Raw genomic sequence first — 71,907 nt, forward strand, 5'->3', positions numbered from 1 at the left:
TGGGCAGCTGGAGGTCCTGGAGGCGGGGTGCAGTTGGTCCGGCAGTGGTCCTGGAGGTCGGGTGTGTTTGGTGTGGTTGCAGGATCCTGGATGATGGGTGCAATCAATTGGTCTGGGGTCTTGTTGATAGGGCGCAGTCAGTCGGAGTGGGGGTCCTGGCAGCAGGGAGCAGTCAGTTGATGTAAGGGGCCCGGAGGCAGGGAGCGATCAGTTGGGCTGCAATTCCATGCTTTTTTTAAACAATCTTTTATTCTGGGTTCTCAGTATCTCAGTTATAACTGCCCACAAGACTTGTCTCCCTGGGCCTTGACCTCCATTTCTCCAGGCAACCATGTGCTCTATTTCTTGGGTGCTTGGTTTTCACTTCAGTGTGCCCTCAGTGAGGTTCCACCAGACCTGCCCATTAGAGTAGTGATGGCAGCCAGGACATTTGCAAAGGGTGGCATTTAGGGAATCAGCAACCTAAACCCTTAAGTCTAAGGTGGACACTTCCACCACTGAAATAGTGTGGGTGCACAATGTTTTGTGTGCATAGCACACAATGTTTAACAAATTTTATACAGATATATAGAAACAGACTTTGGGGAAACCTCCAGACTATTTCCCCAAATAACTGACAGCCAAAAGAAATAAAGAGGAGAGGCACAAATTCATAGCCCAGAGCATTCGAACAGAATTTTTGTGAAACCTTGGTGGAGATGTACCCCAGGGATAATCTGGCCTCAATAAGGGGCCAACTTTCCTATAGCTCAACTGACCACAAGGAAGTTCTCAAATGCTGATTGTCAGTAGAGGAAATGGTGGCTATTTGTAGCCTAGGGCTTCTGATAAAAGCAGCTCCAGACTCCAAATCAATTGTTCACAATGTCTTAGCAACATGGGTCCACCATAGTGTATTGTTTTTAAAATATTATTTTAGTTGTCAGTGGATCTTATTTATTTATATGTGGTGAGTATTGAACCCATGGCCTCACACATGCCAGGCAAGTGCTGTACCACTGAGCCACAACTCGAGCCCCACCATAGTGTATTTGTGAGAACCCACACATGGAGAGTACGTGCTTAATGTAAATCAAATTAATAAAGGTACAAGCTACTTACAGCATGTGGAAAATCCCAACACCAAAGGGTTCACCATCTGAACTGGCCCTGTTAAATGGCAAGTAGTGTTAGAGTAACATTGGGAAACAACTCAAATATGAAAAAACAGTACACTACTTAATTTTGAAGATTTTTCTTTTAGGTAATATTTTTAGAAAACCCACGAGTAGACTTTGTATCACAGAATGATCAGCCAGGTGTATGCACACCTGTAATCCCTGTAATCTTCCAGTCTCAGTTTGGGAGACTGAGACAGAAGGATTGCAATTTAAAAGCTATCCTCAGCAATTTAGGCCCTAAGCAACTTAGCAAGACCCTGTCTCAAAATGAAAAAATTTTTAAAAGTGGGTCTGGGAGTGTGGTTCAGAGGTTAAGTGCCCCCGGGTTCAGTCTGTGGTGCCAAAAAAAACCAAATATACATACAAAAAGAAAACAAAAACAAAATGATCCATAACACCCAAAAAATCTTTTGTCTGAACAGTAAAATAATATTTGTTGAAGCCAAAAACAGAGATAATGCAGTTTTTAAAAAAATTTTTTTTAGTTCTTGATGGATCTTTATTGTATTCATTTATTTATATGTGGTGCTGAGAATCGAACCCACTCCTCATACGTGCCACATACAGCCACAACCCCTGCCCAACTAGTTATTTTTTAATCTCTCCAATTTTCTTCCAAATCCACTTAGTGAGTTCTCAAGGCCCAGGAAGAGATGGTAGCTTTCCTCCGGCGTGCACCTAGGTTGATCTTGAGTATGTCCCAAGTCAGGATGACGCCCCTGGTCTCAGCAGTCACTCTGAGCTCTGGTCTCTGGGCGTGGGGGGAGCATGTTCTCCAGTTCAGGGAGCGGGTTCTGGGAGAGGGGCGGGCGCTCCAAGGAACCAAAACCCTTGACTGCATGTGCGGCCACTGGGGGTTTTCTTTTGAGCTTGAAACAGCTGTCAGAGTTGACTCCAGGGTGGGTCCTGGAGTTTCTTCTGTGTTGCAGTTGGAGAGCCCTCTTGTTGGATCAATAAGAGAATGAAGCTTCTTCTCTATAGCCCTAACTTCAGTCATGGCACTAGGTTGAATCGTTGGAATTTCCTGATGTGATTTTTCTAATATCTGTTGGATTTGGTAGAATTGGAATTATCAAATCAGGACTTTTAACAGAAATCAACATAACATCATCATCATTTCAGAAACACTCCACCCAAACTGATGACAAATTGATCTTTCACTTGCTTTCCCTGAGGGGCAGAAGGTTCACAGTTAACAGAAATAATTTTTCTTTCTTCCTTCTTTTTTGTTCCACTAGGATGAACGTAGGGGGCTATCCCACTGAGCCACATCCCCAGCCCATTTTATTTTTTTCATTTTGAGAAAGGTCTCAAGTGCTGAGACTGGTTTTTTAACCTGTGACTCTCTTGCCTCAGCCTCCCAAGCTGCTGGGATTGCAGGCGTGTGCCACCTCACCCAGCAGTAGTCACCATATCTTCTGGACAATTAACTCACTCTTAATTCTTACTCAAATTCATGGTCTGGATTTGCAGCCTTACAGGCTGTGTTACTGGATAATGTGTTTGGCTCCAAACGATTCCTTTGAGGTGGTAATGCTGTTCTGACATGTCTTTGAAGTCTTGCTATTTTCATAAAGGGTTCACAGCTATTGCTTCATGTTTATTCCCAGTGTGTTCATTCAGATTTTTTTTTTTATCAAATAGCTTATAATTTGTGCTACAGAATCAAATGTCTGACCTGTTCCAGAGCTGTTGTTTGATTTTCCAGAGCTACACAAATATTTCATTAACCGACTCTGAAATTTTCATGAGTCTAACATTTTGTTTTCTGAAAGCATCTTCTTCTTTTGATTCATACTATCAATGTCAAGTAAGGACTGCAACTCTGAGTCTATAATTTTATAATTTGAAATGCTGGAGTGACAGGTTCTACTGGATTCTTCTGTTTTCAGAATATTAGCAGTAGTTGGAAGAATTAACCGAATTCACCAAGTAAGGTGTTTTCTCTACAGGTACAAAATATTAGTCTGGATTTAAAATGTTATTTTGCCTTTTATCAAGTGATTCTGGAGTTTGCTTCTAAAGGAGAGAGCATTTGTGAATTCTCTTGTTCAAGGTATTTTAAACTATACCACTCATTATAATGGGTGGACAGAAAATGGATTTTAGATTACAGTTTTCTTCTGGTTCAAAAAAAGGTTTCTGTTCCTTTTGTCTGATATTCGGATGAGTTTCAGTAGTGTTCTGGGAGGCTGGGTTTGTGGCTAAGTAGTAGAGCACTTGCCTAGCATGTGTGAGGCAGTGGGTTCGATTCTCAGCACTGCATATAAATAAATAAAGGTCCAATGACAACTAAAAATATTTTTAAAAAGTGTTCTGTGAATCTTCTGCCTTTTGTCTAAACAATTTGCTGGGAGAATCTCATTTTTCTTGGCTTCTGGTCATGACACACACCTTGTTCACCGGTGTATTCCAGTCGTGTGTTTGAATCAGCAAGCCTTTTATTGGTTCATTAGATTCTCAGGAACACTCCCCTCCACTGTAGGAGCACTGCGTTGTGTTGGAGTGCACTGGCCTCAACAGTCTCAGAATGTGCACTGTTGCTAGTCTGATCCCAGTGTGCACGTTCTCATCGCCACCTGGAGTACTACTCCCAATTGCTGCAGGTGTCCAAGCTTCAACATTCTTAGCCTTCACAGGATCTTTGCTTGCTCTGGCAACTTGTAGGCATTTTTCTCTTGGGGACAGTTTCTGATATCTTCCATTTACTTTTACCAGGATCTGCCATCTTTCATATCCTTACAACACACATGTTCAGAAGGGCTTGGTGTTGCATGCCTGTAATCTCAGTGACTTGGGAAGCTGAGGAAGGAGGATCATGAATCGGGAGGCCTGCCCAGGCAACTGATCAAAACCAGTCCATGGTTGTTTGGCTCCATCGTCTTTGGGCTGGAACCAACGTAGAACATCATGGCAGAGAGGGGGTGGTAGAGAAAGCTAGAATGGTGCCAAATCTGCCATAGACCTCCTACAATCCCTGAGATCTGCAACCTCCCAGCCATGTCTGCATGTATTTCTGTGAATGGTCAATCCGGCGATCCAATCGTCCTGGCACATGCATTTGACCCAGAATGTGGGAGTACCCCATGCTGTGTTTCCAGTGGTTCATCCAGAGACACAAAGCCTGAGCTGGGGGAAGTCATCTCTCCAGAGCCCCCAGGGATTGACATGGAAGTGGTCATTTGAGTTTAGTTTCTCTCAGTCTTGACTATAATTGCTCTTCCTGGATCTATCAATGTTACAAGCTCTTTGTGAAACTTATGTAAATGAGGGACTTAACTCACCCTGCCAAGAAAGTTATATTTTAGCTTGAAATATTGCTAGCCCATTTTTCTTATTTTATCAACATCAGACACCTTGAATTCTTGGTCTACCAGCAATTTGGTCAGATGGCTCCCTGCTTGTTGGAGTGGCCCCTACTCATCCTCTACTCTTCTGAATTAGAGCCACTGTTAATCAAAACCAGTGCTGTGGCGGTAGGCGGCTGCCGCCCGCCATCCCAAACCTGATGGCTCCGCTGGGCGTGTGTTCTCCGGGCAGCTGCTGGGCCGCTGCCACCCCGCCGCGACCCCCAGGCCAGGCTTCCCTTCTCCACGCAGTGCCTGGTGCGCCAAGAACAAGGTGGAGTTGTCATCCGAGGCTTGCTTTGCTTCCCTCACGAGTCAGGATTATGTCAATGACATCAATCAGGAAGAAATTCGAACTGGTGTTGATCAGCGTATCTAGAAGTTTCTAGATACTGCAAGACAGACAGGATGCTTCTTTCTACAGAAAAGATTGCAGTTGTCTGTCCAGAAACTGGAGCAAGTTATGAAAGAGGACATCTCAGAACTAAGGAATGAATTGCAGCGGAAAGATGCGCTGGTGCAGAAGCATTCGACAGAGCTAAGGCACTGGCCGCAGGTGCTGGAGGACATCAATGTGCAGCACAAAAAGCCAGCCAAGCCCTCAGGGCTCCTTGGCCTGCCTGCAGTAGGCTTCTGCCAATATCCCTGCGCCTCTGAAGCAGTCTGGGGGGTCTGGCCTACACGGTAGCCTCTTGTGCACCGTTTCACCAAACCTCCCCGTGTGGACGTGACATTTTAGAATTATTTGCCAGGGAATGAGCTGGTGTTAATTTTGTTTCCACCTAAAAATTTCCCCAATTTTTATGAGCTGTTAATTACTTGATTAGTTTATAAAACGCTTATGGCTTGGTGAACCAAGTGAGGTTTTGTTTTGTTTGTAGCAAAGTTTAAACTTAGTTTGATGACACAGATTCTTTTTTAGTTTTTTGCTTGTTTTTTAATTTTTTATATGACTTTTATATAGTTTTTGTTTTTCCAGTTGTTAGTTTGTTATTATCTGAGGGGGGAAATTACAATATTCCAGAATCAGGGGAAAAGGAGTTTGGTTTTAGGCCTTTTACAGTTACTACCCATTCATGGTAGTAGAGAAAAATATGTAAATTTGTTGTCTCAAGACTTTGAACTACCTCAAGAAGAGGAATCTAATACTTCCATAGCAGTAGTACAGAGTGCGGTATTTTGTTAATGGGTCAGAAAAAGGGTTAAAATATGCTGTTAGTGTAGTAATATCAGTAGATCCTTAAGTGGATGCTGCCTTTGTTTGGTGAGTTTGTGTTGTGTGGTGTTGCCTGTTTGGAGGGGAGCTGTATTAGGAGCATGATACTCTAGATGCCTTGCAGTAATGAACCCGTGTGAGTAATAAAGCAGACCCAGTCTCTAGCAAGACAGCTGGGACACAGGTGAAGTACGAGGGGTCAAAGCTTGGTCTGATTCTTTTTCTTTTGAATTTTGTGGTGTTTGCTTGTGTTTTTATTTTACTTTTTGAAGAAAAGGCAGTTTACATGAAGGAAGATTCTTGCTCTTGAATTTGATTGCCAGGGACTAGGGCCTTAGGGCGGAGGTGACTTGCAGAGTGATCCTCGGCTCCTTCACCTCCATAGAGAGCACGTGGCTCCTCTGGGGAAGGTATTTGCCCTCTTGTTGGAGGAAGTTTTCTGTTCTCTGTTGTATACTTTTCTTAGATCACATCCCTCTGCCAGTACAGACACTCCATTGTCTTCTGACTAGTCAGTAGGTCTGTGGCTGTGTCTGGTTTGTTGGGTCCTCTCCAACCCTGAAGATCCCTCCCCACGTGCTGCCATATCTACTCATGTTCCTGGTCTGGCCTGGGTGCCACCTGGTTGAGAAGCCTCCACTCCACTCCAAGGCACAGGACTTTCATTCCTTCCACTGCCTTGTGGGTTAGTGTATGGTCCTTGTTTCTGTGCCCCTTGCTGCAGTGTATGCTCATGGGAAATAGGCATTACTCCCCTTGAATATACACAACATGTAGTTTACATGATGCTTTGTACTCACCTTGTGTGTGTGTGTCTGTGTGTGTATTACTCATTTTGTTTGTGTACTGTGAGGATATTTGTCTTGTGGACCTGTGTTGATCAGCCTGAGGCCAGCATATCCCCTTGGTTGGAATATATAGGTCAAAACTTAAAAGTCATTTTTTACTCATAAGGGTTTAACCTGGTCATCTTATGCTGATTAGAAACTCTGATTGGCAGCTTTAGGTTTCTTGATTAAAAACCTAAATAAACTAAGTTTGAAGCAGTCTTTCAATGACAAAGGTGTTTTTGGTGAAAAGATAGGAAATTGTTCTACTTGGTGCTTGGTGAAAATGTTTTGAATTAGTATGTATACAAATTATTGTCATTTCTTTATATTAATTTAGAAGTTATCTGTCAAATAAATAACAAATTTTTGATAAAACAACAACAAAAAACAAAAAACAAAACAAAACAAAAAACTAGTACTGTTTTTTTCTTCCTTCCACTTCCTGTCTTATTTTTCTAACAAAAGACATTTGATGTTAATCGCCTGTCCAAAAATATCACCACCTGGCCTCATGCTTTCCATAATTATTGGCTGGGTATAGACTTCTAGGTTCAAAGTAATTTTACTTTATAATTTGGAAGGTACTTTTCTGTATTCTGTCATTGATTATTGCTGATGAGAGAGAAAATAGCTTAATTCTGTTTTTTTGTTTGTTTGTTTTTAGGACACCTAGACATTTTTGGAAAACTCACAATGTTCTCATCTTTAGTATTCTGAGATTTGATAATTGGATTTATGGACATTTTTTTTCCTGTTGTTGTTTTTGCAATTCATCCTGTCCACCATTCAATAAGCTATTCCAAGCTGAACATACGAACATACATGCCTTGCCTCACTCTAGAAAGATTCTCAATTGTTTATTTGATACATTCTTAAATTTTCTGTTTTTTCTGGAACATAGTCAGATGTGAAACTTCTAAATTTCCATGTCCATTTTCATATTTTTCTGTCTCTACATATTTGGAGATTATCCTTAAGTCTCTTTCAGAAGCTTATTATCACAGTGTAATTTTTTTTTTTTTTATTCTTGGGAGCTCTGTCTTATCTAGTGATTCATTTTTAAAATAGCTTCCTATTGTTTTAAATATGCAACATCTGTTCAAATCTCAGATTAAAGTGGAATTCTCACTTTCTTCTGTTATGACTCAAGATTTCCTTTTGGATCTAGTCCTGTTTCTTGGTCATTAGTATACTGTAGTTTTCATCACATGCATAGAGCTGTACGGTGTGGTTACTCTATGTGAATGGAAGGGGATTCTGTGGATGTTCTCCTGGTCTGTGTCCTGAATGGGATGGGTTAGCAGGACCTCCATATGCATGAGAAGGGGTGCAAGCCATTTCAAAGAGGAGGCCTTCACTTATGCTTCACTTTCCTGCTGCTGAAGTTGATGTAAGTTCAATGTGTAAGCTCGGGGCACAGCTAGTGGCCAAATAAAATCGGACCAAAAGCAGCCAAAGCAAGCTTTATTGGAATTTGACTCTTGGGCGAAATTCCCAGCACCCCTGGGGTACAGGTCAGGGTAGGGAGCTGGAGAAAACTGCACATGGCTCTGGCTCCCAGGGTCTTTAGAGGCCAGATTGGGCGGGGCTCTTGCTGAGTGATAGATGGAGGTAAGGGTCAGTGGAGTTTTCCTGCCCATTTGATTGGTCGTGGTTTTGGCTCGCCACCCTCTGCCTCAGTGCTTCTGCTCTCCCTCATATAGTCGCCCAAATTTCAGCCTAATGAGGGAGCTAATGAAACACTGGTTATCTAGCAAAATAATTCCTTCCTGCCCAAGAGCTGTGTGCCTGAGGTCAATGTCAGAGCTGACAGGACTTCTGCACAGAGCTTCTCCAGGGAGGGTACTGCTACAGCAGCCAGGCATCTTGTGCCCCTGCACAGGAACACTGCCAGGCACCAGACATGCCACAGCCATGAGGTCATCAGAGACCCCAATCTCAGTCACTGTTGTCCCATTTTTTGCTATCACACATCACACTCTTTCTTAAATGTCATTTTAAGAAGTTTATAAAGAATAAAACTTAACAGATACAATGTCAAGAGTAAATTAATAAAAGCAAGAATCAATAACTGGGATAGATTCAAACTAAAAAGCTTACTCTCAGCAAAGGAAACTATCAGCAATGCGAAGAAAGAGCCTACAGAGTGGGAGAAAATCTTTGACAATCATACTTCAGATAGAGCGCTAATCTCCAGAATATATAAAGAACTCAAAAAACTCTACACCAAGAATACAAATAATCCAATCGACAAATGGGCTAAGGAAATGAACAGACACTTCACAGAAGAAGATCTACAAGCAATCAACAAACATATGGAAAAATGTTCAACATCTCTAGTAATAAGAGAAAGTGCAAATCAAAACCACCCTAAGATTCCATCTTACCCCAATTCGAATGGTGATTATCAAGAATACAAGCAACAACAGGTGTTGGCGAGGATGTGGGGAGAAAGGTACACTCATACATTGCTGGTGGGGCTGCAAATTAGTGCAGCCACTCTGGAAAGCAGTGTGGAGATTCCTTAGAAAACTTGGAATAGAACCACCATTTGACCCAGCTATCCCACTCCTTGGCCTATACCCAAAGGACTTAAAATCAGCATACTACAGAGATACAGCCACATCAATGTTCATAGCTGCCCAATTCACAATAGCCAGACTGTGGAACCAACCTAGATGCCCTTCAGTTGATGAATGGATAAAGAAACTGTGGTATATATATACAATGGAATATTACTCAGCCATAAAGAATGATAAAATTATGGCATTTGCAGGCAAATGGATGAAATTGGAGAATATCATGCTAAGTGAGATAAGCCAATCTCAAAAAGCCAAAGGACGAATGATATCGATAATAAGTGGATGACGACACATAATGGGGGGAGGGAAGGGTTAGTGTTAGGGTTAGAGTTATGGTTAGGGAGGGGGGCAAGTATGGAGGAAGGAAGTATTGTATAGAGGGAAAAGAGGGGTGGGAGGGGTGGGGGGAAGGGAAAAAATAACAATGAATCAAACAACATTACTCTATGTAAATTTATGATTACACAAATGGTACGCCTTTACGCCATATACAAACAGAGAAACAACATGTATCTCATTTGTTTACAATTAAAAAAAAGTAAAAAAAAAGAGTAAATTAGTGTTTTTAAAGGAATCCTTGTCATTTTAATATATAGATTAAACTTTGGTTTATATCAGTACATTAGTATTTGACCTTAGGAAAAACCTTAAATAGATCTAACTGATTGTCTCACATACATATAATCAACTTAGTTACATGCAAACTTGTTGAAATTTGCCCTTTACTTACACACAGACTTTCTTACCCAGAAACATTTTCTTTTCCCTTCTACTGAATATATTCCATACTTAGAAACTTCTGATTTTCTTTCATATCTGGTGACCCCTTCGTGGTGAGAAATCTGCACTCCTTCCAAATAGCCGAATGTGAGTGAGCAGTCAGGAAGGCATATTTGGAATCTGTGTAGATGTTGACCTGTTTACCTTTGGATGGAATTAGTGCCCTAGTCAGAGGAAATAGTTTGGCTCTTTTGGAAGTGGTCCCTTCTGGAAGGCAATTGGCTTCCAGAACTGAGGCGGTGGTGACTACTGCATAAGCGGCTCTACAGCATCTATTGGGACCCAGCACAGAACTGCCATCTACAAAGATGGTTAGGTCAGGTGAGGGGGTGGGTAATCAAAGAGGTCTTCAGGAGGTGAACACAGGGCCTCCAGCACCCGTGAGAGTGGAAGGGATCTGTGGCTTAAGAGGTCCTGTCGTCGATGGGCGGAAAACACAGTTTTTGGCTGGAGTAGGGTGAGTTTTAGAGCTTCCTTAGTTAATTCAGCTGCTGCTGCCAGTGCCCAGAGACATGGTAGCCACCCACGAATGGCAGAATCAAGCTGCCTGCAGAGATATGCCACCAGTCTGTGGGAAGGTCCAGTTGGTTGTGCAAGGATGCCAGTGGCAACACCCTGTAAATTAATTAGGTGTTTCCAAGAAACACATTTGAGTAATCCCACACATGTCAATCCTTATTTTACTGTAAAAACCACGATATCAGATAGGTATATTGAGCAGTATTTGTGGTCTTTTTTCCATTGGAGACAAGTTCAAAAACAAATGATTAATATCAATTAACATTTTTAAACTTGACTACCTGGAGACTTGTGAGGTAAGTCATGATATGTACACAATTTTTGGACATAAAATAGACAACATCATATAACAAAAACAAAGGCCTTGTAGTTTTTATAGGTGAGATTTCCATTGTAATGTAACAGATACTCAAAAACTCGAGTTCAGTAAAAATAGGACTGATCAAAACATCAATGATATGAGCTCAAAAAATATAGAATTTAAGATAAAAACTAGAGTCCTGGAAAAATGACACGGCTGTTAATTATTACTTTGTTGGAGTTCTGGTAAAAGGATTTTTTGGGTTTTTTTCACCTATGGGAAGAGTCATATCCGTTAGATGGACTTGGTTGGTAAGATCTAATGGTGCCTGTTGGCGGCAGGGTGTTTGGTCTGAGGTGAGAGCGGAAGAAAGCCCTGCATAAGTCTGGGAAAGATACCTAAGTTTGTTAAGGTAAGTAGAGGAGTCAGCAGAGAAAGACCCTAAGTGGTTCTCAATCTGGGAAAGATCCTGGAGTGAGACTGGAACTTGGATTCACATAGGCCCTGCCCTCTGCTCCAGCCACCTCCAGAGGAGAAGCAGCTCTGGGTTAGGCGGTGGGAAGTTCTGATGAGATCGGTGCGAGCGCCAATAGAGGAGGAGGGAATAGACTGGGTGGAGGGATGTTCCGGAGGGGAGGTGGGAGGCTCTGAGGAGGAAGAGGAGGAGTTGCATCCGCAGGGGGAGGAGGTGGGTCTGCAGGAGGAGGACAGGAAGAGGAGGGGAATTCTGGTGGAGCATGGAGGGGGAGGGGTTTGGGCCCACCCCCAGGAGAACTTGGGTGGTGGAACAGGTGTAAGGAAGGGCAGGGCGAGCACCAAATTCCAAAAAGACAAGCTTGCAAATGGTCGTGAGTGCCCTTTGGTGGCCATCTTGAGATCTAGACCATACTGAGGCCAGGCACGGTCAAATAAAAAACTAGCAGTTTCCCCTAAGTCTTGGGGGTGTCCCAGTTTAGTGAAATTATGGTAAAGACAGCCCAAAGGAGTTTTGGGATCCAATGAGCTACTGGTATTTCCCATTAGCTGTCCAACTTTACCCAGATGGATGTACAGCAGGAAAAGGCATCCCAATTTTAGCTTGTGTACACCGGAAAAACGGTGGACGGGCAACAGCCAAAACATCTTTTGACTTTTGGGGGTCTGGAACGGAATAAACGGGGCGGGGGGGGGGCAGGCTAACTGAAGGCTAGGACGTCTGCACAGCTACCAGAGCCCACACGGAATGGAGGGACAGACCCTGTGCGGATGGGAGGGTGAAGATTGGAAAGCAAATGGGAAAAACCCCAGGGAACTTACCCCGTCTGATGCCGGGATAAAGGGAAACGGATGGAGTGGAATGGAGCAGAGTTCGTTGGAGCGGAACAGAATGTCCTGGTTCATGTGAGGGAGGGTGTGGACCTCAATCCCGATGTGGGGAAGCCCGAAAACCCTCCTGGGTTTCAGCACCAAATGTAAGCTTGGGGGCACAGCTAGTGGCCAAATAAAATTGGACAGAATTCGGCCAAAGCAAGCTTTATTGGAATTTGGCTCTCAGGCAAAATTCCCAGCCCCCCCAGGATACGGGTCAGGGTAGGGAGCTGGAGAAAATTGCACATGGCTCTGGCTCCCAGCGTCTTTATAGACTGGAATGGGTGTGTGGGGGGGGTCCTGCTGAGTGATAGGTGGAGGTAAGGGTCAGTGGAGTTTTCCTGCCCATTTGATTGGTCCTGGTTTTGGCTCGCTGCTCTCTGCCTCAGTGGCTCTGCTCTCCCTCATATAGTCGCTCAAATTCTGACCTAACACAGTGTCTTTACTGATAATCTTTATTATCACATTCTTGTTTAAAACTTACAACTGGGTTCAATCCCCATTACTATAAAAAAAGAAAAACTTCCAACAATATAAATAATGTGAATTCCCATGAGCAGAACATCCCAGTTCCCTCTCCAGAAGAACACTGACCAGTTGGGTATCTGTTCAGAATTTTCCTATGCATTTTTTTTTTTTTTTATTGTAAACAAATGGGATACATGTTGTTTCTCTGTTTGTACATGGCGTAAAGGCATACCATTTGTGTAATCATAAATTTACATAGAGCAATGTTGTTTGATTCATTCTGTTATTTTTTTCCCTTCCCCCCACCCCTCCCACCCCTCTTTACCCTCTATACAGTAGTTCCTTCCTCCATACTTGCCCCCCTCCCTAACCCTAACTCTAACCCTTCCCTCCCCCCCATTATGTGTCAACCTCCACTTATTAGTGATATCATTCGTCCTTTGGCTTTTTGAGATTGGCTTATCTCACTTAGCATGATATTCTCCAATTTCATCCATTTGCCTGCAAATGTCATAATTTTATCATTCTTTATGGCTGAGTAATATTCCATAGTATATATATACCACAGTTTCTTTATCCACTCATCAATTGAAGGGCATCTAGGTTGGTTCCACAGTCTGGCTATTGTGAATTGAGCAGCTATGAACATTGATGTGGCTGTATTTCTGTAGTATGCAGATTTTAAGTCCTTTGGGTATAGGCCAAGGAGTGGGATAGCTGGGTCAAATGGTGGTTCCATTCCAAGTTTTCTAAGGAATCTCCACACTGCTTTCCATAGTGGCTGCACTAATTTGCAGCCCCACCAGCAGTGTGTGAGTGTACCTTTCTCCCCACATCCTCGCCAACACCTGTTGTTGCTCGTATTCTTGATAATCGCCATTCTAATTGGGGTGAGATGGAATCTTAGGGTGGTTTTGATTTGCATTTCTCTTATTACTAGAGATGTTGAGCATTTTTCCATATGTTTGTTGATTGCTTGTAGATCTTCTTCTGTGAAGTGTCTGTTCATTTCCTTAGCCCATTTGTTGACTGGACTGTTTGAATTCTTGGAGTAGAGTTTTTTGAGTTCTTTATAGATTCTGGAGATTAGTGCTCTATCTGAAGTATGATTGGCAAAGATATTCTCCCACTCTGTAGGCTCTTTCTTCGCATTGCTGATGGTTTCCTTTGCTGAGAGAAAGCTTTTTAGTTTGAATCTATCCCAGTGGTTGATTCTAGCTTTTATTTCTTGTGCTATGGGAGTCCTGTTAAGGAAGTCTGGTCCTAGACCAACAAGATGAAGATTTGGACCTACTTTTTCTTCTATAATCTGCAGGGTCTCTGGTCTGATTCCGAGGTCCTTAATCCATTTTGAGTTTAGTTTCGTGCATGGTGAGAGATATGGGTTTAGTTTCATTCTGTTGCATATGGATTTCCAATTCTCCCAGCACCATTTGTTGAAGAGGCTATCTTTTCTCCATTGCATATTTTTGGCCCCTTTGTCTAGTATGAGAAAATTGTATTTATTTGGGTTTGTGTCCGTGTCCTCTATTCTGTACCATTGATCTACCTTTCTATTTTGGTACCAATACCATGCCGTTTTTGTTACTATTGCTTTGTAGTAGAGTTGAAGATCTGGTATTGCAATACCCCCTGTTTCACTCTTCCTGCTAAGGATTGCTTTAGCTATTCTGGGTTTCTTATTCTTCCAGATGAACTTCATAATTGCCTGCTCTATTTCTGTAAGGTACGTCATTGGGATTTTAATTGGAATTGCATTGAATTTGTATAGCACTTTAGGTAGTATGGCCATTTTGACAATATTAATTCTTCCTATCCAAGAACATGGAAGATCTTTCCATCTTCTAAGGTGTTCTTTAATTTCTTTCTTTAGTGTTGTATAGTTCTCATTGTAGAGGTCTTTCACCTCTTTTGTGAGATTGATTCCCAAGTATTTTATTTTTTTCGAGGCTATTGTGAATGGGGTAGTTTTCCTAATTTCTCTTTCTGAAGATTCATCACTTATGTATAAAAATGCGTTGGATTTATGGGCATTGATCTTGTAACCTGCTACTTTACTGAAATCACTTATGAGTTCTAAGAGTTTTCTGGTGGAATTTCCAGGTTCCTCTAAATATATAATCATGTCATCAGCGAACAGGGATAGTTTGAGTTCTTCTTTTCCAATTCGTATCCATCCAACCAAGAGTGAATACACTTTCTTCTCAGCAGCACATGGATCCTTCTCTAAAATAGACCATATATTATGCCACAAAGCTAATGTTAGCAAATACAAGAAGATAGAGACACTAGCATGTATTCTATCAGATCATAATGGATTGAAGTTAGAAATAAATGAAAGAGTAAAACACAGAAACTATTCCAACATCTGGAGATTAAACAATATGCTATTATATGATGAATGGATAACAGAAGATATTAGGAAGGAAATTAAAAAATTCTTAGAGGTAAATGAGAACAAAGAAACATCATATCAAAACCTCTGGGACACTATGAAAGCAGTACTTAGAGGGAAATTTATTTCATGGAGCGCATTTAATAAAAGAAGTAAAACTCAACAAATAAACAACCTAACACTACAGCTCAAAGCCTTAGAAAAAGAAGAACAGAACAGCACCAAAAGTAGTAGAAGACAGGAAATTGTTAAACTCAGAGCTGAAATCAATGAAATTGAAACAAAAGAAACAATACAAAAAATTGACAAAATAAATAGTTGGTTCTTCGAAAAAATAAACAAAATTGATAAACCTTTAGCCACACTAACAAAGAGAAGACGAGAGAAAACCCAAATCACTAAAATTCGGAATGAACAAGGAAATATCACTACAGACAGGATGGAAATACAAAACATAATTAGAAGCTATTTTGAAAATCTATACTCCAACAAAATAGAAAATTTCGAAGACATCAACAGGTTTCTAGAGACATATGAATTGCCTAAACTGAATGAGGAGGACATAAACAATTTAAATAGACCAATTTCAAGTACTGAAATAGAAGAAGTCATCAAAAGCCTACCAACAAAGAAAAGTCCGGGACCAGATGGGTTCTCAGCCGAGTTCTACAAAACCTTTAAGGAAGAGCTCATCCCAATACTTCTCAAAGTATTCCATAAAATAGAAGAGGAGGGAACCCTCCCAAACTCATTCTATGAAGCCAATATCACACTGATACCTAAACCAGACAGAGACTCATCAAGGAAAGAAAATTTCAGACCAATATCCTTAATGAACATCGATGCAAAAATTCTCAACAAAATTTTAGCAAATCGCATACAAAAACATATTAAAAAGATAGTGCACCATGATCAAGTGGGTTTCATCCCAGGGATGCAAGGTTGGTTCAACATCAGGAAATCAATAAACGTAATTCACCACATTAATAGACTTAAAGTCAAGAATCACATGATTATTTCAATAGATGCAGAAAAAGCATTTGATAAATTACAGCACCCCTTCATGCTCAAAACACTAGAAAAAATAGGGATAGTGGGAACATTCCTTAACATTGTAAAGGCCATTTATGCTAAGCCCATGGCTAATATCATTCTAAATGGTGAAAAACTGAAAGCATTCCCCCTAAAAACTGGAACAAGGCAGGGATGCCCTCTTTCACCACTTCTATTCAACATAGTTCTTGAGACTCTGGCCAGAGCAATTAGACAAACCAAAGAAATTTCCTATGCATTTTTATACTTACATAAATCCATTACTTTTTTTTCTTCAGTACTGAAGAGGAACCCAGGGGTGATCTACCACTGAGTTATATCCCACTCCTTTTTATTTTTAATTATCTTGAGATAAGGGCTAATTTGCTGAGATTGGCCTCAAACTTGTGATCCTCCTGCCTCAGCCTTCCAAGTAGTTGGAATTATTAGCTGTGTGCCATTGCACCTGAATAGAAATGTACTTTTAAATACATAGTATGTATTCCGCATTTTTTTTGTGTGTGGTGCTGGAGATTGAACCCAGGGCCTTGTGCATGCAAGGCATGCACTCTACCAACTGAGCTATATCCCCAGCCTGCAATTTTTAAAAAGTCTTTTAAGTCAAATCCATACCAATATCATCAGTTCAATATCACCAGTCCATTCTTTTTAACTGCTGGGTAGAACCTTGTAGTTGTGAATGCATTGATAGAAACCTAGATTGTTTCCTACAGTTCACAAACCCAGAGCAGTGAACGGTGAGCATTCAAAACACTGCACGGTGGCCGTGGGTTACGGTGCTTACTTCACACCACTGCTGATGATGCTTCATAGTGCCCTGTACCTTGCATCTTGATGCTAATGAGGCCGAGCAGGGACCCCAGTTTACATGCTGTCTGTATTCTCCCGCCCACGCTCGTCCTCTGCCAGAACTTGAGGGATCCTTTGGCAGACTGGTCACCATTACCAGAACTGTTGACCTTGGAAGCAGCTGCTTCCTTGGCATGTCAGGAACTCTTCCACCCCTTTTGCCTTTTCAGAATCACTGACCTTGCTTGACTTTCTTCTTTTGGCTGTTTTTACCCTGACCTATTGATTTAAGTGGATTTGGAGGGAAGACGGAGTTGTGTGTTATTTTTATTACAAAGAAAACCTTGCTTTTCCTAATGAAAATTTTGATATTGGCAAGTTGTCCCCCAGATATCTGAACAAACTCATAGTACACCCCACACCAGTACATAGCAGGTTCCCCTTTCCTCTGACTTTACCATGCAAAACTTTATCAACATACTGAAAAACGATTCTTTAAATTGTACTTCTGGTCATAGTGAGATTCAGTACTTATCACATACTTAATGATCACTCGATGAATCTTCATATTCTTTGCTCCTGGAGGGAGAGGTGTCATTCTGGGGTTTAAAAACTTTTTACTTTGTTCATACTTTTTAAATTTTTAAAATTTGTACTTTCTGGTTATACATAACAGTTGAATGTTACACTGTCTTTAATCATAGAAAAACTTTTGTGAAATTCTTAGCAGTCAAACCTGAATCTTTATGTGCAGGAGGGAGGGAGGCTTCTCACATATTTGGGAAAATTGTTCTCAGTTCATGATTTTACAGAGTCCTCTGGGTTTTGTTCCACATTTAGATAACCACTTAAAGTAACTTTCATGTGAAGGACAAGGGGATTAGTTTTGAAGTGAGCAGAATCAATTTTTCCCAAGTTTTAAACAACTGCTGTCAAATACCACTTTTATTATATGTGTACTTTTATGAATGTGTATATATATTCACACACACAAACATTCACACACAGAGACACACATATCATGAAAAATCTCAGGATTTGGTTAGGTATAAAAAAAATCTGTATATTACTTTGTGAGCTGCTGATATTTGTATATCATGCTGAAAATTCCCGAGGAGGATAAAGGTCTATTCAAGTCTTCATTTCCATCCACCACTAACCGTTTGTCACTCTATGCATATCTACATTCAGGTGTGATCTGGTTACTGCGTTGGTGCACACTCAGAGCTGATAGGAGTTAGTTGGGAAGCAGTATAAACAGTATAGCAAGGCAGACATAAGGGAATGGAGAGTGGCTTGAGCTCTGGAAAAGGAGACACAGCGTCCTCAAGGTGTTCATTTAAAACTCAATGCACACTGACTCAAACACGTTTGTGGGCAGCCAGTTGGAGTACTGACCTGTAGTTCTACTTTCCTTCCTCCTTTTGTTTTGGAATTTTAGAAATGTAACAACTTCTTTAGTTTAAATGACGTAGATTTGAAACTGTTGACCTGGAATTGGGAAAGAGGGTAAAACTTATACTTTATTTTCTATTCTTCATTGGTTACTGATCAAGTTTTATCTCGTTTTTAAAATTTCTGTTTTTTGTTTATATGTAAATGGTGAACACATCTCAGTCCTCTTTTTTTTGGTGTTTTTTTGTTTGTTTTATTTTGTTTTTTGTTTTCTTCTTGGAACTGGGGATTGAACCAAGGCTTTGTGAATGTGATGCTTTGCTGCTGAGCTACATCCCAGCCCTCTCTCTCTTATGAAAAGTGGTTTCATATAAAACCTAGCTTCTGAGAACTCTTGAATATCTAATGAAATTGTCTTTCTTGTCAATAATCATGGATCTACACCTCTTCATGCTGAAGTTAGTCACCATGTTACCCTAGAGCAGAGACTCTAATGACAATTGCATTGCATTAGATCTCACCACCTACACTGCTATTCCTAATGAAAAAGTCTCACAGAACCCTCAGCCTAAGCTGCTGCTTTGTTATGGTGAAAATGAACAGCTCTTCTTTGTATGCCATGGTCTTTAATTTTACATTAATAGTTATTACTTTATGCTAGGCACTGTGCTGAGCAATTTACATGCATTATTTAATTCTCTCATCAACTTTTGAGGTAGTATCATTATTATTCCTATAATATAAATAAGACTTAAGTTTACAAAGGATAAACTGATTCCTCAAAATTAGGACTAGAAAATGAAGATTAAGGATTGGAGCCCAGATCTACTGGCTGTCGGAATGAGTGCTGAATTCTGAGTCTGTATTCAGGGAATGAGAGGGTTTTGGAAGGTAGTCTGGGATAAGGTATTGGATAAGGGAGGGCAGAGGCTTTTTAGGGTACTTTGAGAGGTGTGCTGAGAATTATGGGATGTCACTGAGGGATTTTAATGAGGGAGGAATGATGTAATCAACACTTCTTTTAAAATACAAGTTTGGCAGAAAGGCTGAGGATGGAAAGGCAATGGAGCACACACGGAGACTCACAGAAAGCTATTTCCATATTCAGCAGATTGTATGTACTGGATAAGGATGATTTAGTGGAAATGCATTAAATGGGTCAGCTTCTGTACATATTTAGGAGATAAAACCTACAGGTCTTGGTAACTGGTTAGATGTGGAGGGTGAGTGAGAAGAAAGGGCCAAGAAAGTCTCCATAGTGTGGATTTTCTCGTGGTGAGCGAGGTGTGCACGCTGTCTGAAGGACTTCCTGCAATCTTTACATTCATAGGGTCTTTCCCCAGTGTGGATTCTCTGATGCAGAGTAAGTGATCCACTATAGCTAAAGGCTTTCCCACAGATATTACATTCATAAGGTTTCTCTCCAGTATGAATTCTCTGATGTTGAGCAAGGCCTGCATTCTGGCTGAATGTTTTCCTACATTCCTTGCACATATAAGGTTTTTCTCCAGTATGACTTCTCTGATGTTGTGCAAGTGAGGAACTATTGCTAAAGGCCTTCCCACATTCCACACATTCATAGGGCTTCTCTCCAGTATGAACCCTCTGGTGCTGATCAAGGTATGCAATCTGACTGAAGGCTTTCCTACATACTTTACATTCATAAGGCTTCTCTCCAGTATGAACTCTCTGGTGTTGAGCTAGGTGTGCATACTGGCTGAAGGCCTTCCTACATTCCTTACATTCATAGGGTCTCTCTCCTGTATGAATTCTCTGATGTACAATTAAGTATCCACGATGACTAAAGGCCTTCCCACACACATGACATACGTAAGGTTTCTCTCCAGTGTGAATTCTCTGGTGTTGAGCAAGAAATGAACCATTACTAAAGGCCTTTCCACACTCAATACATTCAAAAGGTCTCTCTCCAGTATGAACTCTCTGGTGTTGAGTCAGGTGTGCAATCTGGCTGAAGGCTTTTTTACATTCTTGACACTGATAAGGTCTCTCTCCAGTATGCACTCTCTGGTGTTGAGCTAGGTGTGCATTCTGGCTGAAGGCCTTCCGACATTCTTTACATTCAAAAGGCTTCTCCCCAGTATGTATTCTCTTATGTTGAGCTAGGTTTGCACTCTGGCTGAAGGTTTTCCCACATTCAACACATGCATAGGGTTTCTCTCCAGTATGAATTCTCTGATGGAGAGTAAGGGATGAACTCTGATTGAAGACTTTCTCACATTCATTACATTTCAAAAGTTTCTTTTCTACATAGACCTTCTTATGTTTCATTTCAACAGATTTTTTTCGATAACGTCTCTTTTGTGGTTCACACTTATGTACTCTTTCTTTGGTGGGGAACCTCTGATGTGAATCTAGTCTTGCATCCAGATTGAATGTTTCCCAAGATCTATTATACTCATTACTTTGATCTTCAGGGAGAATTTCTTCATGAGTGATGATCAGTTGATCAGAGAGTATCTCCTGACTTCCCACCTTGTTCTTAAACCAGCCCTCACTTTCACAGTCTTTCAAATTGGGACAAACAAGGCTCTGAGTGAGATGGCTTCTTCCCATTGTCACTACTTTGGCTGATTCTTGATAAACATCTTGCTTTGATGAAAAGTCACTGTTTTTAAATAGATGCTCCCAATCTAAAAGATATCAAGAAAACAAACATCTTTTGTGTTATTCATTATAAGGAAACTTCTAAAACAAAAATGGGAAAATGAAATGCAAAAGTATTTCAAAATTTATGTCTGTTAATGCATTCTAAAACTTATGAGGTTACAAACAATGAGACCTTAAGAAAGTTGATTCAGGAAATAAAATAATCATGCATAACCAGTAAGGTAACAATAGAAAAGCAAAACACTGAAGATGTCATCGAAAATTACAATTGCCATTTCATATCTAAGTTAATAATAGTCTTCAGCTTTCCTCTATTGCTATTGCTGTAGTTTATTCTGCATTCAAGCTATGTTGATCATCTTTAAAAAATAGATTTTAAAGGCTGGGTGCAGTGGTGCATGCCTGTAATCCCAGCAACTCAGGAGGCTGAGGGAGGAGGATCACAAATTCAGGGTCATAAGACCTGGGCAACAAGACCCTGTGTCAAAAGAAAAAAATAAGATGGTCTGAGGATGGCGGGGGATGTATTTCAGTAGTAGAGTGTGGCCTGGGTTCAATTCTAGTAACAAACAAACAAAGAAACTAAAAAAAAAAAAAAAAAGGGAAAAAGCACCAATTTTAAAATGTTAAGAATATAGCTAATGAATCTGCATTGGATCTCCCAAAACATACATTTGAAACTCTGGTTGCTCATGAAGCTATATATGTAAATTTTTGTAGTTAGAGAAAGGTCTTTTTGAGATTTTCTAATTCCAACTAAACATAAACATAAATTTTCAATTGATCCTTGAAGCTAAGATTCCTTTATGTAAAACAAAAATCTTGTATCAAACTGCTTAGTTTTTATTAACTTAGCCCAGGCCTTAATCTGCCTCCCCCTTTCCAGTGACTTCTCACCATGCCTATATTAAAGTCAAATTCCCTAACCTGATCTGTAGAACTCTGTGTGGCCTGTTCTCTGACCCTGCCCTCCACTGGTCTCTCACCTGCCTACTGCACTTCAGCTACCTGGGTATTCCCACGTGAAAGCACCTGCCCTGTATATCTTCTTCCCTCCCTCAATGTGCTGCATGCAGGGTCTGCTCACACATTACCTCTCCTGATGACCTTCCTGACCTCCCAATATAAAGTACGAGACACTTAGCACTGTCCTTCTGTCTTGCACTTCACAGCACTTAACTCAGTTCACATTATAGTATGTACTAATTTAATCACTGCCATCACCAGAATGGACAATTCCCTGTGCAAGAACCACCCCTCCCTTTCTTGAATACCCACTGCCTAGAATAGGATGGGCTTACAATAGTGAATCAATAATACTTGAAATACCAAATTTATCCTTTCATTTGAATGATCTGCTTGCACAGTGGAGTATATGACTGAAATACTACCAGTGAACTGGATATACCACAGTAGATAATGAAATCTGACAGGAAAAAAACAAAAGGCAACAGACTCAAAGTGCAGTGCTCACTCCTGCTGCCCTGCCTCAGTGCTCTTCTAGACTGCCCGTGCAGCTCATGGACGTCCGCAGAGAGTCGACAGAAAGACCAAGTCCCAACGACTCGGTAAAGCATGCAAAACGACTGACAGGAAGCACTGGGTCTAGGTGAGCCCAGGGTTAAACTGAAAGTAAAAACCCAAGTCATCATTTTTAATATTTAATTCTCAGTGGACTGATAAGTTAAGGATCTTTATCATAATTACTATAGTCATACCTCTCAGATTTTAGGGTGCATCAGAATTACCTATAGAGCTTGTTAAAATACAGATTGCTGCAACTCAGGAGGCTGAGGCTGGAGGACCACAAGTTCAAAGCCAGCCCTGGCAACTTAGTGAGACCACCACTCTCTAAATAAAAAAATAATTCCCTGGTACCACTAAATACGTACATACATAAATAGGGTTGGGATGCAGCTCAGTAGTAGAGCATCCCTGGGTCCAACCCCCACTACCGCAAAAAGAAAAAAAATGCAGATTGTAGGGCCCCATGCGCAGAGTTTCTGAGTAGGTCTGGGATCAGGGCTGAATGCACATTTCTTTTTTTTTTTTTTTTTGCGGTGCTGGGGATTGAACCCAGGGCCTTGTGCTTGTAAGGCGAGCACTTTACCAACTGAGCTGTATCCCCAGCCGTTGAATCCACATTTCTAATAAGTTCCCAGGTGATGCTGCTCATCTCAAGACCATATTTTGAATAGTACTGCCCAACAGCAACCACTGAAAGCATAATGGAAAGACATACCTAAAAAGCCAGGAAATAAATTAATATTCTAAAACATATTCAAATAAGCTAAGATAAGAAAGAAGGAAACAGAATAAAAATAACAGAGCAAAGAAAAAAATGATAATGGCAGACTAAAATCAAGCTATATAAATAATTACAGGTTGAGTATCTCTTATGGTAGAACCAGAAGTGTTTTGGATTTCAGACATTTTTTTTAATATTTGCATATATATAATGAAATATCTCAGGGACAGGACTCAACTATAAACATAAAACTCATTTATGTTTCATATACACCTTATACATGTAGCTTGAATGTAATTTTATATGACATTTAAAATAATTTCGTGGATAAAACAAGTTTCATGGTGTGGAATTTTCCACTTATGGCATATCAGCATGCAAAAAGTTTCAAATTTCAGAGCATTTCAGATTTGTGGATTAGGGATGTTCAAGCTGCATACTAAATACTAATGGATTTCCTGACCAGTTAAAAGGTAGCATGTGTAAGAAGAAAGAGAAACAGGAAGACCCATGCTGTCCACAGTAACATGCAAACAGCAAGCACAGGCCAGAGTATTTCTATTCATATCAGAGGAAATAAACCTCAAAGGTATTACCAGAGAGAAAGAGGGACATATCATGATAAATGATCACGTCATCAGGAAATTATAATTATTAATGTGTATGCATCTAATGCATCACCTCAGATACATTAGAACAAATTTGACAATGTTAATTACTAAAAGAAAATTGTATGATCATTTTAGGTGATTTCAATATGTTACACCCAGCAACTGATAAAACTAGATAAGAATTAGTAAACATATACAGGATCATATCAGGATTAACTACCTTGATGTCATTTAAATTGCTAGAACACTATACACATCAACTATACAACAGGTATTGATGGCATGTTCAATCAGACCAAATGATGGTCTAGGAAACAAGTATGTTCTTAGTAAACAGTATGGTCTTAACCTCAACAGAATTAAATTAAAAATAAATAATGATGTCTAGTAACCTTAACTCATCTGGGAATTAAACAATCACATGAGTCAAAGAGTTTAATAAATCAGAAAATATCTTAAATTGACTAACAATGATAAAACACACCAAAATTTGTATGATATTGCTAAAACAGTACTGAAAGGAAATTCTTTAAGCCATTTGTATTAGAAAAAAATCTACAAGTATAGATATCAACAATATAAGGCATGACCTCAAAAGGGAGAAGAAAACCACAATAAATTCTAGGAAAATAGAAACAAAAAAAGCTAAGTAGAGAAAATAACAAAATAGAAAACAATTAACAGAGAAGTAAAACCAAAAGTAAGTTTATTGCAAAGATCAATGATTAGGAGAAAAAAAAAAAAAAGAACAGAAGTCAGAAAAATTAGAACTGAAAGAAAAGCTGGGTGTGACAGCATGCACTTGGAATCCCAGGCATACAGGAGGCCAAGGCAGGAGGATTGCAGGTTCAAGGCCAGGCTCAGCCACTTAGGGAGACCCTGTCTCAGAATAAAAATATACCTGGTGCTCAGTAGTACAGCACCCTGGATTCAATTCCCAGGGCCATAAACCAAACACAGAACAACAAAACAAAACATAAAACACTGCAAGGAATTATCATTATACACCCTATGACATCAAGAAGGAAATATTATGAACATGTTAATAAACTGGACAACTCCAATAAAATGCACAAATCCTTGGAAAGGTATACCCTACCAGAGTTGATTCAAGAAGAATCAGATAACCAAAATAACCCTATCCATTAAGGCTGTTACTGGATACAAATATCCCACATGAAGAATGTTCTGGGCCAGCCGGGGTGGTGGCTCAGTGGCTGAGCCCTTGCCTAGCATGTGTGAGGCACTAGGTTAGATCCTCAGCACCACATGTGAGTAAATAAAATAAACGTTCACTGAAAACTCAAAAAAGGTTTAAAAAAGCAAAAAACGAAACAAAACAAATGTCTTAACAGGCACAGAAGTCTTAACTGATGAATTCCACCAGTTTAAGGAAGAAACAATACCATTCTACCCAACTCTTCCAGAAAACAGAAGAGGGCAAAATATTTCCCAACTTGTATCCATAATGCCAGCATTATCCTGGTAGTGAAATTGTAAGAAGGTAAATCCAGACACCAATGCATAAGAATATAAATGTGAAATCTTAAGTAAAACTGTGGCAAACCAAATCCAGGACAATATGAAAAGCATAATCTTGATCAAGTAGAGTTTATCTCAGGAAAGTAAGATTTTGGTTTAGTATTTGAAAATCATCAATGCAATCCATCATATTAACAGAATAAAGAAGAAAACCTGCATGATCAGATTTAGAATGAGTATTTGACCCATTTATTACAAAAAATTTTAGCAAATCAGGGATAAAAAGGAACTGCTTCAAACTCATCAAGATCATCTATGAAAAAAACTATAGCTTACATCAACTGAATAGTGATAGAACACATTTCCTCTGACAAATGGCACAACACAAATATATCTGTTCTTACCAGTTGTATTCAATATTGTGTAGGAGATGCTAGCCATTGCCATACACCAAGAAGAAATGATCAGAAAGGAAGGAATACAACTCTGTGTTTGCAGATGTCATAGCTCTGTACGTGAAAAATCCTCAGGAACATTTAAAAAACTCCTACAACTCCTACTATATGAACCTGAAGCAAGGTCATAAGATGTAGAGTTAATATAAAAACACTTTTCATTCTTTGCATACTAACAGAACACTACTGGAAAACAGAATTTTAAAAAAATATATTTTTAATAATACCCAAAAAACATAAAAGATTCAGGAAAAAATTTAAAAAGATATATAACATCACTACACTGGATACTACAAAATAATCCTATGAGAAATTGAAGTACACCATATGGTTTATTAAAAAATACTTGTGGATTAGAAGAATCAATGTTTTTAAGGTGTCAATTCTCTCTCAATTGGTACATGGATTCAGTGTAATCCCAATGAAAATCCAAGCTTTTTGGACAGAAATTCTCAACTTCATTCTAAAATTTATATAAAAAGCAAATGACCTATAGTAGTCAGAGAATTTTACAAATGGCACACTCTGATATCAAAATTAATCACAAAGCTACATCAATCAAGGCAATGTGGTTCTGGTGAAAGGATAAATGTATAAATTGCCAGGTGCAGTGACACCTGCATGTAATCTCAGTGGCTTGGGAGACTGACATAGGAGGATTGAAAGTTCAAGATCAACTTCAGCAATTTAGCTAAGGAACTTAATAAGATCCTGTCTCAAAACAACATAAAAAATAAAAAGGCCAGAATGTAGCTCAATGGTAAATGCTCCCCCCACCCCAGGGTTAATCCGGTACACAAATAAAACAAAACCAGAACAAAACTATAATATGATTATTATAATGACTAAGGTTAAAACTAGCACTGTTTTAATATTAATATTAATATTTTTTGAGGACATAAAGCAAGCAAAATGCTCATACATTGCTAGAAGTTATGTAAAGTGGTATCATCCTTTTGGGAAACTTTGGCAGTTTCTTACAAAATTAAACATGATTATCATATGACCCAGTTTAGATATTTACCCAAGAGAAATGAAAACAACTGTCCAAGCAATGTTCTGTACATAACAGCTTCAATAGTAACTTTATTTATAATAGTCCCAAACTAGAAACAACACAAATGGATAATTTGTTTATCCATTCACAGTGGAAGTTATTCAACCTAAAACCACTCAGCAATAAAAGGATCAGTGTATTCATACATGCAACAATGTGGACAGATTTCAAAATCATCATGCTGAATGAGAGAAGCTGGATAGAACATAAGCCATGGTGGATGATTCCACTTAGTTTGGCCTAATCTAAAGTGACAAAGATAATATTAGTGTTTGTTTGGAACTCAAGATGGAGAAATGGATGGACAAGAGATACAAGCAATCTTTCTTTTTTTTGTTTTCCCTTTTTTGTGGCACAGAGGATGGAGTCTTGCACATGCTAGGCAAGTCCTCTAACACTAAGTTATACCTGCGGCCCATAAGCAATCTTTTGGCATGTAAATACTATGTGTCTTGATTGTGGTGATGATTTCAAGGATGTATGTCAATATTAGAAATTCTTAAATTGTACAACTTATGTACATGCAGTTTGATGTTTATAAATATTCCTTAATATTAATACTATCTGATAAGATATAATAAAGCAATTGGATTAAAATACATTAAAACCAGAAAATTCTACTTAAAACAAAAATGTTAAATGTCAAAGTCTATAGGACAGAGTTATAAGGAAGATTTAAACTCATAGCCCTTAATAATTTCATTACTGAGTAAGAGAAAATGAAAGTGACATATTAAGCTCACATTCCAACAAGATTGAGAACAAACTAAATAAGAAAATTAGAAGGAAAACGTGATTAAGGAGAAAAGCAAAAGAACAAAGAATTGAAAAAGAAAAGAATGGTAACACTAAAAAGATAAATTCATTAGCTGGGTCTTGAAAAATAAAACTGATTTATGAGTGGCAACCTAATAAATTTTTTAAAAAATAATAAGTATATAAAATAAGAAACTTGCCAGGCATGGTGGCACATGCCTGTAATCCCAGCAATTCAGGAGGCTGAGGCAGGGAGTTCACAAGTTTAAGGTCAGCCTCAGCTACTTAGTGAGACCATGTCTCAAAAAAAAAAAAAAAAAAAAAAAAATGATGAAAGAAAGGGGATATGGCTCAATGGTAAAGTACTCTAAAGAAAAGGCTAAAGAAACTAAAATTGGAAACTATGACAGATATAAAAGGAAGAAAAGATATTAGTATTATAGAATACAATACAAAAGATACTAATATTAGATAAAAGGAATAAAAGATATTAATATTACAGAATAACAGATTACTTTGCTCAAAATCATGGGAAAAATCTGGTAATGAAATGGATAATTATGTAGAAAAAAAATTTTTAACCAAAGACAGAAACAATAGTCAGTTTACCAGAGGACACTGAGAAAGTTGTCAATGATCTACTTTCCCATAAGAACTTAAGGGTTCTCAAATTCTTTTTTCTTTTTTTAAATTTTCTTTAGGTGTGGATGGATCTTTATTTTATTCATTTATTTATATGTGATGCTGAGAATGGAACCCAGTGCCTCACACATGCCAGACAAGCGCTCCACCACTGAGCCCCAGCCCTAACCCCTTCATTTCTCAAACTCTTAAGACAGATGATCTCATTCATTCACACTGACATCTTTAAATTAGATTTTTTTCTGAGCCTGTCTTCCAATCCAATTGTATGTTGCATTTCTACACTTGGAGAACTTCACATCTCTTCAGAATAAATCTACTTTCCCAGCCAAATTCCTCATCTTTCCTCCTATCAAGCTATTTTCTTATGATTGTTTCTATTAAGTGCTATTAAGTTCTAGTTACCTAGACTTGAAAATAAAACTAGAGCCAGGTGTGGTGGTGCACACCTGTAATCCCAGCAGCTTGGAAAGCTGAGGCAGAAGTTCAAAGCCAGCCTCAGCAAAAGTGAGGTGCTAAACAACTCAGTAAGACCCTGTCTCAAAGTGAAACACAAAATAGGGCTGGGGATGTGGCTTGGTGGTTGAGTGCCCCTGAGTTCCCCAATACCAAAAAAACAAACTAGAAATGCTTTATTTTTTTGATGGTTTATAAAATTCTTAATAATCCCAAGAATTTAGCAAGATTCTGTGCTCAAAGCAGAAAATCAGTGAAAGAATAAGTGAAAAAAAAAAAAAAAAAAAAAAAAAAAGGGGCTGGGGAGATAGCTCAGTTGGTAGAGAGCTTGCCTTGCATGCACAAGGCCCTGGGTTCAATCCCCAGCACCGCAAAAAAAAAAAAAAAAAAAAAGAATCAATCCTTCAAGCAAAGGAATAAATATCTGGAAAAGAATGAAGTCTGAATTTAAACAAATGGAATGAATAAACTAGAGCAAAACTAAAAGACGAGGACAAAGAGACAATGACATTTTGACCCACAGATCAGGAAATGGGTTATCATAGAAGGTAATAACTTGTGAGAGAAGATACACAAAAAGAATAAATTAGGGAACTCATGCTAAAACATGCTTCTTCCCAGGCCTTTAGCCTTGAATAAAAGCACCCAGGAGAAGCATCTATTATGGGCTGGAACTAACTTTCCCTAGCAATGGTTCTGCCCCTCTAGTTCTCACTCACCAGGGCACGTTCCTCTTGTTCCCTCCTTCTTCACCATCCAGGGCTCTTTTCCTTGCTCCAATAATGAGATCACATCTGGCTTAGAAAAAGAAATCCCTGCTTACAAGAAATAAAAGAGGAATTAGCCACACCTGTAAATCATTAAGTTCCTTGGTCATCAGGAGGGAGGGGGCATCATAGGAGGGAGATGGAGAAGAGGTAAAATATTCTGAAACATGAGGAAGATGAAATTGCAGGACCATACTAATGAAGATACTAATTCTGCAAAACTCAACCCATTTGGGGGAGCACAAGAAAAAATTTTTTCTATGGGGTCTTGCTATCCTGGCCAGGTTGGCCCTGCTGGGCTCAAGCAATTCTGTCACAGCCTCCCAAGTAGATGGGACTACAGGCACGCACCACTGCATCCAGCTTGAGAGAGAAATTCAGTGAAGCACACTGGAGGCTTTCCAAACACATCACTGAAACACAATCCTGAATTATAAGGAGACCTCCTTACCCAGTGATACCAGGCTCCTGTAGTTCTCCAACATGACCTTCCTGTACAAAGTCCTCTGAGTGGGATTCAGCCATTCCCATTCCTCTTGAGTGAAAATTACAGACACATCCCCAAATGTCACCAAATCCTGAAATGACACAAACACATTCTTGCTGTTAGTGTTCAAATCCTACCATGGGCCTAAGTCAAAGAGTTAAACTGTCTATAGTTTTGGAGATAATATTGCATATAGAAAAATCTTCTGATAGTGTCCTAGGTTCAGAACAATGCATGTCAAATGACTGATAGATGATTTTTCTGCTTATTTTAATGGAAAGTATACAACTTCAGAGAGAATAGCTATTGGTGCAGAAAAGATCTATCAAACATACACACACACACACAAAAAAAAACCAGAAAACTATAATCAATTAAGAATAAACTAATAGATTATTTATACTAAATGCCCGGGCATTTCTCAATTTGGGGAAAACAGTACACTAGGGAAATAAACAAGATATTATGTAATAAGTAATGGATGCATATTATTTAGTTTCTAAAAAGGTTTTAAAGATTCTGTGCAATTAATAAGATAATAATGGGAAAATGCCTGATTTATCCAGAAGACAAAAATAAGAAATAAAGAAACCAAGAAAAAATGGGATAAATGGAAAACAAACAGAAATATGGTGGGTTTAAATATATATCCATGAGTAATAACATTAAATGGAATATACTAAACACTAATTAAAAGAATAAGATTACCAGATGGATTTTGAAAAACCAACTATATGCTGTTTATAAGAGTCATACTTTAAATATAATTTTTGTTGGCAGAGATTTTCAAAAGGTATGCATTAAAATCACATAATCACATTGTGGGGCTGGGGAGATAGCTCAGTTGGTAAAGTGCTTGCCTTGCAAGCACAAGGCCTGATCCCCAGCACTGGGAAAAAAAAAAAAAAAAAATTACATTGGGGTCAGTTGTGTAGACCATGCCTATAATCCCAGTGACTCTGGAGGTTGAGGCAAGAGGACTGCAAATTCTATTGGATAGTGTTGCTTTAGATGATTTCTGAATCTGGCCTGCATTTCTCATACAACCATTCTCTATTTTAATCTAGTAGTTAATATGGTTTTATTTTTTAATATTCAACCTACAACATCTCTTAAGTGTAAGGAAGAACACTTTTCCTAAGTGAATAATCTGTACTTTCCCCACTGATTTAAGACTATATCAGCACATTATCATATAATAAGCAAACTGGATGTTGAATTCTACACAGACAAGGTCTATTTTTACTTACCACAGCACTTAGCTCACAGTCCTTAGTAACAGTGAATGAATAAATATTTCCATTCTTACGGAATTCTTACACTTACATTTGTTTCTGGACATTATATACTGATGTTTTGTGTTTCTTCTAGTTCCAATTCCATAGACTATTCCAATTTTCATTATTATAGACTTTTGTCATTTTTTTAAAAAATTTTTTTAGTTGTAGATGTACACAATATCATTATTTATTTATTTTTATGTGGTGCTGAGGATCCTCACACACGTGAGGCAAGCCTACCACTGAGCTACAACCCCAACCCTGATTTTTGTCACTTTTTAAAAATGTAGATTCAGGTGCTTCCCCCATAACTTTCTTTTTTCAAAAATATCCATTTTTCCACATTAATTCCACTATCTTAACTGAATGACCTAGAATATCATAGATGCAGCTTGCTGTGAACTCAGGATGTCCCTAAAATGAGAATTCACTATTCCCATAAAATTCTACTCTTCAAAGTCCACAGTATCTACAAAAAAGCCCTGCCTCATCTGATCCACACTCCAATATTCAAAATACAGTATATCTAACTCCTCCAAATTACCTCCAAAAATGAACTCAAAAGAGGTGCAGAACTATTACTTGAGTAAAGATGAAAATACTAGCTAGGAGAAAATAAGGAAGCTCAGGGCTTTTTGGGGATTCCTTTTTCTGAATGGAAGATACATGGAACAAGTTACTGCATAAGTGAGATCTGTTAGGCTGGAGCATTCTGGAAGAAAAGTTCACATAACCTGAACAATAAGATGGTATTTCAGAGAAATGAAAAGGAATGCTTCTTACCTTTGACATGGCTTTAAGACTTTCAAGAGTTTATGACAGTTCTTCTGTCCTCCTCCTTCAGATCCTCTCTGGAAGAAGGGCAGTGTCCTGAGATAATGGAGCTGGAGAAGGAAAAAGAAACCGTGAAGTGCCAGATTAGCCCAGCAGCGCCCAAGGTCACCAGTCTAGAAACCAGCTTTTCCTTCCTTCTCTCCTCCCGCACCGCAGATTTCAGGTTATTGAATTGAGTCATTTTATCTAAACTTACAATTCTTTTTCAAAATAATTCTAAACTTAAAATTGTATATCTCAAGAATACAATATACAATTTGTGCATAAATTATCCACTCATTGATAAACAATAACAGCAATTACAGAATGGCATTATCAAGGAAGGATTTTCCACCTTTTCACTCATGAAGGCTTTTTCATCAGTGAAATTAGAGGTTGACTCATAAGGTGGAGGCAAGAGTATTGCAAGCTTGAAGCCAGCCTCAGCAACTTAGCAAGACCCCTTCTAAAAAAATATCCAAGATGTCATGGTAATAATTAAGCCAAATTGGAAATGAGGTCTTAATTTTTAGTGTGTCTACCAGATGATGATGTTGAAAGGAAATATGCCAACCTTTTTACAAGGATTGAGAGAGAAAGCCACCAAGTGAGTGCCTTAGGGAAAACATCTTTATACAGAGTGAGCATCAGAGGGGTCATGTGGTCTGAAGACACTAGACAAAAGAGTCAGGACAAACTCTTAGGGTCCTGGCTTATAACAAATGCACCTAAAAACCAAGCTCTTAACTTTTCTGAGCAATTTCCTCAGAAAGGGTGGGGGAGGTAGGAGACACAGGCTACTGGTGAACAGCCATTGGAACCTCTTAATCCTGAGTTCTTTCCCACTAGACCTCAATAACTGGAAGAATAAAGCATCTAAGAAGCAGCATAGGGGCTGGAGGGGTAGCTCAGTGGTCGAGTGCTTGTCTAACATCTGAAGTCCCTGAGTTCTATCTCTAGCACTGTGGTAGGTGGTGGTGGGGAACAGAATGAAGCAGCAGTAATTAAGTGGGAAGAAGCCCTAGCTAGGCATGGTGGTGCATGCCCACAATCCCAGCTACTCAGGAGGCTAAGGCAGGAGGATCCCAAGCTTCAATCTAACCTGGGCAATTTAGGAAGACCTCTCAAAATAAATCAGAAAAAGGCTGGGGATGTAGTTAAGTGGTAGAGCACTTGCCTGGTATGTTGGCGTTGGGAGCCCTGGGCCTGGGATCAGAAGGCTTAAATTCAAACACCCAGTCCAACTCTATTCAGTCTCACAAGTCCGACAAACAGTGACACAGTCTTACACTGTCAGACTCCAAGGGTCATACCATCTGACACAGTCACAATCCCTGTTGCAGGACCCTAATGCATGGTGGCAGGGGTTCACTGTCACAGTGTCACGTGGTTCCACACAAGTAGCTTCACTGTCACAGGCTAGCTCACATACAGTGTCATTTTTCGCATGATGACATACATTCACACTATCTCAGTCTCATACACAGTTGTGGGTCCCATGTTGACACGGTCTCAGACTGTCACAGTGTCACACACATCCTCATGGCCTGAAAACAGTGTTCAGTCACAGGCCCCATCACACATGATGGGATGGTCTCACGCTGTCACAGTGTCATGCACACATTCAGTCTCCCACTGATACAGGGTGGTGCTACCGCACAGCAACCCATACACTGTCCCACACTGTCCCAGGACCCCTTGCATGCAGTGGTGGGTCTCATACTGTCACACACTGACACAGCTTCACCTCCATTCACAATCTGACATGCTGCCATGGGCCCCCTTACACCTGGTGGCATGATATCACAATGTCACACTGACAGCCTCAGCCACGTCAGCATGGCCTGTGCATGCTGGCCAGTGTCACACTGTCAGTGTCACACTCACCCGCAGCCGCGAGCACGGCCCGCGCGCGCTGGCGCGGTGTCACACTGTCACACACGGTGTCACACTCAGCCTCAGCCGAGAGCACCGCACGCGGGCGCGGTCTCCCTGGTCGCACGGTCGCGTCCTCCCACGCCGTCCCCTGGCCCCGGGCCCGCCCCTGCTCACCGCCTCCTAGCTCGGGGCGCGCGCTGGCGGGCCCGGGACTGGATCTCCGCTGCCCGCCGCGCTCACAAAGGCGCCGCGCGCCGGCGCAGGCGGCCGGGGCCGCGGAGGCCGCCGGGAGGCGGGGGAAAGCGCGGGGCGTGCTGGGAGGCTGCGGGACGACGGCCGCAGGCCCCGCCCACGGCAGCCGCCGTGACTCCGTGCCCCGCCCACCCAGCCGCCGGGACCGCCGGGGCGGGCGGAGTGCGCAGGCGCGACTCGCGGTCCCGCTGAGTGCGCGTGCGCAGCCCCCGCCCTGCCTGCGTTTCTCTGTACATACACGACCGGGCGCCACGCCGCGTCGGGCCGCGGGGTGGCGCCCGGGAGAATTAAATAGGGAAAGTGAGGGACTTAAGGGAACAGAGCAGGGAGTTGCGATGTTCCCTCTGTTCTTCCACCTGTCCGGAAATAGTCCGTGAACTCGTCCCTCCAGTTCTTCGGAAACTGGTGGCACCCTTTCGCCAAGTCAGCGGTGGCAGCACGGCACGAGCGGAGAAATCTGGCTTGAGGACGGGAAAAAGCATTAATCGAAGCCCCAGTAAAGTGAACGTAGCGCGTGGGTGCAAGTAGCGTGATAATGAGACGTGAAAGATTTGGGGGTTTTGTTTTTTTTTGTCCACTCACCCTGTACCGGGAATTGAACGGAGGGTCTCCCATACTAGGCAAGTGCTCTACCACTGAGCAGTATCCCCCGCCCCCTTTTATTTTGAAAAGGACTGGCCAGGTTTCCGAGGCTGCCCTCAATGATCCTCCTGCCTCAGCCTCCTTAGTTGTTGAAATTTCAGGCATGCACAACTACGATGGGCTCAATTGTTTTTGTACCTGTCAAAAATCTGTTGAGATATCTGGTAAGGACTTGTATTCAGAATTCGAAAAGAACACAACTCACTCATAAAAACAATGCAGTTTTTTAAGTGAACAAAGGATGTGAATAGACATTTCTCTAAAGAAGATATATAAATAGTTCATAAGTACTTGAAAAGCTATTGACCTCTTCAGTCATTGGGGAGAACCAAATTAAAGCCACCATGGCATAGTACTTCAAACCCCGCATGAAGACCATTGTCTAAAAGTCAGAGGAAATGAGTGGGCAAGGATGTGGGGAAGTTGGAACCATCATGCATTGCTGGTCAGAAAGTAAAACAATGCAGCTGCTTTGGAAAACATTCTGGAAGTTCCTCGAAAAATTAAATATTCAGTATGTTAGTTTGCTAAGGTTGCCATAACAGAACACCACAGACTGGGTGACCTCAACAATAGAAATTTATTTTCTTACAGTCTTGAAGCTGAAGTCCAAGATCACAGTGTTGGTTGCTTTGGTCTTCCTTGAGGCCTTGTCCTTGACTTCTTCCTGCCTCTTCACATAGTACATCCCATTGTGACCACATGTTCTGATTATCCTTGCCTCTTAAGAACCCCAGTCACAATAGATTAGTGCTCCATACTAAAAGGCTCATTTTAACTTTATTTCCAAACACAGGTCCTGAAATACTGAGGTTGGGACCTCATACTGGGTCAGTGTGTGGATGGGCCAAGGGACACGATGCAGCCCACAGCATGGAGTGACCATAGGATCAGGAATTACAGCTCTAAGTTCATATCAAAAAAGTGGGAACACCTAAATATAAATCTAGCACATAAATGTCTGTTGCAGCATTACTCATAGTTGGAGAGGAGGGACAATCTGAGTATACATAGTAGTCAGTCACTGAACAGCAACGAAGGCTGGGGATGTACCTCAGTGGCACTGCGCTTGCCTTGAGAACATTATACTAAGCAAAAGAAGCTTGTCATACAGACACAACACACGTTGCATGAGTCTGTTTATATGAAATAACCAGATTAGGTGATTTCATAGAGACAGGATGTAGATCAGAGTTTGCTAAGGGCCAGTTGGAGAGGATGGTGAATGTCCACTAATAATACAGGGGTTTCTTTTTGTAGTGGTGGAATGTTCTGCAATTAGATTGTGGTGATAGTTCTGCAATCTGGGAAAATGCTAAAAACCACTGAGTTTTACCGAGTGCATTTTGGTTATGTGAATTGTATGGTGAGTGAATTAAATTATATCTCAATAAATATATTAAAAACCTTTTGAGGGCTGGGGTTGTAGCTCAGTGATAGAGCACTCACCTAGCACATGTGAGGCACTGGGTTCGATCCTCAGCATCACATTAAAATATAAATAAATAAAATAAAGGTGTTGTGTCCATCTACAACGAAAAAAATTTTTAAAAAGACATTTGAGCATGTTTTTGTGCCTGCACCTCTGGATTCTCTGTTCCATTCTACTTACCTGTGTGTGTATCCCTTTGCCAATACCAAATCATCTTGATTACCCAGCTACAGAGTAAGCATAGATGTTGGCTAGAATGATTTTTCCCTCTTTCTTTCTTTCTTCTTCTTCTTCTTCTTCTTTTTTTTTTTTTTGTAACAATTGTTTTCAGGACTGGGGTTGTGGCTCAGTGGTAGAGCGCTTGTCTAGCATGTGTGAGGCACTGGGTTTGATCCTCAGCACCACATATAAATAAATTAAAGGTGTTGTGTTCAGATACAACTGAAAATATTTCTTAAAAAGATTGTTTTATTTTAGAGCCTGTGCTTTTCCTTAAAATTTGATGGTAAGCTTTTCTATAGTGAGGGGAGGGGAAAAATACTCCCTAAAGTTTTGATGCGAATCACATGAAATATTAGATTAATTTGGGGAGAACTGAAATCTTCAAAATGTTGACTTCCAATCCATGAACATTGTATATCTCTCTATGTGCTTTAAAATTTCTTTTATCACTAGTCTGTAATTTTCAGTGTACAAATTCTATACATGTTTTGCTACATTAATATTAAGTTTTGGCATCAGATCTGCTATTATTCTACCTCCCCGACACCATTTTACAAGCCAGATTGTCAGTCTGTGAACATCCCAGCCAGGTATTGGTCCACTTTTCAGCCTGTGAACATTCTCGGCAGTCATTGGTTTGTTATTAGCCTGCAAACTACTTAAGAATAGCTCCCCCACCATTTTCTCTTTCTCTCTCTCTCTCCTCGCTTTCATGCTCTCTCCTGGCTTTCACTCTCTCTCTTGCATGTGCCCTTCCTCCCTCTCTCTCTCTCTCTCTCTCTCTCTCTCTCTCTCTCTCTTCCTCTCATTTTCTCTCTCTCACCCTGCAGGGAGACACTCTGTCTGTTTGCTTAATAAAATCTCTTGCATGATTTGCTGCATTTGAAGTGGTTTCTGGGTGCTTTCACTGAGTATTTTATTTCCTTGGGTGAAAATATAAAGATGCTTTTATTTTTCAAATTCCACATGGTCATTTTTAGTATAGAGAAATATGTGTAAAATTTTGTTGAACTTATATTTTGACACATTGCTGAACTCATTCATTAGTTCCGGAAGCATTTGTTTTTTGTTTTTACAGATTTCATGAGATTTTCTACGTGAACAATCAAATCATCTGTAAATTATACAGTTTTATTTCTTCCCTTCTGATGTGCATTTCTTTTCCCTTTTCCAGAACTATGCTGAATAAAAATGGTGAGATGAGGGTTGGGGATATAGCTCAGTTGGTAGAGTGCTGGCACAGGGCCCTGGGTTCAATCCCCAGCACCGCAGGGAAAAAAAAATGGTGAGATAAATAGCTTTGTTATCAATCTAGGGGTAAAATATTCAGTCAGTCTTTGACCATTAAGTTTGTTTCCTGCAGATAAAGTCAAGTTGGGAGGTTGGGAGGTCATAAAAGCCACAGGGAGAAACCCTCAGCTACCTGTATACTTCTCAAAGCTGAAGTTAGAAGTTCAGAACCTTGGGAAGGAATGAGTCCTCTGTGGTCAGGAGGACCTTGCCCTGAGAGGCTGCCCAACTTCTCGTTACTCTGCTTTCTTGACTGCCTGTGGCTCCACCTAATCAGATCCAAGGATACTTGGATTGTTCTTTGGGAAGTTAGATGTTATTATTGATGGCCTATTTCTCCTGGCACCTATCACTGACTTTTTTTGTTGCTAATTTCATGTTCCAACCAATTGCTTCTAGCTATGCTGAATGAGACGGAGGGGGGATGGGGGGCGAGGGCGAAGTAGATGCAAGTGATGGAGGATTATTGTAATACTTGCTGAGATCAATAAATATTTTTGCATATATATGTGTTCTAAAAATGTAACTTATACTATCTGAAATGTGGAAATAAGTCATATTGAAGGCATATGGCTTGAATGTTTGTGTCCCCTTCACCCCATTCATGTGTTGAAATCCTAATCCTCAATATGATGTTATTTGAGGGTGGTATGGAAAGGAGGTAATTAGGTATAATGAGGTGTGAGGGTGGTGCCCTATGATGGGATTTGTGTTCTTATAACCAGTGGAAGAGATTCTAGAGCTCATTCTATCTGTCAAGGTCACAAGAAGGCAGTCATCTGCAAGCCAAGAAGAGGATCATCACAAGAACCTGAATTTCTGGCACCTTGATCTCAGATTTCCCAGCCTCACGAACTGTAAGAAGTAAATGTTTTGTTGTTTAAGGCACCCAGTCTATGGTAATTTGTTATAGCAGCCTGAGCTGATTAAGACAGGAGCTATTTTTTAAAATGATTTTCAGAGCATTAGTCCTGTGTAGTAGTTGGGCTCATTTTAACAAAATCATGCATGCAAGGGATGTGATTTCAATCTCTGCATTCCCCTTTCCCTCCCCCTATTTTCCTTCCTCTGCTCTATTGATCTTCCTGTCACTTGATTATTTTTGTTGGTACTTTCTACATATCCATAAAGCTCCCTGTGGTATAGTCATATGTTATAGAATGTGATTTTATTAAAACCATTCTGTATTTCCTCCCCTTTCCCATCCCTTCTTCTCCCTCCCTCCATCTCCATGTACTCCACTGATCTTCCCTATTAATATCTGTGTTCTATCCACCCCTGCCCCCAGGGCCTTCTTTCCTTTATTTTGCTCCAGCTTCCACATACGAGTGAAAACACTGGATCCTTGATTTTCTGAGCATGCCTTATTTCACTTAGCATGATGGCCTGCATTTCCAGAGGAGCTATTTTTGATAAAAGTTTATGATGATGCAGCTTTAAAAAGTGTATAAATGTTCTTCCGAATTCTTGGAAAAGATTCTAATGAGAGTTAAAACGATTCTTTTAAGATTTTTTTTTTCTTTTTAAGTAGTAAATGTTTTGCCTTTATACAACTTATAAACATAAGCAAATCACAGGGTTTATATTGGAAAGTTTCTCTCTTCCAATGTCTGACCCCCCCGAAAGAATTTTAGTGAGTTCTCTAGGAACACATTGGAGGGCAGGGATACCTGGTATTGGAATATTCTTAGTTTTAACATTTTTTTTCCTCTGAGTTTCCTGGTGTCATTAAAAATGAGGACAACATGAACATGTGCATTCCACTGAGATCTGTGTGGTTGACAGTGAGGACTCTGGGTCACACTTCCTATGTACTTGCCCAACTGTGCCCCTTGCTTATAACTGAATATTTAGACAAATTATTGAATCAACGTGGGTCTCAGTTGTATTGTGTCAAAACTAGAGAAAATGATATCAATTCTAAAATTTGTGTGAGACCAACAGGATACCTGTCAAATATTTAGAATAAGGACTGAATCCAGGTGCAGTGCCACACACCTGTAATCCCAGCCACCCAGGAGGCTAAGGCAGGAGGATCACAAGTTTGAGGCCAACTTCAGCAACTTAGTGAGAGCCTGTCTCAAAATAAAAACTAATAAACCACTGATATAGCTTAGTGATAGAGTGCCCCTGGGTTCAATTTCCTGTACCATTAATAAAAACTGGTAGTAAATGCTAATGTTAGAATTTTTTATTTCTAAGAAAAGAGGGTCATCTCAGAGGAGTCCAGAAGAGGTAGGGATAGAGAATGTCAGTTTTTTCTTTACAAAGATTTTTATGAAAGCATGTTTAAGAAATATGAGAGAAATGAGTCACAGACCCCACATTTCAAGGAAGGCAGATCTGTATCATAGTAAGTACCTCATAAAAGAGAAAGTGATGAAATGCTGAAAAAGTTCTGTTAAGTATCAAAAATATTAACAAGCTGAGTGTCAGAAACAGGACCCAAGGGGCAGCCATCAGGATCTTCTTATTGTCGTCGTTGTTGTCATTATTAGTGGTGCTGTAGATCTAACTCCTCGGCCTTGCACGTGCAGACAAGTGTTCTGCCACTGAGTTATATTCCTAGTACCGTGGGATATTTTAAACAGAAGATGGGAACACGTCTTTCCTTAACTGGAAGCCCCTCGGTGTCTTCTAACGGGCAAGGATTCCAGTCCTCATCTCCTCAGTCTTCAGGACCCTTTGGGAGAAGTCCCCTTAGGGATGTTAAAGACCCTGGAGACACGGAAGCACTACGTAGCGACCCAGGCTACGCCACGCCTGAGGCCCACCGTCACCTGACTCCGGTTACACGGGCAATACTTTCCGTCGGTGCTAGATTCGTTGAGAGCCAGCTCTCCTCTTACACCCGTCACTGCGGTTGAAAGCGCCACCCTGGCGTCCATCAGGAGGCAGGAAGCGCGTGGATGTTCCTGGTCTGGGGCCACCCTTCCTACCTAGGGCTGTCCTCATAGAGTACGGGCCTTGCACACGGGCTCGGTTTTATTTCCCGGCGGTAGCAAGCAACCTTTTCTACGCCCGCGTGAGCAGGTGATAGAGGCCTCCGCCTCGGTACGCCTTCGGGCACCGGGAGCCTGAGCCCAGACCTCGGAGCGCGCCGGCGCTGTCGTCTTTCTGCAGGACGCAGGCTTGGCCGTAAAGAGGAAGCGCGCCGCTTTTCCCGGGAGCCCCACGTCTGGCGCAAGCAGGGCCGCCGCCGTCACACCGCGCGCTTGCCAGCAGAAGCAGCGTTATTTCAGACCCGCGCCGCCGCCACCCGTGCGGCACGTTCCTGGCCGGAGCCCGGGTCTGCGCGCACGCTGTCCACCGTGGCCAGTCCGGGGCACCCGGCGGGGCGCGCCCTCCGTCCCCTGGCGCCACGCCGCCGGACCGCAGCCCACGCGCACCGGAGTCCCCGCGCGCCGGCCCTCCGAAACGCCGCGAGACCGACACCCCGAGACTACGCTTCCCGGAAGGGCCCGGCGCCCGCGCAGGCGCGTCGCGCAGCTTCCGGCCGGCGCCGCGGGTCCGCCTCGGGCGGCGGGGCCGGTGCTCCGGGGGCTGCAGGTGGGGGCCAGAGGCGCCGCTCCTCCGCGCGCGCCCGGCTCGTGCTGCGTGTGTTTAACCCGGACGACGGCTCGTTGCGAGGGGGCCTCCGAGAGCGTCGAGGCTGCCTGGGGAGCGCGTCGGGGCGGCGTTCGGCTTCGGCGCGGAGCCTGGCGCGGCGCCCCGGCAGGCGGCCCCTCGCGTGCCCCGGCGGCGTCCACGGAGGGCCGCGCGGCTGCCGGACCCAGGCGCAGCGGACCCGACCGAGCGTCGACCCTGCCCGTTGCCTGGGACTTCGTCACGTGTGTTTGGGTGGTTGCACGACTTGTTGCTGCGTTTCTCTTGTGCACGGGATCCAGTTCCGAATGCTCCGTCGCGTTGTCCAGCGTCATTTTGATAGCTTTGCGCATCCCATTTTATGGCTCTGCCAGGAACGATTCGGCCACTTGCCCACCTGCGGACCTGACTCCTTATGCACTAATTTCGTTCATATTCTTCTGCAGACACTGTGTGCAACTTTGCACATGGTTTGCCTCTGTGGAAGGGCACGTTTTTGTGCACCGGGCTTACTGCGTTTAATGGGTCTGCAACTCCACCCCGTTTGTTGACTCGTGGTAAACACTGAAGTGGTTTCTGCAAAGCCTTCTGCAACAGTGGGCTCCTTGATTGTGGAAGTTGGGAAAAGGGTTAGGTGAGCTTTTTTGTACTGGGGATTGAATCTTTTAACTTTTTCATGTTTTAATTTTGAAACGGTCTCACTCAGTTGCTTAGGGCCTCCCTAAGTTGCTGAGTCTGGCCTTGAACTTGGAACTCTCCTGTTGGCCTCCCACGCCACAGGTAGATTTTTTTTTTTTTTTTTTTTGAAGATGTTGATGGACTTTATTTTATTCGTTTATTTGTATGTGGTGAACCCAGTGCCTCACACGTGCTAGGCAAGTGCTCTACCCCTGAGCCACAACCCCAGCCCCACAGGTAGACTTTTAAAGAAGTTAAATTTGATGTATGAGAGAATGAAATGGCATAATCCTGGGAAAGCTTTATTTTGGGCTGAGCCTATGCAAATTACACAGGTCTTCTCTGCTACTCTCAACCTGAGGAACTTTCCTTGTACTTGGGCCTCCCTCACTGGGACGAGTGTGAGCATCCCTGCCAGCAACAAGGCAGAACCTCTGGGAACTTAGGGGAAATGAAAGAGAAGGGACCACTGATTCCCTGCCTCCTTGGTAGGGGTTGGGTGAGGGCCACGTTCCTCCCGCTGTTTTGAGGGTGGATGGGGACAAGCCAGTGGGGACGGTACTTTGGCATGCTGGGAGCTGTGAGGCAAGCCTGGCCTCTCCTTGTTCTTTCCTTCCCCAGCTCCACCATCTCAGCACACTGCCCTTCATCAGGAGAGGACCCTGGAGGAGGACCCACCACCTTTTGAAATTCTAAAAGTCATGTCCCTCGTGAGTTTTAAAATCATGTAAATATTTTGTTTTCCTTATCCTGAAACTTCCTACCTGGGTTGTATTAATTTAGTTCTCAGAGATCCCCATTTTAGGAAATGAAAGAGTCAGACAGCTACTCCCTCTCCTGTTGCCTTCCCCCAATGCCCATGGATCCCTTTTGAATAGCGTTCCACATTTCCTAACAGTTCAGCCTTCTGCCAGGAGGCCAGATGAGCAAAAATGCATTTCCCTTTATGAAATGAGAGCATCCTGTGTCAGAACTGAGGTTCAAAAAGATGGAAATGACATTTAGGGATGATCACACATAGAAAAGCAGGGGAGGTGGTATTGGTTGGTCTCCTTTTTAAGCGTGTGGTACAGTGTCCTTCTTTGGAAGAAATAATGGAGGCTTAGCTGAGAATCCATGAGAGATTGAAAGCCAGAATAAGATCTAATTTGAGGTTGCAGAGAGCATTTGATTCTGGGTTGTTCTTAAGAGCAAGAGCAGTGCAGAAGTAAGGCTGGTGGCTGATAGCAAATGAAATTGTCAGCCTGATAGGTGGATGGTCAGAACTGGTGAGAGCTTTAGAGATTTGTGATCCAAATCCTGGGTCCAAAGTAACACAATGTGCCATTCTTTTCACTTGATACAAAATTGTATAGTTAGTAACAGTCATCTTCATATTCATTGTTTTTTTCATGAAGAAAATGCTCATGATATATTCTGACATGATGAATTTAGGTTTTCAAGAAATTCTTGGTTTTAGATAAAAAAAATTTAATAAAAATTTTTGAACAATATTTAGGTGAAGCCCATCAAATATCTTTTGTTTGTCATTCCATGAAGGAAAAAAATACAGGTCTTTTCTTAATTGAGAATTTAATGTGTCAAGTAGAGCAGGCAGTGTATTTTAGCACAGTGTTTTTCAGAATAAAGAAAGCTCTGTGTATCTTTTTAATTTTCATCCCAGACCTATGTTCAGAAGCTTTGGCTTGCTGTAAAGGGGGGTGTTTAAGAATATTTAGACATTCTGTTTTAGTCTTGCCTATTTCCTCTGTCCCTTTATCACATCTAGCCCCAGCTCTTTCATACAACCCCTTCCTGCAAAGACCTCCAGTTTCTCTCATCCCACTGTGAAAGCATCTCTTTGAAGTATGCATGTATCATTTATTCCCGTTGTTCCAGGGGTCAGAACTTTTCAGGGAGGTGGCCATAGTCTTCTCCCAAGAAGAATGGGAATGGCTGGAGCCTGCTCAGAGGGATCTGTACAGAGATGTGATGTTGGAGACCTACAGCAACCTGGTCTCTCTGGGTAAGGTGGATCTGGTCTGTTGGCCTGAATCTTACTCTTGGGCATTTCTGTTCCTTCCTGGTCTGTGTCTGGGTGCTAGTCAGTTCAGTGAGTGATTCAAGGGCAGCCCCACAAGCTGAAGCTATTTCAGGTAATCATTAGGTCTTCCTTTAGCCCCTTTTTGCAGCTGCCTCTCCTGTGCAGTGACCCAGCCCTGAATCAGTTCTGGACTCCCCCACTCCCCACTATAACTTGGTGGTCTCTTTCTTTTCTTCACCAGGTCTTGCTATATCCAAACCTGACGTGATCTCCTTCCTGGAGCAAGGCACAGAGCCCTGGATGGAGGAGAGGGTGATGTCAGGAAGCCCGTGTCCAGGTGAGTGAGGCATTGGTGGGAAGAGGGCAAGACAGGTTAGCAAGGAAGTGCCCTTTGCATGAGAAAATCTTGCTTCAAGCTGCCAGATTCATAGCTCATGTTTTATCATCTTCTCATCTCACCAGTAACATCTTACAGAGGTCGTGGTCTTTCCTTCCTGAAACATTTTTTAAAAATTCATATTGTACTTAGTGATAAAATGAATACAAATGTGACGCTTCCTAAGGAAAGGATTTTCTTTTTGGAAAGTATGTGTATCCTTTAACCACTTTTCTGAAGGAATTTGTATCATCTCTTTATTTAAATTTTGGAGAACAATCAGCAAGTGGCTTTTTGAGCTTTTGTTCTGCACCACAGTGTACACTGGTGAGGTAGACAGACACTGACCCTGCTTTTGCGGAACTTACACTGTAGTAAGAAACAGGCTTTTAACACACACATACATGTGCAAGCACATGCACGTACATAGAAGAAAGAAAAGGTTCATCTGGGCCATGTCACAGGGCAGATGATCCAAGGATGAGGCATTTTAGTTGAGATGCAGGAGTTTGCAGTTGGTAAACATCAGCTGTAGCCTGTGTGTGTGTGACGCTGCTTAGGGAAACACTTGGTACCTCTGAGACCCGATGGCCAGGGTGGCTGGAATTGAGTAAGACATGGAGCACAGAGAGGGAGGAAAGGCCGCCTTGGTGCGAGCTCTGGTCTGCACGGGGGCGTTGGGAAGCTCCTGTGGAAGCAGAGCATGCCATGATGTGTGGGACCCACTTTGAGAAGGTGTGAATATCATGCTCCTCACAAGTTTTTCTCTTTTTTTTTTTTTTGGTACTGGGGATTGAACCCTGGATTGCTTTACCACTGAAACACATCTCCAGCCTTTTTCAATCTTTTATTTTTTATTTAGAGACAGGGTCTTACTCAGTTGCTTAGGACCTCACTAAGTTGCTGAGGCAGGCCTTGAACTTGTGATCCTCCTGCCTCAGCCTGCCAAGTCGCTGGGATTACAGGCGTGCGCCACTGTGCCCAGCTCGTGTTTCTTTTCTTCTTTCTTTTTAAAAAATATTTTTAGTTGTCGATGGACACAGACCTTTATTTATTTTTATGTGGTACTGAGGATCAAACCCATTGACTCACATGTGCCAGGTAAGTGCTCTACCACTGAGTTAGAACACTAGCCCCTCATGTTTTTTAAAGTCATAAAAAAGTGCAGTGTTTAGATTAATAAGAAATGTGAAGATGATGGAGAAGAGATTTGAGTGGGCAGACAGTTGGTACCTTTTGTTAAATACTTTCTATGTTAAGAATCCTAATTTAAATCATTCAGAAATTTCTGTATTCTTAGGAATGCTCAAGTCATGTCAATACTGGAGGAGGAAAAGGCTAAACTAATATATTTTCAGCTCAGAAGTGCTCATCTAATGTTACCAACAGTCTGGACAGTAGCAAACAAACAGCTTAGTACTGGGCATAAGCAGAGCTGAAAGAGTAAGAGGGAGATTGATTTCTACTCTTAAATCCTTTAGACACAGTCAATATTTTTAATAATCTAAATCTTAAAATTATGAAATAGTTTTATTCCAGTAGTCTTGTTTTTTTTTTTGTTTATCTTTGTTTTTTGTTTTCTAAGACAGAGTCTTGGTAGATTACTCAGGGCCTCAATAAATTGTCATGGTTGTCCTCAATCTTGGGATCCTACTGCCTCAGCCTCCAGGATAGCTAGGATTATAGGTGTGCACCACCCGCCTGGCTACCATTCATTTTTTTAACAATCCAAATTGCTCTTTCTGATGTAATCAAGTTGTTCCATATTGTCGTTAGCAGTTTTTAGAAAACAAAAGGTAGGTTAAATAATCTTAGTCTGGCATGGTTTCAGCGTTCCAAATCTGTTGGTGTACCTCATCTAGTAGAGGCAGTCCATAGCTTGGATTCTTTTAAAAGCACTGTATCGGGCTGGGGAGATAGCTCAGTTGGTAGAGTGCTTGCCTCACAAGCACAGGCCCTGGGTTTAAACCCCCAGCACTGCAAAAAAAATAAATAAATAAAAATAAAAGCACTGTATGTGGGCTGGGAATGTGGCTTGGTGGTGGACCACTTGCCTATCATGCTGTGTAGTGTTCTGAAATTAAAGTGTTCATAGTTCTCAGATTTGGACTTTGAAACTGAGGAAAATGTCTCCCGTGAGCCAGTGGACTCAGGAGGTTCATCTGCTACTCTATCAAGTACTACAGCATCTATTAAATAGGCTGTTCAGCATCTGCTACTAAATGATACTTTGATCTTAATCCATTTTGTTTTGCTGTAACAAAAGACACAAAACTGGATCACTTACAAAGAAAATGGGTTTATTTGACTCATGAATCTGGTGGCTAAAAGGTCCCAGTGTCATGGCGCTGGTGTCTGGCAAGGTGCCTCAACTGTGTATCGTAGCATGGTGGAAAAGTGAAATGGCAACATGAAGAGGAGGCCGAGTGCACATGGTGGCCTTGCAACCTCGGGTGTCACCCCTTCTGAGGGGTGTCCTATGTCCTAGTCACCTACTGGGCCTGCCTCTAAAGGCTGCCACTCAGTGCCAGCGCAGGGGCCCTGTCCAAACCACAGTCCTGGGTGTGACAAATAGGGGACAGTCCAGGCTCATTAAAAATCACAAAAAGACAGTTGCCTTCTAGCTGTCTGCATATATCACAAGACTGGAGAAGGTACCAGGATGTGCGTGTGCTGGTACGACCAAGAGTCAGCATTTTGTTGTTGTCCCCAGCAATTAATAGTTTGTCCTCAATTGTCACCACTTGAATTCAGTGTGCTCACAATTTAAATGTTTAATTATGCTAAACTCAAGTACTTCTTAGAAGTGAAAACCAAAATATTGTAATGCTGACTATTCATGAAATTTTTAGACATTTTTCCATTGGTTGTCCAAAACTGAGTACTAATGCCCAGATAGTTCACTTTACTGTGCCAGATCTCATCAGGAAATGTGAAAATACAGAACTTACTTTTTCTTTTCTTTTCTTTTCTTTTTCTTTTTTCTAATTAAAAAAAAAAAAAAAAAAAAAAAAAAAAAAAAAAAAATTGGTACTGGGAATTGAACCCAAGGGTGCTTAACCCCACATCCCCAGCTCTCCACCCCTCTTTTTTTTTTTTTTTTTTTCATTTTTTTTTTTTTGTATTTTGTCTCACCGAGTTGCTTAGGGCCTTGCTAAGTTGTGGAGGCTGGCTTTGAACTCACAGTCTTCCTGCCTCAGCCTCCTGAGCTGTTGGGATAAGACCTATTATTGTTGCTGTTCCACATTTACAAGGAGTTAAATAGATACCAGAGGTTAGAAATTGCGACTATAGTACTATCTTTGGGTAGTAATGTATATTATATAATTAGAGATGGTTTTATTTAGAAAATTGGGAAAATGCTCATGAAATAAACACTACTCTCTGCCATTGATCAGTAAAATTTAAGATAGGATAGATTAGTACACGGAGAAAGGATTTTTTTTAAAGGCTTTTCCTCGGAAGCAGCCAAGGTTTTTTCCTACTTGGTCAAAAAAGATGAAGTAATGTATTATCACTTTAACTCCTACAACCCCAGGTCCACCTGGGCGCAGTGAGCTCTTCCTACACCCTTTTCCTCCTGTCCACTGGGCCAGCTTTCACTTCCATGGTCTGCTGCCATCCTTCGGTTCCCTTTTTCTCTCTTCGTTTCCTTGGTAGGAGGTCCTAACCATTGAGTAGGTCCATATACAGGAGGCCACCATGACTGACTGATGGGATCTGTCTGGCCAGATGCGTTACTGGGCTACAGTAGACTCCCATGGCCTTCCTCTTACACAGCTGGTGTCTGGGAATGTCTTTACTCTGCCCTCTTTGCATTGTCTTTTTGTAGTGTCGTGGGGATGTACTGTAGTTGAGGCTCAAGGTTTTGAAGTGACAGCAGCCATGTCATTCTCACAAAACCTGATGCTCTTTCATGGTCTTCATCTTCTGCTGTAGAAGCAACCATATTTTCCAGTAGTTTTGCTTCATACTTTAACAAGAAAATGAGCAAAGTCGATATGCCACCACCATGTGAAGCAAAATCCTCCCATACCTTCTGCTGATAACACTTTATGAACCTGTTCAAATGCACCCATCTGCTGTCCCCTGTGGTTCCTTAACATCAAGCTGAAAATGAGTCTGTTTTAGCCACATGGGGTTAGGAGCTATAATTGCAGTCACCTCAGCTAAAATCTTATGTCAGATAAACTTTGGACTAAATGCACCATTCACTTTTTGCTTGTAATCTGAATAAGCAGCAAAATATGTGACCTCTGATCAATTGGACCTGATCCCCTAGAAAGGAACAGGGCCCTCTTTTTCCTGAGTCACCTTACAGCAATGGGAAGGTCCTGGGAGGTTGCTCAGTTGTCAGTGGCTTTGCCTTGTATTCAGCTAAGTTTCAGTGATAGAAAATGCACAGAAGAAACAGCAGCCCTGTCGTGCAGCCTGCAGGGAGGCGTGAGTATGGCTGCCTCTGCAGCCCCTTGTCTCGCAGCTGCTGTGCCAGCATGGCCTCCGGGTGCCCAGGCGGACAGATCCAGCCACACATTCCTGCCTTCACTTTTTTTATTTTTACTTTTTGAAATTGTGATAAAATACACATAACCAAAATTACCATCGTAACCATTTTTAAGTGTAGAGTTCAATAGTATTAATTATATTCACTGTTGTGCAAGACTTTGAACTTTGTCTTGTGAAATCTCCAGAATTTTGAAAAACGTACTATATTCGATAAATGTATGTTTCAAGTGTGATATTAATGAGTGTTGACAGATCTATACCCATGTGACCACCACACAGTCGAGTTGGACATTGCCATGACCCTGAAAGCTGCCTGTGCTCCTTCATGTGCCCTCCCACACACTCCCTTCTGTCTCCAAGCCCCAGGCAACCAGTGATTTGCAAGTCACTCTAGGTTATATCAGATTATATTTGTCTCTTCTGGAATCTCTTGAAAACCTTTTTTTCTTTCTTTCCTGGTACTGGGGATTGAACCTTGAATCCAAGATGCACCTTTGAGCTCCATCCCCAGTCCTTTTTATGCTATTTTTTTTTTTTTTTAATTTAGATGGTGTCTTGGTAAGTTGCAGAGGCTGGCCTCGAACTTGCAATCCTTCTACCTCAGCCTCCCAGGCCTTTGGAATTACAGCTGCGTTCCACCACACCCAGCCATAAAAACCTATTTATTAAAAAAAAAAAAAAAAAAAAAGTGATTCACAGGTGATTGAGATCTGCACTAACATGTTTAGAACTACTCTATAACCTCCCTGATTACCACCCTAATCTCCATTATGGGTTTGTTTTTTCTTTCTCTATCCTACTTGCTTACTTTCTAATGCTTAGTCACATACAAGAGCTTATAAGTATTATTTTGAGCCTAACCCTTCCAATTTTTACTAGAGTTCCTTCTGGGAAAAAAAAAAACAAAAAACTTTTTTTTTTCTGTTTTAGTTTTGGAATCCAGTTATGATACCAAAGTGTTATATCCAGAGCAGCGTGTTTATGAAGTCAAATCGCCCCAGTGGGAGATAATGGAAAGACTTGCAAGTTATGGTCTCAAGTGTTCAGGTTTGCCCGGCAACTGGGAATGCAAAAGACAGTTTGACAGACAACTAGGAGATCCAGACAGGCGCTTCAGTCGAATGTTAATTAGTCATGAAGAGATACCCACTTTGAACCAGCAGACATCTCTCATTTTTTACCAGAATATTCATACTGGAGGAAAGCCATGTGGATATAATAAGTGTAGAAATGACTTCTGGCAGGAGGAATTCCTTATTAATCATCCAGGAATTCATTCTAATGAGAAACCCTATAAATGTAAGGAATGTGGCAAGGCCTTTAAATACGGCTCACGGCTAATTCAGCATGAGAATATTCATTCTGGCAAGAAACCCTATGAATGTAAGGAGTGTGGAAAAGCTTTCAATTCTGGTTCCAATTTCATACAGCACCAGAGAGTTCATACTGGTGAGAAGCCTTATGAATGTAGGGACTGTGCGAAAGCCTTCAGTCGGAGCTCACAGCTGATTGAACACCAACGGATTCACACTGGTGAGAAACCCTACCAGTGTAAGGAATGTGGCAAGGCCTTCAATCGGATCTCACATCTTAAAGTACATTATAGGACTCATACTGGGGAAAAGCCTTATGCATGTAAGGAGTGTGGGAAGACCTTTAGCCACCGGTCTCAGCTGATTCAGCACCAGACTGTTCATACTGGCAAGAAACTCTATGAATGTAAGGAGTGTGGGAAAGCCTTTAATCAGGGATCAACTCTCATCCGCCATCAGAGGACTCACTCGGGTGAAAAGCCCTATGAATGCAAGGTGTGTGGGAAGGCCTTCAGAGTGAGTTCCCAGCTTAGGCAGCATCAGAGAATCCACACTGGGGAGAAGCCCTACCAGTGCAAGGTGTGTGGTAGAGCCTTCAAACGAGTGTCACACCTCACTGTCCATCTCAGGACTCACACCGGTGAGAAGCCCTGTGACTGTGAGCAGTGTGGGAGGGCCTTCGGTCACTGCTCACAGCTGATACAGCATCAGGCCTCTCACACCCAGGGAAAGACCCGGGAACGCCAGGGATGGGGCAGGACTGCCACTTGCGATGCTGCCATGCAGCAGCACTGCAGGCTTCGGAGTAGAGAAGCTCGTGTGGATCTGATACGTGCAGGAGAGCCTGCCATCGGCTCGGACCCCCTGTTGATCATCCGGGAGTTTGTGCTGGCAAGCAACCATGTGAATGGAAGTAAGGGGAAAGCCCACTAGCTCAGGCCCGTCACATCTGCCAACACCTGCACCTCACAGAAGACCTGGGGGGAAGGCAGAGCTTGGCCTTCACCCTGAGTTGTAGGGAGACGTCTGTGGATACAAAGGAACGTGTTTAGACTACTGTTAGGTGGGGAAGGTTGGGAATATTTATCTCCAACACATTCAGAATCACGTTTTCTAATTCTAGCTTACTAATTTCAACAAGAGCCAAGTTTTAGTTTCCTTGGGGGTGGGTGAGGAACTGGACAAATTATTCTTGGATCACTTCCCAGGAAATGAACCACGAAGGTACAGAAAGGGGTGATGAGCAGTCACACACACCAAGAGAGGTGAGGCACCTATGGAGCTCCCGTGCATTGCATGCACAGACCCACGGACCCGTACTCGGACACGAAGTGTGCTGTTGAAGCTTCCCGAAGACTCCGGCGCCGTGACTTGGCAGGTGGTCATCTGGTGATCACAGTTCCACTTGACCCTCTTTCAGGAAGAGGCTAAGTTGGGAGAGTCTTGATTTCCATGTGGGCAACTTGTTTCGGGTTCTATTTTGTGACTTCTGTCACAGGCAGATGTCGGCTGCCTACCCAGCAGCTGTGGCAGCCTGCCTTATTGTCAGCATCTGTCTCTTGCCTTAGAAGTTGAAACTGTCCAGATTCTCATTTTCCATCCTCCTGTGCAGCTCAGAGTAGCCAGGATTTTCCAGTGGTAGTCAGTGGGGTTTTGGGGAAGGAGTTAGCTCCTTCAGCGTTCAATTCCTGTTGTCAGACATTTTCCCATGAGTGTGAGATGCCTGCAGCTGTCTTGGAACCAAGAGGAGAAAACAGGACCTCAGAGAAGCTGACGCCGCAGCCTGGAGACCCTGGGCGGTGCTGGGACTGCCTCTGACACCTTCTGTAAGAGGAATAAACCTTTAGTGCTGGGGTTACTTTTAGTTGGGTGTTTTGCAAATTTGTATCCAAAAGCATTCTAAATGATATAACTTCAAATTTTAATTTTATTATGATTGAGAAATGTGGCCTGAAAATTTCTACTTTGATATTTTTCTTCATGGCTAAATATAGGACTGGTTTTGGAATATGTTCCATGAACTTCAAAAAATGTATGCATTCTACATTTTTGGATACAAGTTTCTAAATAAGTCCATTAAAGCCAGTGGATTTTAATGATAAAATTCTCCATGTTCTTGTATAATTTGATATATTGGATCCGGATTTCCTAAAATTGGCATTTTTTTAACCAAGATCCTGACATTCCTGAGATTTTTTGCTTTTTGTTGTTTGGCCTGTGAGGACATTGCTGAGCCTTTACTTGCAGATCACAGCTTTGACCTTTACCTGATGGCTTCTGCCAAGTCTAGCCTGCTGCCTGTTTTGTCCAGTCGTTCTGGATAGCCCTGCTCATTAGTTTGTGACAACTTTTATACCACTGGAATATTGCAGCAGATTGACCACAAAACTATGTTTACTGTCTGACTTTTTAGATAGAAAGTTTGCTCATATATTGGCCTGGAGTGATTCTGCTCTTTTTATTTTCACATTTTGTAGGACTAATTATGATTTACCTCTGTGGCATGTTTTTCCCTGTTACAGGCTGGGCCTTTTGGGAAACTGAGGCAGTGTAAAGGCCCCTTCAGGCCTGGAGTCTTTTGATCTAGTCAGATTTCAGACGTGTTGCTCAGAGTAAGAGGCATGAGTTTATTGAAGGGATAGGAAGAGAGAAAGGACATTCTCAAGGGAGAAAGTGGGTACTCTCAGAAAGGAGAGGGACAGTGTGCCTCTAATGCACTCCAGTTTTATTGGGGATCCCAGAGAAGCTTCCAGAGTCCTTCCCAGGTCCACCTCTTAACTTTTGACAGGATAACATCTGACTTTCAACTCGCCACTGCCATGACAACTCTAGGTCGTCTTGACCCCTGCTGACCAGTTCTAATTGGATTATTTTTCCCCCCCAGTACTAGGGATTGAACTCAGGGGCACTTAACCACCAAGCCACATCCCCTGCCCCCCCCTTTTTTTGGGGGGGGTTGCCTGTGATAGAACTCAGGGGCACTTGGCCACCAAGTCACATCCTCAGCCCTATATTGTACTTTATTTAGATTAAATATTTATCTAAATATTTATTTTTTTATTTAGGAACTCACTGAGTTGCTTAGTGCCTCACTTTTGCCGAGGCTGGCTTTGAACTCGCAATCCTCCTGCCTCAGCCTCCCCAGTCTCTGGGATTACAGGTGTGTGCCACCCTGCCTGGCCCTAATTGGATTTTTTTTTTTTTTTTTTTTTTTTTTTTTTTTTTTTTTTTTGGTGGTGCTAGAAATTGAACCCATGACCTTGTGCTTGCAAGGCAAGCACTTTACCATCTGAACTATCTCCCCAGCCCCCCAGTTGGATTCTTAACCATACATTCTTACAGACAGATTTCACAGTTAGGAGGAATTATGCGTATCTCCCTGACTTTCTGAATCTAGCCTGTGAAAGGGTCACAGAAGGTTCCCCCTTCGGGGTAACTTGCATTCCTTTTATGGATATTATTTCAGGCCTGCATTTAAGTTTGCTGAGGAGTGTGACCTATCAGTCCACTCAGGCCCCGCAGGGCTGCAGGTAAATAGCTGCAGGAAAAAAAGCATGTGGGGGTCAGCATAGTGGGTCCTGCTTGTACAGTGATTCCCTTGCATCCCCACCACTCAGGGCTGGCTGTTCCCTGTCATGCCCATGCATTTGTTTTCAGCCCCTATTATTAGAAAACAGATGGGGCTAGGGATACAGCTCAGTGGTAGAGAACTTGCCGAGCATGCACGAGGCCCTTGTATTAATCCCCAGGACAAAAAAATGAATTTAGAGGCTGGACATGGTGGCACACTCCTGTGACCTCAGCAGCTCCAAAGGCTGAGACAGGAGGATCCCAAGTTCAAGGCCAGCCTCAGCAACTTAGCGAGGCCTTATCTCAAAAAATTTGAGAAAGGTGTGTAGCTTAGTAGTAGAGTAACCCTGGGTTCAATCCCTAGGACAGACAAGGAACAAAACCCTGATTTTTCAAAAAAAAGTGACTCTGATAAGGAAATTCACATTTGCATTAATGGAATGTTACAGCTGGTGTGTGCCCATGTGCTACCTTGGCCTTAGGCTGGCGGTTCCCTTTCTCTTGCCTTTAGAACTCCAGTGTGCTTAGGATGGTGCTTATCTCCCCATCTGTGGTCGTCATTCGGGTGGAAAGAGACCATCTTGTACTTCCTGACCCAGCGTGAATTCTGCCTCTCCCACGAAGAGGCCCGCGATCGTTCTCTCCCTCACTTCACCGCCCGGTCTGTACTCTTTCACTTCAATAACTGAATAAAATCTTGATGTTCAGATTGCTACCAGACTCACCTAGATTTGCACTTAAGTTTAAATATGCCCAAGAGAGTAGCAATCATCACTGGGCACTGCTTTTCATTGTTCACTCCGGTCTGGAAAGGACAGTTTTATTTCAAATGACATTGAGACTTTTCCTTGGGTGTTTATCTCAGTAAATGATGGCATAATCTGAATTCTTACATGTTCAATAGTCTTGCACCTTCATAAATCGTTTTTTAGGTTGGCTGAACATTCTTGGGGCTTTAGTGATCTGTGGCCCTCACTTCAAAGAATGATGGCTTGTTGTCTTCCAGAAGAGGGACCCAACATTAGTCTGAATCTCAGGGTTTATGTAGATGTGTTTCCTGTTGCTGTGTAATAAATTGTCACATTTATTATCTGGAAGTCAGAATCTGAAAGGTCTCCCTGGACTGGGTGCTAGCGGACCCGTGTGCTCTTATGGATGCTCGGGAATCGCCCTTCCAGCTTCTAGAGCTTCCTGCGCTCCTGAGCTGGCAGCTCTTTCCTGTCTTCAGAGTAAGCAGTAGCCAGTGGAGTCTTTCTCAGGTTGCGTCACCTGGCTGTAACACTTCATTATCCGCCTTCCTCTTCCACCTGTGGGTTTATCTGCATAATCCAGAATAATCTAGTCTTGAAGTCAAGAGATTAATAATCGTAATTCTGTGTGCAATTTGATTGCCTTTACCATGTAACACATTTCAAGTCCCTGGGCTAATCAGGACGTGAACTTTGGAGAACCACAATCTTGCCTAGCATGGTAAGTAACTGGGAATGTGGTAAGAATGTTTGCCTTTGGAATTTAGAATCTTAAGCATTTAGTTTCATGCCTCCTTTCCGATTAAGGAATAATTTTTCCTAAATGTTGTTTAATCAGTACTCAGTTGTTTTATTTTTTAAATTTAACATTTGAATAAAGAGTATATCTATCTAGGTATGTATATATACACTTATGACTCAAAAACTTAAAGTTGTAAAAAAGATGTGCAGTAGGAGTCCTTCCTAGGCTTTGTCCCTCTGTCATCTACTCTACAGAAGGCTGTCTCCCTGGGCTTTGGTTCTTGGAGTGTGAGTGAAACTCTCTATGCCTACCCTCTTCTTTTAATATCAGTAATCAAAATTCCTCAAAATAGTTTGTAAGGTTTCATTTTCTTTATAGGAGAAAAATTTAAATGAAGATTGTAGAGTAGCAGAGCTAGGATGAGTGGTCAACTTGGTATTTTACTCATTTCCATCAGAAATGGTGCCTGCAGGGAAATGCACCTTCCCTTTAGCTGCGGTCCCGTCGAGGAAGAAACAAATGTCAGAGAGATATTTGATGCCCTCACAGAAGGTGCAGGGAGCAGTGGGACAGGACGGGGACTCTGGGTTCCAGGCCTGCTCTGGAGCAGACCTTCCTTAAGTAAGCTGTGGAACATTCCAAGTATCCTCCTTCACGAGCAGGCCCAGCAGGCCGCGGGTATCCTAAACCACTGCTTCAGGACTCGGAAGCCAGTTCCAGGGTGCAGGGATTCCCAGGTTTTTTTGCAGCCATCTTCCACTTAGCAGGGGAAAAAAATGAACAACTGTGGACAGAGCCAAGACGATGAACACGTTTTGAAACTCATTTTCATATTTTAATAGTTTGGGCTGATTTTGAATTTTTCTCCAATAATTCTGAGTTTTCTTTGTGATCTAAACACGCTCTTTTTAAATGTGAAGATCAGGATTTTCTTCTTTGTTACAAGTCAGCTAAGTATGAACGATGCAGTAATTACCCTGTTTATAAGTGGGGAGGTCAGCCCTGAAGTTGTCCCACAGGCCACCAAGCAGAAACCATGTTCACGTCACTCTGATGCACAAGTAGTCGGATGTTACCTTCAACCCGCAGTCTCCGCACGACTGGGCACTCTTGCATAGCCAGTTTACATGGCTTTGAGCCCAAGGTCGCCCAAAGACCCCTGCCCCAGCGCTGCAGCGACCCCTGACAGACCCGCCTTCGGCACAGGCGGGACAGCTGCACTGTGGGCCGGCCACCCAGGAGCGCATTGTGTCACAGAGCACAGGGTCACAGAGAACTGCATCATGCGCCCCAGCCTCACACCCCGTCCCACGAGGGAGCATTTCTAGCCGCCCAGGGCTGGGCCTCCCGGGCTGGGGCTCTGCGGGCTTGTGTCTTCCCGGTTCAAGCTGAGGTCTCCAAGGGCTGAAGTCTCCCGGGCTTGTGCTCAGCGGTTCGCAGGCGGGAGGTGGACCGGTCGGCAGAGCTGAGCTGCATCTTGTGCTCACTCTGCATTCTCGCCTTCTGAGGGACGGGGCTTGGGTTTGGGGCCCGTGGCACCATGGCCAAGACCCAGTGGACACACCGCTGGGCCACTGCGGGAGTTGGTGGGCAGTGCCCAGCTCCGGGGCTGTAGGAAGAGCAGGGTCTGGTTTCGGCAAGCGGCCCTTTTCAGGGGGTTTCCTCAAGGATTAAGCAAGAGAAAATGCAGCTCCTTTCACAGTACACATCAAACTGCACTTACCAGTGTGTCGCCTCACACTGCATGTCCCCAAACCAAAAGGACAGAAGAACAGGCGAAAAGATCATTGCTCGGCCTTTGCTTCTGTCCTACCAGGAGAGACTGTTCTACCAAGTCGAACTGCAGTACAGAACTCCCCTCAAATTGGAGGGACACTGGGCATGGTACCCCAGACCTGTGGTCCCAGCTACTGGGGAGGCCAAGGAAGAAGGATGGAAAATTGAAAGGCAGACTTGACAACTTAGTGAGACCTTGTCTAAAAATGAGGAATACCAGTGAAAGGTCTGGGGATGCAGCTCAGTGGTAGAGCACTCAATCCCCAGTACCAGGAGAGGGGGAAAATTGGGGGACCTTTGATTTTATCAAGGAGCAAGTAACTACTAAATGATTTGCAGCCTAAAATTGGTACCCGGACTAGGGCCCAAATCTCGTTTTTCATTACCTGGCTAAAATGTCCTCGTCGGACTTTCCTTCCATACTTCCTACAGGGCAGTGTTTGAAAGCCTTTATCGTTGTCTGTTGTTGAATGAGGCTAGAAGGCAGAGGCTTTGGGACACGGTGACTATCGCCAAGGGCAAGAGATAGGTACTCCTAAATGAGCACTTGAAATTTCCCCCTTAGATTTGTTATATGCATGCATGCATGTTACAGCCTTTCTAAAAGGCACACGTGCCAGTTCACAGAAGAACGATCCTCACGATCACTCCAAGCCACTAAGATGGAGAATGTGCAGAACCTGAGGATCCCGTGTCCTTGAGACACCTTCTCTTTTATCCTCTTCACCTCAGGTAACCAGTTCATGGCGTTAGGTACATTCTTTGGTGCTACATTTTGTTTTACCCATAATCCGAGACAAAGTGTCTGATTTGTCCTGGTTTTGAACTAAAAGGGACTCACTCTGCAGTCTTCTCTGACATGTGACTTCACGATTTGGAGAAGAGTGTGATCCACAGATGCGCCTGCTTTGCCTCAGCAGAGCCGCCTCATGCAGAGCACAATAGCCATCATCTCCATTCCTCGTTGACAAACAGGTGGTTGCTCCTGAGTTTTTGCCCTTTCAAAAAATCTGCCAAATGTCCATGTCCTGGGCACATCCATCCATCTGTGTAAGCCGGGATCCAGCAGAGGACCTCTGGATTGCTGCCTCACTGCAGCCCAGCTTGAGTTGTCATTGCACAGCGGGGTCCACCCTTTCCACTGTGGCTTATTTTACTACTGACATGTTTTCCCTCCCTCTTCTCCCTCACCCCCTCCTTGACCATGGCAGAATTAAGATTGCTCTTCTTGCCGTGCTAGACTGAACTGTCCTTCACTCAGACCACAGGAATGAAGGAGTCCAGACTTCGAGGCTGGCACCTGAAGATCTAAGAAATGGCTTTCCCTCAGGTCTACAGATGAATTTCACTGCATGCAGGGCACAGCTGGAGTGCAGTGTTTGAATTGCCTCTTTAAAAGCCCACTGTTCCCCCTGACAGGATCACAGCCTCTGGACAGGAGTCTACTGTTTCTCCTGCTAGCAAAGCAGTGCAACTTCCTTTTTCTCAAAACCTTGTCCTTGTTATTGAATTGGCACTGGGGACAAGGACTGAGTTTTTCGTATCAGGTCTGGACAGCTGCCACCATCCTGGAAACATCGTCTGCTCTATCTTAGCCAAAACATTGGTGAATTGGACACAGGCACTTAGGGGAAACTGTGAATCAAAAGCCCATGGAGCTAGTAGATTTTTAGGAGGCAGAGAGAGGGGTTAAGTTTCTCCTGAAAGGGTAATTGACACCCCTTCCTGTATAACTGCAATTAGCTGCAAGCCAGGCTAGCTACCCCCTTGAACACACGGTCTTCATTGGATCAAGGAGTACCTTGCTTGCTGGTCATTAAGCCTGGCCTGACTTGCCTGAGAACATGAATATTCAGCATGGGGGACGTGTTAGGCGTCAAGGAAAGCCAGCTCAGCCGCAATGGCAGGTCCCCATTTAAACGGTGAGTGGCGGGGCATGGTAACACACACCTGCGGTCCCAGCTACTCAGGGTACTGAGGCAGGAGGACCAATGAGGCCTAGGAGTTCAAGGCCAGCTTGGGTAACATAGCAAGACCCCATCTCGAAAAAAGAAAATAGAAAAAACGTTAGTGTACCTGACCTCTCCTTTCCTCAGATGGTGCTGCTGCAACACCATAGCCGAAGATGCCCTGGTCATTTACCTTCCCCCAGGAGCGAGGATGGCCTCCCCTGACACAGACCCTGCTGGGTCATCTCTGATCCCCCTGTGGACATGTTTACAGGACAGCGGCATAACATGGGTTTCACTAGACATTGACTCAAGCTCACTTTTGCTTTCCTTCTTGCAAACATTGTTTGACCCTCAGTTGATTTTGGGTATCTTCCCCTTGAAGAAACCCAGGTGGTGCAAGCCTGTCATCCCAGTGACTCGGTAGGATAAGGCACTAGGATCGTAAGTTTGTGGACAGCCTGGACAACTCAGCAAGATCCTGTCTCAAAAAAGCAGGGTGCCGGGAGGGGTGTGATGTACTGGGTTAAACATTAATCAGTACCCCGGAAAGCTTACAGTGAGAGAAGAGATAAGACGTTCTCTAAAAGGGAACAGAGAGGGGGAGTCCTTGGGAGAGACTGAAGAGCATGACCTGGTTTGTAAAGCCACAGAACATCTGAAGGAGTCCACCTGTGCAGGTGTAGCCCCAGCTTGTAGGCCCAGCGTGGCTTCCATTGTATCCCGTCCCTTCACTGCCAAGGAGGGAGTGATACGAAGTTCAGCAATTCTCCACCGAGTCCTCTAAGCTCTCTTGGCATTGGTAAGCAGTGCACTGGACCCTTTGCAGCTGTGAGGCTGAACCATCAGCATCGTCGGCAGGATCTCAGAGAGAAATTTGCCATTTGAATTGAGAGTTGAGTTGAGAAAGGGCATGGAGTCGGGGAGTCCCAGCTGGCCCCAGCCTCATGGGGCTTGAGGTGGCTTTCCTATTGGAGGGTGAACCGCTGTGTGAGGATGGGGACACCCTGAAAATGCAGAGAGGAGTGCTGCAAGTGTTGGAGGCAGTTCCCAGAGTAGTCACGGAGCGCTAGCAGAAAGGCGCCACACAGGCAGGGCCCCGGGTGTGCACTGCAGACCAGGAGCACGCCTCAGGTTGCACTGTGCGCGGACAGGAAGGGCTGAGACCAGAGCATAGGAGGGCAACAGGGAAGCAGAACACCATCCGCACACGCCTGGCTTGTGATGGAACGGCTCCTCTTCCTCAAAGGGGAAAGTCGATCCAGCTGGGCCTGCAGTGGGACAATTGAGGTATCAAGACCCAAACAAGAAGAGCTCCTCAACCTCTCCGTGTGCGCCTTTAGAAGAAGGAACGCTGGAAGACCTCCATGGCACTCTTGTCTCCCCAAGGCGTACGGAGCCAGGAGCTCTTTCTCTCACCTTCCTTTTTAGTAATCCTGCTCCACTCAGCATGGGTGGTGTTCATTCTTTGACTCTGGAACACAAGCCCTACCCGACCACTGCAGGTAGCAGCATGCTGTTACGCTGAACTGACTGAGCTGTATTAGGGCACTGGTGACTTGAGAAACCTGGGCCTCAGACACGCGACCCACTCGGGGAGCCACCGGTGCCAGTGACTCAGAGGTGCAGCTGGACTGGCGATGGTCCACAAGTCAAGACCTAGCAGGAGGGGCCTGAGGAGGCAGGGTCAGATGTGCTCCCTGCTCCAGAGAGATTCACGTCCCACCATGAGGACCTGCAGGGATGGGAGAGCTGGAGTCAGAGTTCAGGCAGAAAAAGAAAGTGTACCTGCACGGGGCTCCGCTGGGGGGCCCTGGAGCAGACCAGGTGGAATGGTATAGATCTGTCCCTCGCTTTATGTCAGTGGTTTTCTCCAGTGCTGCTAATGGAAGCGTGGGTCACAACTACTGAATAAGGATAGTCAGTGGTCAGGCAATTAGGTAATGGACCCCTTTAAGGCCTTTTTCAAATGTAAAGACCATGAGGCTCACCGGTGTGGGTGTGGGGTGGGGATGGAAGGTGAGGGTGAATGAACCCAGATGGGAGTTACAGGATTAAAACTTAGGCTAAAGGGCTGGGGCTATAGCTCAGTGGCACAGCGCTTGCCTCACACATGTGAGGCACTGGGTTTGATCCTCAGCACCACATAAAAATAAATGAATAATGAAAATAAAGACATGCTGTCCATCTACAACTTTAAAAATAAATTTTAAAAAACTTGGACTAGAAGACACTGCCAACATCCTTGATACTTCTGTTTAACGCAGATTCTGATAAAAGTCCATACCCCAAAACTTGTGTACTCCTCTAGGCTAGCACACCAGAGTGGGTTTTTCCTGAGGTCAGCTCTCCTCCCACATGTAGGAGTTCTCTCCTTACTTAAATCCTACTCCGTGTACTCCTGTCTTCCATTATTGTGGATTTTATTTTTCAAATTTGTGAGACAAGAACCCGGAAGGAAATTGGTGAGGCCTGTGGCCTGCACTGACCCCATCTGCCAGCAGGAGTGGGGACTCTAGTTTCATCTCAGAACTCTGATTTCAATGGTGTCACCATTATCCCTGTAGTAGAGCAGCCCCTCCAGCAAGCAGCATGTTGATAGCAGATCTAACAGACAAATGTGGCAGAAAACAGGAGTCTGAAAATCCAGCCCACACTGGCAGGACCTCTCTGTGTCTCCTGTAGACAGATGTGGATAGACGGGCAGCAGGAGTAGATGAAAGGAAAGTAGGACAACAACCTAATGCCACCCTTACATAGTTACGGAAACAACTGCCCAAGGACAAGAGGCTTCAACTGCCATTACTTCTCAAAACGGAAAACGAAAGAGGAGACCATCAGAAAGGTAGAGTGGATTCCTGGTCCAAAAAGAGACGGAGACAAGTTTCTCCTATTAAAAGATGCAACAAAGAGCAGAGCCCACGACCTCTCCTATGGAGTCCGAGCCCTTGGGTGTGGGATGACTAGATAAAGGTTGAAGTTCAGGGTCTGAGTCTTGTCCCTGACTAGAGGCCATGCGTAGAATTGGTGACAGTGTTGGTGGACACAGGAGCTGAAGTACATGAATATAAGGTAATCCTGACAAATTCTCAGGCAGGTTAAGTGCTGTTGAGGGTGGCGGGGGAAGGACAGTCAGTCCAAGTGATGAGGTTGACTGCGGCTTGGACGCCTGCCACCCAGGCCTGTCCAGGGCTCATAGATTCCATTCCTGGATGTGTAATAGATGTGGAGTTTCTGTAGGGTAAGTGACTACACTATCATAGGGGAATTGAAAAGTTGTGGAGACAACTCTGCATCTTATTGAAAAGAATTTGTTCAAAAGGTGTTTCTTTTCAAATAAATGGCACTGTACCAAACTGCCCACAGTCCCCAGGTATGGATGATTCAAGGCTGCTTCTGGCAGAGGGAACTCAGGTGTGTGCAAATTAAATGGGTGTGAGTCGGGCTGGAGGAGTGAGCCGGAGGGAGAGTGCTGCTGAGTCGCGCTGGAGGAGTGAGCCGGAGGGAGAGTGCTGGTGTGAGTCCGGCTGGAGGAGTGAGCCGGAGGGAGAGTGCTGGTGAGTCGGGCTGGAGGAGTGAGCCGGAGGGAGAGTGCTGGTGAGTCGGGCTGGAGGAGTGAGCCGGAGGAGAGTGCTGGTGAGTCGGGCTGGAGGAGTGAGCAGGAGGAGAGTGCTGGTGAGTCGGGCTGGAGGAGTGAGCCGGAGGGAGAGTGCTGGGTGTGAGTCGGGCTGGAGGAGTGAGCCGGAGGGAGAGTGCTGGTGTGAGTCGGGCTGGAGGAGTGAGCCGGAGGGAGAGTGCTGGTGTGAGCCTGGGAGGAGCCAGCAGAAGAGTGTTGGGGAAAGTGCTGGGTGTGAGCTGGGCTGGTGGTGAGCTTGCCATGTGCAGGTCAGGAACTGGCAACTGGAACATGCATCTCGTGTGTGTGTGCGCGCACATGCTCTCAGAATGTGAAGACCGGGTGAGCACTGATGCAGCTCCAGTGGTACTGGGTATCAGCCCAGCGTGGTGTGAGCGAGGGGCAGGAGTACTGGTGGTCCAGAGAGACTACGTGGCCCCAGGGGTGCATGGAGGACCGCAGGGGCACCTCTGGTGTGCCCTAGCAGTTGAGGGAATGAGACAGGTGTGTGCAGATGCCTGTGTCACTGTGGACGCTTTTCCAGGCTCTGGAGATCACTGTGCCTGGGACTTTACTTGATGTGCCTTTTGGTCCTGGGTTGTCTTTGAGATGAGGATGTGAGATCATCTGTTGGTGTAACTGTGGCCCTGGGTGACTGGTGTGTATGAGACTACTTTGAAGATGGATAGCATTGGATTCTTTATGTGTGTCGCTGGGATAAGAATCCCAGGTCCAAGAGTATCTGGACATCAAAGGAGGGTAAATGAATGGGCTGAGGATGGAGGTCAGAAGGAAGGTGCGGAATTGAGTGCTAAAGATGCCATTGTCCAGAGCAAGAGGAACGTGAAGGCCTTGGGGGTTCAAGTGGAGGAGGATGATAGTCCTGGCTTCTAGTGGCTTTAGGACTCGGACTGCAAACTGTGCACTGAGTCAGAGCATGAAGCAGAGACCCAAGAAGGGTCAGCCTTTGCCAAGGAGTAGAGGAAATAACTATTTGTAGGACTGTTTCATAAATAAGTTTTGAATGTAATCTGCACAGAATGTCTAGCACATCTCTTATTTTTATTTATAAGACCAAATAATGGGAAAGCAGTTTGTGGAGAAAAGTTAGAACCTTGAGCACAAGAGAAAAAGTTACAGGTCATACCCCCGGAGAGCCATAGGTTGCCTGTTGTCACACAGGCACGTGGGCATGGGACCAAAGAAAACTGGGAGGAGGGAAGGGGATCAAGAGTCTTAGGCTGGTGATTCTGGGAGTGCAGTGAAGACCTTGGCTCCCACTGTCCTTTCTCTCCTCCAGCCTGGCCCTCCCAGAACATTGCTTTTCTGCAAGAGAGAAACCAGGAGGAGAAGGAAAAATGACTGTGGAACTAGTGAAAACCCAGCTTCAGGTTCGTTGGCATCTCCTTTCTCCTCAAGGAAAGGAATTTTTGATTAGGGCTTAGTAATGCTTCTTAAAATTCCCTTGGCAGTCTTGTCCAAGGGCCAGGTCCCCACTTCTCCAGAGGACCTAGTCTTTAACTGCCTAATGGTGGGGAGGCTGAGCGTGGCGAGGCGTGAAACCACGCTTGACTCTTCTTCCTGACTTGTGTATAGTTTTCATTGTGCAAGGCTTTGGTTTCTGATGAACGGTTTTGTTGTATTATATGATATGTTATGTATCCTTCCAAGATTACATATATTTATCCACAAAGGAAATAATTGAGTTATGTAATTAATTTTGGAGGTTCCTCAAATAAATTTGAATTTATTATAATTAATTAATTTTGTGATACTGGGGACTGAACCCAGGGGTGCTCTACCACTGAGCTTCACCCGAGCCCTTTTCATGGTTTTTAATTTTGAGATGGGGCCTTATTAACTTCCCTGGGCAGTCCTTGAGCTTGCAGTCTGCCCATCTCAGCCTCCCGAGTGGTTAAGATTACATCAGGTGCCACTGCACCTGACCAGTTAAACATTAGGTTACGTTCTTTGCTGGCTGAAGATGCATATTGTGGCCAGTACTGCACAGGTTCTCAAATTTAGTACCTGCTTCAGGTTCTTTCCTGTATTCTGTGGTACACTAGAAAGCTAAAAGTTACATTATGCAAACTTCCTTGCAAGTAAAGTTATGTGCATGATTTATATTACCCCAGTCAGAATTTGCAATGACAGATGTGTCAAGCAGAGGTTGCCACAGGAAGCAGAGGGAGTGTGCAGAGAAATAGGATTTTTATGGCCAACATGTCAGTAGAGCAGTTTGTTTCTTCTTAGGCAACTCTGGCTGAACTCTTTGTGCAGATCTCCTGGTCTGTCAGGTACTCAGCTAGAGCTAATCTGGAAATGAGCTTTTTGGGGAAAAAACAAAAACAAAAAACTATATCGGTATAATTTGGCTTTTTTTTTTTTTTTTTTGGTACTGGGTATTGAATCCAGGGACTCTCTACCTGAGCCACATCCCCAGCCCTTTTTATTTTGAGACAGCTAAGTTGCTGAGGCTGGCCTTGAACTTGTGATCCTCTTGCCTCGGCTTCCTGAGTTTCTGGGATTATAAGCATGCATCACTGCACCCTGCAGAGAACTTTTTTTTGGTAGTTCTGTGGATACTGCCACAGGTACCCAGGATGTTGCCAGAGCTGTGCCCCCAGCCCTTTGGGCTCCATTTTTGATTGTGTAGCATGCAAACCTAATTTCTCCTAGCAATTCCATAAGTTACCTAATTCCTTGCAATAAATGCTTTTCTTCTAAAAGAAAGAAGATGCAAGTTCTTCAAATGCTATCAACTTGAATTTACTTGATCAGTTTTAAAAATAGAACCTAATAGACATGGCATGTGTATTAAGATTTATATAAATGTTGGGGAAAGTCTGGTAGCATACATACCAAATTATTATACTATGAATGCCAGGATCAAACACAAATAAATTTATTTATTTTCTGTGGGAACTGCCAAAACATTTATTCCTCAATTATGACCAAATTATACCAGATATGTGTGACCACTTTTCGCTTATATGAATAAATTTGTCCTAGTCAGGTGTGGTGCATGCCTGTAATACCAGCTATTTGGGAGGCAGGAGGATTAAGTGTGAGGCCAGGCTGAATAACTTGGTGAGATCTTGTGTTAAAAAAATAAAAAGGACTGGGAATGTAGCTCATGATAGAGTGCCTCTGGGCTCAATTCCAAGTACCACAATGAATGGACAAATGAGTAAATGAATAAATAAGTAAATTCGTCTCATTTTTAACTTTATAGCATATGTGGAATGGTGGTTCTCAGCATCTTGAGTTCCTGACTACTAACTAGACAATGTAAAGTAGATTTCAGGAGACCAGTAGTTCACAGTGAGACTTGAAAAACAAACATTTTTCTTTCTTTCTTTCTTTTTTTTTTTTTTTTTTTAGTTGTAGGTGGACACCTTTATTTTTGTTTATTTATTTTCATGTGGTGCTGAGGATCGAACCCAGTGCCTCACACGTGCTAGGTGAGCACTCTACTGCTGAGCCATAATCGCAGCCCCAACAAACATTTTTCTAAAGACATGTATATCTTCTAAAGTCCCTGTGTGAACAAAAAAGAGTCAAACTCAGTGTCTTTTGTGCTCTGACAACACTGATCCTTTTTTTGCTGGGCGATTAATACCTCAGTTCTTATCTTCAAAGGAAGATTTCAGTCAGGAGGCATAGGATAAGCGAAAGGGCTTATGTAACAGTGAGAGTAGAGGGCGCAACGCGGAGTAGGCCGTCCCAAGAGGGACTGTCAGGGTTCCACCTGGTGTCCCTCCTCGGGATAATGTTTGGGGTGGTTCCTGCTCTTTCCGTACCTTAGTGCTCTTGTGCTGATTTTGCCACTTTGGAAAATTTCCCGTCGGTACCTGGGCAGAATCTACGAGGGGGTTGGGAAGGGCATAGGTGTTTTATGGGCAGGGTTTCCCCTCTCCCTGGTGAAGTGGCCTCTATTTTCCCTCCCCGTACCGCCCTTCTCACATCTCTCTACCTGCCTGCTCCAGCAACTTCTGTGACCTTGAGGTGTCAGCAAGCAGACTTTGAGTTCTGCAGCAGACGCTAGCTGGGTGTCCTCCAGTCGATTCAGTTCTGACATTATCTGCACGGAGGTGGTGTCAGATCCCACAGTTGGAGGGCTCGTCCCAAGACTCCCACTCTGGGATGCCAGTCAGAAGCCCTAGCTCGTTTTAGCTGTCCTCACTGACCAAATCGGGATTCCACTGCCCTCTCCTTGGATCCATTTAGTTTGCATGAGTGGCTCATGGGATGCAGAGAAACATTTACCTGTTTATTGTTAAGGATCTTAGAAGAACACAGGTGACAGAGGCACAGGTGAGGTGTGTGGGAAGGAGGGTGGAGCCCCATGCCCTTTCTGTGTGTGCCACCCTCGGGAGCCGTCACCACTTGGCTGAGTCTGTCCTCACCACTGTCCTCTTGGCTGCAGTGGATGCAGTGTTCTGTAAGTGTGATGGATCACGTCGTTGCCACTGGTGATTGCCTTAGCATTCAGGTCCTCTGTCCGTCCCTGGTGAATGGCTGAAAAGTCCCGACTCGATCTGCTTGATCTCCGAGCTGGCTGCTTCCATCCTGAAGCTGTCTACAGGCTGGCGACCACTAGTGGACTCATTCCCACACAGGAAAGAGGCCATTTCTGCTTCCGTCCTGAAGCTGTCTACAGGCTGGCGACCAAAGGAAAGAGGCATTTCAGTGACTTCAGGATTTTGAGTTGCGTACTAGGAAGTGGTGTGGCGGTCAGCTTTCCACTGCCAGCACAAATGCCTGAGAGCATCGCCTTAAAGGAGGAAAGCGTTATTTTGTTAAGAGTTTTAGAAATTTCAGTTCATAGTCACTCTGCCCTTACTACCTTTGGGCCTGTGACTGAGGAAGCTTCTCGTTCTGGTGGTGGCCAGGAAGCAAAATGAAAGAGGAAGGGGCAGCGTCCCGATATCCCCTTGAAGGGCATCTGCCCGGGGACCTAGCTTCCTTCCACTGGGCCCCACCTCGTAAAGGTTCCACCACCTCCCAACACACCTTCAACTTGGAACCAAGCCCTCAACACATGAGACTTGGCAGTGGGAGGGGGGCATTTGAGATCCGAAGCCTACAAAGTGGAAATGGAGACCAAATATATGTCACAATATCATGTCCCACACATGGAAGGTCTTTTGTCATGCCTTTGTACTAACATCACCATTTAAGTGGATGGGCATGATCATCCACACCTGTAATCCCAGTGACCAGGAGGCTGAGGCAGGGGGATTGCAAATTCAGAGAGCCTCAGCAACTTAGCGAGGCAGACCCTAAGCAATTTGGTGAGACTCGGTCTCAGAACAAACAATAAAAGGGGCTGGGAATGTGGCCAAGTGGTTAAGCGCCCCTGGGTCCTCTCCCCAGTATGGGGAAATGACTGTTCAAGAGCTGGCTAAAGTGTCTGGCAGTTTTGCTGTCATATGGCCATCAGTATCCTTGATGATTCTGCACCTCAGGCAGTGGGATTAAGATTTTTATTTTCAAAGGAAGTAAACCTGAAGGTGAAAACGCTCCGTGGCAGTAGCCGGGGGTCCTCTGTCTGCTGACCGTGGCCGGTCTTCAGCCCGTTCCCTGCGGTCGGGGTCTTCGCTGCCGGTACCGGACCAGCGCTCCCGCCCCGCGTGCTGCCTGGGCCGGGCCGGGCGCGGGGAGCTCAGCCTGAGAAAACCGCACCGAGTGTGCTTGCTGTGGTGTAAGGAGGGGGCCGGCGACAGGCGTCAGGGCCTCCTCCCCGCAAAAGCCCGGCGACTGCCCTCGATCCCCATCACCCAGTGTCCGGCCTGCAGGATCATCACCGTCGCAGACGCGGAGCTTGACACCTCACTCAGTACTATTTGGGGTTATGACTCATAACGTGCTTAATTTTTTTTTCTCTTCCGTGGACTGAAACACCTCAGAAGTCCAACTTGGAGTTACGTGTGGACGTGAGCATTGGTTGGTCAAAGATGTGTTGGTGTCATTTCAGAACTCGGTGACATTCCCAGACGTGGCGGCAGGCTTCTCCAGGAGGAGCGCGTGGCTGAGGCCTGCTCAGTGCCGCACAGCAGCTGATGCTAGAAAGCTATGGGAGCCTGGTGGCGCTGGCTGAGGCTCTCCCTCCCCAGTGATTCAGAAGTGACATTTAAGGGCCCTTTGCATTTGATTATTGAGACTGTTTTAATTGTGTAAGGATCAGAATGGAATCTGAGAAACAAGCGGGATATCCAGAGACTGCTGATATTTTCCGATTAGAGTCAGTTTGGTGTGCATCACTTATTTCGTGGTATGCCCATGAGTCAGCTGGGAACGGAGACATTATCCTACTTGTGGTTTGTTGAGCTTCTTGAAACCGAATTTATGTCTTTCACCAGATTTGGGAACTTTTTGACCTTTTCTCTTAAAATGTTCTTTTCTGCTCTCACTTCTCTTTTGGGGACTTCAGTTGTACCCAAGATCGATCCTTTGATATTGTGCCTTAGAGGATCTGTTGATTTATTTTCCAAATTCACCAGCTATCCTTGTTCTCTTCAATTTTTTTTAAGCCAACTAGTGACTTTTTAAATTTTTTTTAGTATTTGGGATTCAACCCAAGGCCTCTCCACCACTGAGCTGTATTCCCACCCCCCACTTTATAAATGTTATATTAAAATATATAAAAATATTAAAAAAGATTTTTAGTTGTAACTGGACATAATACCTTTATTTTATTGATTTATTTTTATGTGGTGCCAAGGATTGAACCCAGTACTTTACGCATGCTAGGCAAGTGCTCTACCACTGAGCTCCAGCTCCTGCCCCCCATCCCTTTTGACGATCCTGGGGATTGAACTGGGTGAAACTTAACCACTTGGCTACATCTCCAGCCCCCTTTTTCTTTTCTTTTTTTTTTGGAGACAGGGTCTCTAAGTTGATGAGGCTGGCCTCAAACTTGATCCTCCTGCCTCAGCCTCCTGCGTCTCTGGGATTATGGGCATGTGCCATGTGCTCAGCTCCCTAGCCCTTCAAAAAAAAAAATTTTTTTTTAAATTTTGAGACAGGGTCTTGCTAAGTTACTGAGACTGGCCTCGACTTGACATCCTCCCACTTTAGCCTGTGGGTTGATGGGGTTGTAGGTGTGTACCACCATGCCTGGCTCCATTTGTATCTTCAAATCTAGAATTTCTTTCTTTCTTTTTTTAGTGATCTTTATTTTATTTTATCTTTGGTGGGGTACCAGGGATTGAGCTGAGGGGCACTCAACCACTGAGCCATACCCCCAACCCTGTTTCATATTTTATTCAGAGACGGCCTTCTGAGTCACTCAGTGGCTGCTGTTGCTGAGGCTGGCTCTGAGCTCGCTCCTCCTGCCTCAGCCTCCTAGCCCCGCCCAGCTTCTCCACCTCTGGAGTTGCTGGTGGGTTCAGTTTCTGCTCCCTGCTGAGGCTTTGTGCCTGGCATTCTCATCAGCGGCATGCTTTCCTTCACATTTTTCTTCTGCGTGGAAGTTTTTGTGAAAGAGTCACATAAGTCCCTGCAGATAAAGTTGCTGTGGAATCTTTATACCGTTTGCTGTTATCCGGTCTCCAGCTCACTTCCTTCACAGTATTGAGTGACAGAAGCAATGGCTCTTTTAAAAATTCTTCTCTGTTTGTTGGCAGTGTTGCTCAGTGGTAAAGCACTTGTCTAGCGTGCACACGGCCCTGGGTTCCATCCCCAGCACTGCAAAAAATAAGATTCTTTTTTGCTAAGTCAAACATCTGTGTTATCACTGGGTTGGTCTGCATTGATTACACTTTCTTCTATATCTGATTAACTTTTTCCTCTCTCCTTTGTCTAGTAATTTGTGTTTATATCATGGAAACTGTAAATAAAACATTGTAGAGAATGAGTTCTGTCATATTCTTCTGAAGGGTAACAAGCAACTGAGTCAAACTCCAGATTCTATCTCTAGGGGCCCTTTAAAAAAGTACATCGTTTACTACTGCCTGGTACTGGGCTGAATTTCTGCTCCCCCACCCCTAAGAAAGTTTGACTTTTTTAGAGTTTACGGTTGGCAGTCCTGCTGGATCATTCCAATTTTATGTAGTGTATCCTTCAAATGTGCTTTATCTCTGTCTAGTCATTCCTGCCGTGTCCTTGCATCAGAGTTAAGGAACTGGCTTGTGGTTCTGAAAACTGGTCAGAACATGACCAGTTTTCATGCCTTTTTTCTATATTCAGGACTTTGCATTTCTAAGCCACATGTGATTTCCTTACTGGAGCAAGGGAAAGGGCCTTGGGAAGGGAAGCACGAGATGACGAGAAGCCCCTTACCAGGTGAGTGTGGGAGCACCCGATGGGGAGGTTCTTTTAGCAGATGGCTCAGCCGTCTTCAGAGGTGGTGTCTCCTCACTCAGGCTTCACAGAAATGCTTCTTACATCCCACACGTCTGGGGAGAAACTGAAGCTTTACTGCTTATCAAGGAATCCCCAAATACATTCTCTTCCACCTCATTTAAAAAAAATAACTTTAATTAATTAATTAATTAATTTTTATATGGTGCTGAGAATTGAACCCAGTGCCTCACACATGCTAGGCGAGTGCTCTACCACTGAGCTGCAACCCCAGCCCCTGTTTCATTTTCTTCTTATAACTAGTTGTGCAGAAAAAGGAAATAATAAAACCTTATTAGGAACTGGCCTGAGCTGGGTGCGGTGGCTCACACCTATAAATCCAGTGGCTTGGGAGGCCGAGGCAGGAGGATCACAAGTTCAAAGCCAGCCTCAGCAAAAGTGAGGCACTAAGCAACTTCGTGAGACCCTGTCTCTAAATAAAATACAGGATAGGGCTGGAGATGTGGCTCAGAGGTCAAGTGCACCTGAGTTCAATCCCTGGTACCCCTGCCACCTCCCAAAAAAGAACTTGTCTGGAAGTGACACATCTCCTAGGTTGTTGAAGTAAGAAAACAACCGGAAAAATCCATTATCTGATTACGAAAAGATAACGATAGGATTGCCTCTAAATTTGAAAGGAAGTCAAAAAGCATGACGTGTAGTTGCGAGGGACCTCTAGAGATTTTTGAGCAGAAGCAGTAATGAGATGATATTGGCGTTTCGACAAATTAACCTAACTCTGTGTATGCAGATGGATTAGAAGTGGAGGAGAGGGAGCTTACTCTGCAGTCCCGTCGGTTCACACAGGCACAGAGCACCACCAGTGACTGCAGACGACTCCTCCAGGGTGCAGATCCAAGTCTTCAGTCATTCTTTCCATGTTGTTCATGTACTCTTACTCTCTGGAACCTCCTTGCGTTTTCCCGTTGAGATGCCTTTACGTAATAGATTTGGGGGATTTGTGAAATAATTCTGAATTGCCTTTCTCACTGTGTTTCCTTTGTTAATGGCCCATGGTAAAGGAAACGGTCGTTTTCCCCATCTTTCAGAGGTGGAACTGAGACACAGCGACTGTCCCTGACACAGTCTTTGTGTGAT

General features: G+C 43.2%; 2 protein-coding genes across 5 annotated transcripts; one reads left to right on the forward strand and one right to left on the reverse strand.

Annotated features, from left to right (window-relative positions):
- Nucleotides 1-16,804: 16,804 nt before the first annotated feature.
- ZNF583 (zinc finger protein 583) lies at nt 16,805-34,029 on the reverse strand. Of its 4 annotated transcripts, none has more exons than XM_079117820.1 (5): nt 33,752-34,029; nt 31,835-31,935; nt 29,736-29,862; nt 29,237-29,311; nt 16,805-20,833 (listed from the first exon to the last, which is right to left on the reverse strand). In XM_079117820.1, exons 2-5 carry the CDS (start codon nt 31,841-31,843, stop codon nt 19,359-19,361), a joined length of 1,686 nt encoding a protein of 561 aa, XP_078973946.1. In that variant the 5' UTR covers nt 31,844-31,935; nt 33,752-34,029; the 3' UTR covers nt 16,805-19,358. The 4 variants fall into 4 exon arrangements, with proteins under 4 accessions (XP_078973946.1, XP_078973945.1, XP_078973943.1 ...); XM_079117819.1 differs by having other exon boundaries at nt 29,237-29,332; XM_079117817.1 differs by having other exon boundaries at nt 29,237-29,335.
- ZNF582 (zinc finger protein 582) lies at nt 33,715-50,994 on the forward strand (the record flags this gene model as incomplete). The annotated part of the gene is made up of 6 exons (XM_079118741.1): nt 33,715-34,192; nt 34,386-34,501; nt 40,704-41,129; nt 43,722-43,848; nt 44,108-44,203; nt 49,679-50,994. The coding sequence occupies 6 exons, from the start codon at nt 33,715-33,717 to the stop codon at nt 50,992-50,994; spliced, it is 2,559 nt and encodes an 852-aa protein (XP_078974867.1).
- Nucleotides 50,995-71,907: the final 20,913 nt, after the last annotated feature.

Source organism: Sciurus vulgaris, assembly GCF_902686455.1.
Source record: "Sciurus vulgaris genome assembly, chromosome: 17".
Lineage (NCBI taxonomy): Eukaryota > Metazoa > Chordata > Mammalia > Rodentia > Sciuridae > Sciurus > Sciurus vulgaris.

What these genes read in the sequence shown, in the direction of transcription:
- ZNF583 (XM_079117817.1), bottom strand. An exon ending in CAGGAGCCTGGTATCACTGG is followed by an intron (nt 29,336 to 29,735) that starts GTAAGGAGGTCT and finishes ATTTCTTGTAAG; the next exon opens with CAGGGATTTCTTTTTCTAAG. An exon ending in AACAAGAGGAACGTGCCCTG is followed by an intron (nt 20,834 to 29,236) that starts GTGAGTGAGAAC and finishes GATATCTTTTAG; the next exon opens with ATTGGGAGCATCTATTTAAA.